The 71367-nt window shown below is 41.1% G+C and overlaps 3 protein-coding genes across 6 annotated transcripts; 1 reads left to right on the top strand and 2 right to left on the bottom strand.

Moving 5' to 3' along the window:
* Positions 1-22726: 22726 nt before the first annotated feature.
* CD24 (CD24 molecule) lies at positions 22727-27405 on the bottom strand. The gene is made up of 2 exons (XM_039729740.1): positions 27248-27405; positions 22727-24781 (listed from the first exon to the last, which is right to left on the bottom strand). Exons 1-2 carry the CDS (start codon positions 27320-27322, stop codon positions 24596-24598), a joined length of 261 nt encoding a protein of 86 aa, XP_039585674.1. The 5' UTR covers positions 27323-27405; the 3' UTR covers positions 22727-24595.
* A 12596-nt stretch (positions 27406-40001) lies between these two features.
* On the top strand, positions 40002-43312 carry MTRES1 (mitochondrial transcription rescue factor 1). The gene is made up of 4 exons (XM_039725043.1): positions 40002-40060; positions 40533-40962; positions 41784-41856; positions 42855-43312. Exons 2-4 carry the CDS (start codon positions 40541-40543, stop codon positions 43029-43031), a joined length of 672 nt encoding a protein of 223 aa, XP_039580977.1. The 5' UTR covers positions 40002-40060; positions 40533-40540; the 3' UTR covers positions 43032-43312.
* Positions 43313-50603: 7291 nt separating this feature from the next.
* On the bottom strand, positions 50604-71125 carry BEND3 (BEN domain containing 3). Of its 4 annotated transcripts, none has more exons than XM_039725012.1 (4): positions 70060-71125; positions 61141-61185; positions 60478-60698; positions 50604-55453 (listed from the first exon to the last, which is right to left on the bottom strand). In XM_039725012.1, the coding sequence occupies exons 2-4, from the start codon at positions 61172-61174 to the stop codon at positions 53192-53194; spliced, it is 2517 nt and encodes an 838-aa protein (XP_039580946.1). In that variant the 5' UTR covers positions 61175-61185; positions 70060-71125; the 3' UTR covers positions 50604-53191. The 4 variants fall into 4 exon arrangements, with proteins under 4 accessions (XP_039580946.1, XP_039580935.1, XP_039580954.1 ...); XM_039725001.1 differs by lacking the exon at positions 70060-71125 and adding an exon at positions 69769-69995; XM_039725020.1 differs by lacking the exon at positions 70060-71125 and adding an exon at positions 68455-69378.
* Positions 71126-71367: the final 242 nt, after the last annotated feature.

Here is a 71367-nt window from a genome sequence, read left to right as displayed (position 1 = left end):
GCAGAAGCCAACTAAATATACAAAAGTTTTGCATTATCCTTGGTTTTACCTTACCCAAGTTACCCCACTTCTTCCTCATTCTCTTGTTCCCTGGGGTAGCAGAGGAAGAGGTGTAGATAAATTAAAAAGAGTCAGCAGAGACTCACATGCAATCCAACACACACAGAATTGACAGTGTTGTTAGGAACAGGTTGAATACTAAAAGCTCATGTTTAGAGTGGCATAAGGAGGAAATTACCCTAACAAGCCTGTTATTTATGAGTGAGAAAATCTTCTGGGTGTATTCAAGCACATTTCTGGGCAGCAATAGCATTTTTGGGCAGCACCAATGGAACTCCCTAAGTAGGCAGCAGGATGTGTCAATGGAGGGGACAGTTCTCTTACAAAAGGATAAGAGCCTACAGTTTAAAGAGAAGTGATCACATCTGTGGAACAGTGTTCAGAGAAGACCCAAAATGAAAGTGAACCCTCAACAGCAATAACAGATGGACTTTTCATCTACAGAACTAAAATCCAGAGTGCTTGCTGACTGCCCATGATAGGGTGTTCCAGGAAGGAAGACAACAGAGGGCACGGCTGTGTACAGCACAGGAACAATGCTCAGCATGTCACAAAATGCAGAGCTTTTGAATTCTACTAGCTCTTCATTGTTACAACATCTCTTGGTCAGCATGGATCCTCTCACCTGCCCAGCACCCATACCTGAAACCTGCACATCACATCACATCACAAGCTTTATCAAAACCTGCTGCCTCTTCCAGTGTCTGCAGGATATAATCCCATTATTGAGGCGCCAAAATTCTCACCCAAGAAGAGTTTCTATGTATGAAAACTCTTACACACACAAACAAGCACACACATTCACTCTTTTCTGTTTCATTAGGGTCTCCTTTCCTCTTTCAGGTCAGCCATGGACATCTGAGCCATTGAAGTGGTCCAGGTAAAGAAGGCAGCTGTGAAAATTCCTGTGTTCTGTTGACTGAGATTTTTGCTTACATTTCCACCTCTAAAATTTCAGACATTTCATTTTCATAGAATGATTTGAGTTGGAATGGACCAGCAGTTCCAACCCTGCTGCCATGCACAGAGACACCTTCCATTAGACCATGTTGCTCAAAGCCCTGTCCAACCTCAACTTGAACAGTTCTGTCTCCAGATTTCTTTTAGACCCCCTTTAAGTGCTGGAAGGCTGCTGCAGGATCTCCCAGGAGTCTTTTCTTCTCCAGAATGAAGAACCCCATGTCCGTCAGGTTGTCTTCAGATCATAGCCCCTGATCATCTTCATGGTCCTCCTCTGAACCCTCTCAGAGTCGCAAAGACTCTCTCAGATTTTACTCCTCTTTTGGCTTTTGTGTTGGGGGCTGCAGCTCCCCATAACCCCACAGAAATCTCCTTTCTCAGTCAAGCTGTCCTTTGTCACTGAGACTGCAGAGCACTCACATCAGCTGTCAGGGATGTTTTCTCTTCACAAACTCAGCATAACTTTGATCTTGGATGGAAATTACATGTCTTCTTCACCAGCATCATGTCTTCCCTCCTCCATCACCAACTCATTTTTCTGTTTGTTTGTTTGTTTGTTTTAGTGATTGTCTGTATTTCAAGATCAATCTAGACCATTAAATAATAAATTCCTCTCTTTTGGATGGTCATCCTCCTCATTAAACCATTCATGCTCTAGGTGTTTTTTTGGGGGCAGCCCATGCAGCTGCTCTTCCCTTTCCTTCAGAAAATCTACACATCTCTATCTCTAACTCCACACTTGCCTCCAGCATCCATGCCCCTAATCTCTAATCCTTGTTTTCAAGACAGGCAGAAGACTGAATTTTATCAGTAAGTGGATCTTGGCAGAGACTGACTCTAAGGTAGTACATGGCAGAGCATCTGCTTACACAAGTACCTCTGACTGCTCCTGGTCACTGTCCTCTCTTAGAGTCTGCTGTTGCTAGCCCCTGGCCCTAAGAAAGAAGAGCACAGAAATCCCACCAGACCCTCCCAGATTTACCTCTTCCTTTCTCAGAAGAGATGTAGGTACAAAAAAAACCAAAAAATACCACAAAAAACCAAAACAAACAAGCAAAACAAAATAAACAAAAAAAAAAAAGGAAGAAAAAAAGAGTGGCTTACTTATCTGAGTGTGCATCATATTACAGAAACCTAATAAGGAACACTGTCCCAGGCTTCCCTGATCGCTGACACATGAGCCTTGTGCAAGAAAGGTGTCAGCATTACCTTTTCTCCCTGCTGCCTAAAAGATACTGCCACCTTTGGAGTCCTTTTTGTAACCAGCTTCTGTACAGAGTCTTGCTCACGCTGGGCTTTCAGGTAACTAGAACATTGCCAGAGCAAGCAGACATAATTTTAAGAAGTAGAATGAAAATAAATTGTTGGTTGTGCTTTCTTATTTAATACCAGAATAAAACCAACCAAAGAAATCAACTACAACTACAACAACAAATCCCAAACAAATTATTCCTTAAAAATTTAACAATAGTTTTTTTATTCCCACCTTTCAGAATGTGATTGTTCGGCCATTTTCACATGCAGCAGCTTAATTTAGTTTAGTTTAAAATGGACAACCAAGGTTGCTTGTAAATTCCTGGCTGAGAAATCCTGAGCTCTGCCACCAAAACAGCAGACTGAGTGGTGTGTCCATCTGCCCCAGGCACCTGCATCTCTTCTTCCTCTTTACAGCTGGCTTAGAATTATTTTCAGTCTCATGTGATTACAATGAGCTAACAGACATGTTTTGGTGTCTTCATTTCTTAATTAGGAAAATTGATCTCTTTGAAATTTGGAGACTGGGAGGGAAGGATATTATCATTTCACTTCCAGGTTGTTCTCATACTCCACCTGAGACTTCCCTTTTGAGCAAATTAACTTGTATTAAATACAATACAATACAATATTGCACAACCTGTGCAATACTGTTCAGCCTCAAAAGGCCTCAAAAATATGGTTTATAGACACTTTCCTTGCTGCTTTGCTAACAACTTTCTCCTTTAACTTTTCTCAACAGCTCTGATCTAATCACCCATTATTTCTGTTGCAATTAACATACTGTGTCATACTTTCAAAATTTTTGCTCCTCTCCCAGTTTTTGTAAATGAAAATTCAATTCAAGTAGAAAATGGGCACTGGGTATTCACTTCCCTCTTATTTTTTACATTTCCTTTTCTGGGTAGTGCTTTTGAGAAAAATGTAGAAACGTATTTATGTTTAGGAATGACAGCCTGTTCATTCTAGGCACAATTACTTTCACCCCCTTTTTCAGCAGCCAAGCCTTCATATTCCCTGTCTGCCTTCTCAGTTCTCCAGCCTGGATGGTGGGCAGTACATATTCTGCCAAATCTTGCTCCAAGCAGCCACCACACCTCAGGTACCCTCCTCATCCTTACCAAAAAAACCCAAACCAAAACCAACAAGTAAACCTCAGACTTTAGCGTATCAAAATAAAGCTTCAGTTCCTCTTTCCTTCGCAAATTGAATTTTCTGTCTTTAATTCAATGAGTGGAGGAAATGGACTGTCCTCCTCTAGACAGATGAGAGGGAGGGCAAATGGAAGGCCTGAATATCTGCTCTTTTATAGTAGTAGTTAAAGAGATTCCAGTAAGAGTTGTTACACAATAGCAAATGATATTTTTTCCTTCAGATGCTGACAGTTTCCCAGATATTTTGATTAAATTATGGAGGCATAGTAGGTCTGTACCAGAGCATGGGACTTGAAAGTTTACTTCAGTTTTGCAGCAGGCTGTTAACTAAAGTCATAAGTGAAACAGCAATAATATTTCAAGCTGGAATTATTCTCATTACACAGCCAAAATACACAAAATATTATGTATTTTGGCTGTGTAATTAGGCAGAGAACTGGTTTACAGGCACCATTTGGGACAATGCATTCTGAAGGGATGTTGTTGAAATCTTGCTCCTTGCAGAGGCTGAATAAAAGGGCTTAGCTATTTCAATGGGGCTGTAAAAAGATTTTCTTTGAAGAAATGAAGAATGTCCCATTAGCTCTTTGCAATACCTGTGGTGTCCCAGTCTTTCTTTAAGCCTCCTGTAATCTTCTGCTGCACTCCATGGGTACACTGACATCCAGGACAACAGCAAGTTGTTTGGAAACTAATTCAGCGACAAAGAAAATGCTGTGTAAAGGTGGCAAAGAGAAAATCCATGCCATGGTTACTGGTAGCTACAACAAGGTTCTCTACACACACCCATGTGCTGGGATTATCCCCAGACCCCCCACCAGGTGCCATTCCTTCTTTTGTCATACGGAAATGCTGGCACAAAAACCAGGAGTCTGCTCAGTCAACCCCTTGCAGGCATCTCCATGGAGCCCAAACAGACACTACTGGAGAGTGAATTCTGAACAGAATTCAGGCCTTTGCTGAGAGTCCTGCAGGGAGCAGAGCTGGAGATAACTCTATTTCACCCCCAAAATCTTCCCGTTCTTTCAGAGGTTCCAGGTGGATTCCAAGGTCTTTGATTCCCCCAGAGATATTCAGCAATTCTTGAAGCATGCTCCACTGCCTTTTGAGGAGGACACTGGTGAGGACAAAGGTGTCCCACTGCCCCACCAAAGCAATCCCAGCTCTGTGTCTGCAGTCCTGGCAAGAGCCTGGAGGAGCCCCCTCAGGGCAGGCATCCAAATATCCCATCAGGGATATTTGTGTCAGCAGTTGCACCCTGGCAGCAAAGTTACCTCTACACAGCAGTTTGGATGCACAAAGCATTTTTTGCACTATCAATAGGCTTTTATAAATAATAATAATAAAATAAATCAAACCAAAACAAGACAAAAACACCCAACAGGAACACTCAGAGAAAGATTTTTTGCAGACAGCCACCAAACATGTTGAAATAAGGGCTAAGAAAACCCACACACGGCTGATTCTCAGAAAAAGCTTTAATCAAAATCTTTGGAGTTGAATTCTGCCTCTCTCTGCTCTCAGCTTGGATGGCTCCTCCCTTTCTCAAAATGCAGATTTCTTTTTCCTTAGACTGGCTCAGAAAATGATCTTTACAACCAGCAGCTATCCATGTGTTTTTACAGTCATAGAAAACCCTAGTAACTCAAGAGAACTAACCTGCATGGGTTTACAAATTTTGTTTTTACCTTCAGATTTCCTCTGCTCTCTTTGTTGATTTATTAGTTTACATCACCTTTTCCAGTTTTACTTTTCTTCAACTCTTCATCCTCAGCAAGACAGTGGTTCAAACCTCTTCTTCCTAAAGAAAGCAGAGTGCTCACAAACAGGCACTCTGGACTTTCCTTCCTTACTTTAAATGAGTAATTATTTTCCAGGACACTCACTGAAATTTCAGACAGAAAGAGAGCAGTCAGCAATGTGCAGGAGGGCTTGTTTCCCTTCTTGCATTAGAGCACTCCCAGGCAAGTAGATGCAACATTTGTGTCTCCATCCTGCCCTGAAACACGTTAATCTGCCCGTTCCCAAGGCACCATTTGCATAAAGAGCAACCTACAGGAGAGCCACCCAAACAATCTTGCCTCTGCATCAGCAGTATAGCTTATTTTTTTCTCAAATGAGCAAAGGACCTTTATGTGTTAAACCATTTCAGGTAGGAGGTATCCCAATAAAACATTAAAGGTATTTTAATGGGAGGGCAGCTCACTGGAATTTTAACTACTATTCACAGAGCAAAGTGTGTGCAGAGAAGCAAAATATGCAGAAGCACAGGGCAGAATATTCAGTCAGCTTTTTAAGCAGCACCTCTGTCAGAGAGACCTGAAAACCTTACATGACCTGCTCTTATGATAATAGACTAAAAAATAAGAACAGGAGGAAGCACCCACGAAACATCATCAAGAGACTTAAACAAAGCACTATGCATAAAAAGTAGTATTGCTGCATGTTTTATTCCTACTCTTTGTTTTGTTAGGGTTTTTTTAAACTGTTGGTTCCCCTTAACTCTTTCCTTGCCAGTCTCTGCCCATCTGTCTCCCACGCTTCCTTTCGTTTGTGCAGGAACAAACCCTGGGTGGTGCAGCAAATGCTTCTCACATTTCCTTCATCAACCAGAGATCAGAAACTGGCCCAAGAGTGCCAGCCTTGAAAACACTGGCTGTGGTTGAACGGGGAGGGATTTGTAACACTGATACAGCCGTGGCACTAGCGGCATGTAGAAACACAAACAGAGGGCAGGATAAAACTCACAGGGGAAATACCCCTTTGCATATTTTCTAACAGTCAAACAACTGTCTGTGTGCCCTGGATACAACCTTGGTAACATTTATATGGGATGAACTGGGGCTTTCCTGTCTCTGTCAATCGACCCTGAACTTTGGATGCAATTTTTGAACTGACTGCAGCAATCGAGCAAAACAATAGTGGGGCCCAAGTAAGTCCAGCACCAAATGCTTCCTCACACTGTCTATTATTTATTTATTCTGTTTGCAAGCAAGAAAATTTTGAAATCCATTCTTATTTGTGGTTTTGGATGGCTACTCTGCATCACCAGTGGCAATTTCAAAGCCCAGTCAGTTCAGACCTTGATCTGCAGGAGCAATCCATACTTGTGGTGTTGTTTTCCTGTATCAAACATAGGAAGTGTGTGAAAAAGAGGTTATTTCTTTGGTGGGTGCAAATGTCAGGACTGGTGTCTACTATACATGGAGTGCTTTAACCCATTTCAGCTGCATAACTGTGCAACAAAAATTGCCTTGCTGTGCACTGCAAGACAATACTTTAGCCACCTGAATTTTATTGCACCCTGAGCTGCAAAATTGGGGGCCTGTAGGAATTACCTGTTGTGGCACAGAAGTGACATCTGCCTTTATTAGGGTCAGGACCACAGACCTGTCCAAAGTGCCCTTGTGTGACACCTCATCATTTCTCCTGGCACAGTTATCTGCATAAACTCTCATAGAGCCGGGGTTACCTCCCCAGCCAAACCACCCTCAGCGCATGAATGAAGAATAAACACTTTCTGTTCTCTCCTGCTGTTGACATCCAATGAAACATCGCCTTGGTTTTCCAAACAGTGCCAGTGCCTCTTTTTTGCACATTTTCTCGGTGCATTTAGTCCTAGGAGCTGATTTATTTTCTCTGTGTCCTACACGCTGCTCTGGCTGCATCCCTGTGTCGGGCGGTTGTCCCGGTGGCCCTGCCTGTCTGCCCGCGGCATCCTCCGCATCCAGCTCCTCCTTCCCACTGCGGGAACAAAGGAGCCTTTGTGTCCTCCCCGAGCAGCAGGTTTGCTCTCGAGCCCTCGGTGCCCGGGGGGTGCAGCCCTTCCCTCCGGCCCCGCACAGCCCGGCACGCACGGCTCCCGCATCCCCCGCACAGCCCCCGGCGTGGATTTGGCTCCGAACTGGCGGCTGTGCAGGGCATGGGCTGCCCTGGATCCGGGTGACTCGCCGGACACCCGAGCACACGGTTGTGATCACTTCACCTGTCCTTGTCAAGCTGTAGCACCCGTACTAGAGCAGGGGAAATACAGGAGAAGCAGCGATGGCAAGCTGTTCTCTTCAATAATGGTATTTATCCCTTCCAAACATTATCACCCTTAGATATGTCTAGGTGTGAGGGATTTGCTTTTTTACAAAATATTTCCCGTTCTAGGTTTTGTTCCTGACTGATTATAAAATTGCAAGGAGTTTGTCAGGCAAGAGCATCAGTTTAACTTCAGTCTTCTGCACCACAGAGAGGACACGCAGCAGGGTGCTGGAGCAGGAACATTTGTGGTGATGAAATCGAGCTGCTGGAGCACTGCAGCCAGGGACAGGCTCTTTGATACAGCCCTGTGTGCTACTGGGGCTGCCCAGAGCCCTGGGTCGCTGGGTACAGCAGGTGATTCTTTGCTCCTTGCTTTTGGTTCTTATTGACTGCTGAAATGCTTTCTCTCTTGCACATATTTTCTCAGACCACATTTCCAGTTTTACTGTTCTGTCTCTCTCTCTCTCACCTGCTGTTTGCCCATTGAAGAATGCTGTGTGCACATGGTTAAACAATACCCTGGGAAATCCCACCAAAGCTCCATGCTTTCAACTCCTCTGTGAGCTGCTCAAATCCAGAGCTCACATACTGAACAAGTCTTTTTTTCATTCTTTTTTTTCTTTTTTAATCTGCCTAGCTCTGTGTTTGTTGCATTTATTCATAACAGAAGGGCAGCCATTTCACTCACCAGTTCCAGTCAGTTTAACCCAACCCATAATACCATCATTGTAGTCAGCTTGCTGAGAGCTGGAAAAATTAGACATACCTGTTTGTAATGAATGCTGATAATTACACAACAAACAAACAACAAAGCAGTCTGCTAGATACAATCACTTCCTCAATTTGGAGACATTAACATTGATAATTGCATACTGTGGAAGCTCAGAGGCACTAAACAAGATTGCACCCTAAGTACTCACCATAAAAGACAAAGAGCAGAGAAACTTACACTCTGGGAGGGAAAAGACACATGACACTGCTTCTGCAGGTGAGGAATGGGGTACAGAGCCAACCACTCAGCCAAAGATGTAGCACAGGGTAGAGCTGGAACCAAGTTAACCGAGTACCAGAAAAACTTGCCACTAGCTCTGGCATCAAGCCACCTTTCTAAGACAAATTCCTGGACAAAACAGAAAGATCTTGTGAGAATGTACAGGATCCACAGATTCCATTTCTGCGTGTAATTCTTTTGAAAAGCAGTTTTTAAAATTTCCTAGTTTTCTATATATGAACCTTCAAGAGTAATGAGCTTTTATATCTGACTGTTCATGTGATGAAAATTAAATATTTTTGTCTCTATGGGGAAGGATGCACCACAGACAATGACATTTACATCCAGATGCTCCATTTCTGTGTGTCTGTGTGTGTGTGTGATGCAAAACCTTCAACGAGCTTATTTCTGCATTCCTGATTTTTCTGTTATCATCAGTGCCTGAAAATGTGATTCACATAGAAATGCTTTTATCATATGTGGAACAAAGCCATGAATTTTCAAACCTTACAAGCTTTGACTGTCTTTTTTCCCTTTTCCATAATACTGAACAGTTAATTGCACTAGATCAGAATATGAAAATTCTCCTGTCCAGCATGTAATTCCTGTGAAGACAGACTGATAGAGCAGGAGTTGCTGGAGAAGAGACAGCAGTCTTCTAGTACCTAAAGGGGGCTTGCAAGAAGGTTGGAGAAGGATTTTATCATAAGGACATGTATGAGAGGAAAAAGGAATGGCCTGAAACTGAAATGGGGCAGGTTTAGAATAGGTGTAAAGAAAAAGTTCTTGACTGTGAGGGTGGTGAGGCACTGGAACAGGCTGCCCAGAGAGTTTGTAGACTCCCTGTCCCAGGAGGTATTGAAGACCAGGCTGGATAGGGCTGTGAGTAACTTGATCTAGTAGATGATCCTTAAGGTCCCTTCCAACACAAACCACTCTATGAGTCCATGGTTAATTTGATTTATGCCTCCATCTCCACAAGACTGTACTCTCTCAAGCCCATTTATTCGTATAATACAAAAATAATGCAATCTACACAAATACAGATACCTTTTAAAGCAATCTCTTCTCTCCACACCCTGCCCTTGCAGCAGGATGAGCTCTCACTTGCACTGCACATCCTGTCAGCTACAATTATGAAGACACATCAGCATGTTTGCAAGGCAGCAGCATACAAAAAGCCTGATCTTACCACCACTGATGCTGGAGGCTGAAGAATGTAGAAACAGATTTGTAATAAGGGTCTGTAATAAATACCTGACTTCAGTGCTCATTTTACACACTGCCATGAAAAAATCCCAAGTGCTCTAGATCCCTCAGCAGGACACTGGCAAGTTCACCAAGTGCCCAGGGAATTTTCAGGCATAGAATAGAGGCACCTTGCAGTACAAGAACCAGACAGTCTGAGCCTTGGCCTTTGGGCTCCCAAGTCTCAATTTAAGCAGGCTGGATCCTGCATAGAGCTAACACCTTATTATATGGTCATGTTCCTTTTCCAGGTCTTTCATAATTCCTCATCTATCAGCTCTCCCCACTTAAGTTCCTCTCATCCTAGAATATTGGCACCAAAACCACAGACCTACTCTGAACATTTTCAAAGTGGTATTTAGCCAAATATCCCACTACATCAAAGATGAAACACCTCAGAAGAACATGAACGTTTCAAGAGAGTTTTGCTTGTGACCAAAATGAAACCTTCCAACTGGATCCCTGAGGGCTTTGATCTCAAACTAGGCATGTCAACACGGCTCTCTTTCACAGAGGCATTTGAAAGGCTCTGCTTTATATTTGGTTCCCACAAAAGATACAGAAAGACTTCAGAAGCCTCAAGAACTTTCCATGGGATGGAATGAGTGCTCTTCACCCATTTCTGCTGTAAGGATGCTGATGTCAACCATCTTGGTCATTCAAAAAAGAGTGACTGGAAACATGCTGCAAGTTCACCTCACTTTTCGTTAAAAACAAAGAAAAAAGAAAAAGAATCAAAAAAGCACTAAAATTATATAAGAAATCACTGAACATTTTGTGTAATTCTCCTAAAAAACCCAAAATGAAGACAGAAATCACTGTCTTAAAGTAAGGTTCATGATACAAAATAACTGGGAACCTCTTGCATCAGTTTTTTTCTTTGTACACTATGTCCAATTAGTCGTTAGTTTGCTTCAAGCTTTTATATAAAGAAAAGGGTGGATGGTTCATGTCTTTTTAAAAGACACTTAGTAGACATTTTGTGCAAGTAATTACTGAAGTTGCAATAGAAGAAAAAAATGCTATTTCCTACTCCATTACTGTACATTAATATATCTTCCCTGACATTTACTGTCAGGACTCAGTTTTTCTTACCATCAATCTACTTCACACAATTTAGTCTCATATTGGATGGAAATTTTTCAGACTAAGAATATCCCACAGTCCTTCTGTTGCATGATGATTCCTACCACTTTAGGTGTCTGTTTTATCAATCACAAGAACTAAAGACTTTTCTGAACAATAAAGTCAAAAGTGTGAATAAGATTCAGAAAATGTTGCCTTTTTTATTACATGTCCTCTCAGGAACAAAGAATTTCAATTTTCTATCTACCTTTTGGGCTTTCCCATTTCTTGTGTGCAATTTGGATTTGAAATCAGAACAGATTACAGGTTGATGCCACAGTATTTTTCATTTTAAACAGATCACATGTTATTCTTCTGCCAGGTGGACTCTTGTATTACTCTCCCAATTCCTCATTACACTGCAGACACTTCATATTGTCATATGAAATTACTGTCAGGATAAAAAAAAGTGTTTCATTCCAAGTGTCCTGAACTTACTCATTGATGGCTTTCCGCTTTGATGTATCCAAATGGCTCTCTAATGGGAATGAAGGACAAGCTGGATTATTTCAACCCAGAAGGGTGAAGCCAGAGAAAAGAGAAAATTATTGCCAACAGAAGGGAGCCAGTCATGCAGCTCAGGCACCCTGCACTGGGCCAGAGAGGCCTCTGAGCCTGCTGGGCAGGCTCAGACCAAGCTGCAGGAGTGGCTCCCACACTTGCAAGGGTTCCAGCCCCACAGCTGGAGCTGTGCCAGTGCAGAAGAATCATTTGTACACCCCCCTTCAGCTCAGCTAGCGTATTTATGTATCTGCACACAACCAAAAGGGATTGCTGTGAATGATGCTCAGTAAACGTCTGAGAAGAGCTGTCAGGCTTCATCATTTTTAGCATCCTCTAACAGTTTTCATTAAAAGAAAGAAAGGGATGGATGTCACTAGTTGAAGGGCTCACTTCCAGCAGTGAAATACAAGAAGGCAGCAACTGAGAGGGTGCTGAAAATTCCTGATATTTTTCATGTTCCCAAAGATAAGAAGGATACTTGGACATGTCACAGTTTTCAAGGCAAAAAATAATTCCGAGTCACAATATCACAAAAAAATCAAGAATACCCATTTGATAATTCTGACAGAATAATCTGTCAGGTGTGAGGGATTAAAACTGAAGAGTGAAGATGAGCAATGAGGTGCAAAAAGGCAGGATCTGCCCCAAAGCAGCTGCAGCAAATGGTAACTTCAGGTGTAAGGTCCTTGCTGCAGGGGCATCTTGCTCATTGCTTGTGCAAGAGGTGGCAGGGTTAGAATCCATGTGTAGTGCTGCTAGTGCCACCTTTACTGGAAGCAGAATGGGCTGCAGAACTGGCAAGTCTGGAAGGTGAAAGAAATTGCTAGGTTCAGCAAAAGGTTGTGCAATTCCTGTGGAACACCACTTCCAAGCCCCCCGAGAAACGCTGCTGTTATCTCAGCTGATCAAAGGACCTTGCATTCCATAGGACACAGCGGGTGAATGATCATTTCCCACCTGAAGAAGAGTGGATCCATCAGCAACCATGAAATTTCTCCTCCTCCAGCAGAGGCAAATTGCTAGGTTCAGCAAAAGGTTGAGCAATTCCTGTGGAACACCACTTCCAAGCCCCCCGAGAAACGCTGCTGTTATCTCAGCTGATCAAAGGACCTTGCATTCCATAGGACACAGCGGGTGAATGATCATTTCCCACCTGAAGAAGAGTGGATCCATCAGCAACCATGAAATTTCTCCTTCTCCAGTAGGAGGAGAAAGTAGGATTCCTGTGAGGAAAGGACCTTAAAGATTGTGGTGTCTCCTTTGCTTAATCCCCAGCATCAGAGGCAAGTTGCTCTAACATGACGAATTTAAAAAAAATAGAAAACAGAAACCAAAAAACAAAAAAACAAACAAAAAACCCCAAACAAAAAAAAAAAAGAAAAAGAAAAAGAAAAAAACCACCACAAGTTTCCAGTTTAGAAGGTGCAAAATACAACTGCACCAAATGAAGAATTTTGTATCCTTGATTCAGGTGTCAGTGCCCGACTTCTTGGTGTCATCCAGGATATCACTCAGCACCACTCTACTCCTGCACGCCTCTTCCCCCCCGCTGCAAGAAAAAGGCCAGAAAAAGTCTCAGCACTGCAAGGAAATACTATGGACAGAAGCTTAATCTGTCCATTAGTGAGGTGCAATATCTAATAGGCAACTTGGCCTTCCCTCATACCCCCATGGATCAATGCAAACTTGGGGTTATTTGTAAGATAAAATATCGTGCCATTAGCAGAAGCCACTCATGACAAACAGCTCAGGCGTTTGACTTCTGCAGAAAAGTAGATGTTGATTTTTGCTCTAGCTCCAGCAAAACAGTGATTAATTGGAAGCTATTCAGTGTTCCAGTGCCAAGGTGGGTAAAAAGCACCAAACAACATCTTGTGAACATCTTTGCTCTCTGTTATTAAAAGAAAAAATTGCACAATTCACAATAGTTGTCGCAGCTAGTTCTGTGACTTCATTTCTGTCTCTCTTTTCTAGGCACGGGTTAGAGGTATCTGACATAACACCACCGTGTGTGTTTCTCTGTTCAAGGGTGTCAGAGAGTGATGCCAAAGCAGGGATACATCATGGGCTTAAACTCAGAGGGACATTCAGGTGCATGTTCAGGAGGAGCTGTCTCAGCTTCCAGCAGCTGTTCCTCGAGGAGCAGAGCAAAAGGAGCCCCAGAGCTCTGCCCCATGGAAGCACAAGCCTCTGTGACCCCAGGAGCAGCTGGCCAGGGTCTGACCAGAGGAATCCCCACTTTTCTTGTTCTCCAGCTGTCTAATTCTCCCCTGGGCAATGCTTGTGACACAGGGAGATGTAGATAAAGCTCTTTCAAAATTGCACCAAAAAAAAAAAATTCATATGGTTGGAACGTACAGGGGGGAAAAGAAGTCAGACCACATTGGAATTCTTCTGACTTGGCCCACAGCTCCTGTCTTGTAAGCAGCCTTCACTTAGAGCTCCTCTTGCACACATTTAGACAAGCCTAAGGACTCATTTGTCTTCCAGGGATGTCTTAAGCTGTAATGAATGTTTTACTAGATAGCACCATAAGTCTTAAGGATGAAAGGAGCAACGTAAACTCAAATAATTTACTAATGAAAATCATTAATAATAAATGTAATTACAGAGCTTTTGTAATGATTCAAGATCATCAGAATATTTCAACATCTGCATTATCCATTTATGATCTTAAAACAGAGGAAGATAATAGAATTTTTACAGAAATCTGGTAAAGGGGTGAATTCTACACAATTTTTTTAAAAGTAAGAGTTTCTCCCGAAGGAGGAAAAAATCCAGGGAATGGAGAAAAAAAGAAGGGGAACAAGTCTTTAAAATATGGTTTCAGTTTCTAGGCCATAGAAGTATATGCACAATTTAAGACTGGGTGGGAGAGGATTATGGTTAACTTGAATAGAGTCAAGACCAGCCATTGATTATGGCACTGAATATCACCAGAGGGAAAAAAAAAACAAAACATCACTATTGAAAACAAAAAAGTAGCTAAGAAAATGGATGAAAAAGCAAAAGGAGGTTTTTTCTAAAGGAAAATAAAAAGAAAATGAGAAAGGTCACATAAACCAAATAACATATTGTCAGAGAATTTTATATCCCATTTATATTCCTCATTATGTGATCACATTTTTCCTTACATAAATATATTGAATGTTCAACAATATAAAGATGTGCAGTGGCGTCACTCCTCCTTAGAAATCTTCCAGGACTTTTTCAAATTATTTCTTCCTTCAAGATGAAGGGGTTTTCATTGTTTTAACCACTGCACATGTCATGAGTCAAGACTTCTCAAATAAGCATCCAGCAGTACCAGATATCAGAACTGAACAATTAATTGGTCCATTTCCTCTCTCCATCACCTTTTGTAGCACTACAGTCTTTACATATTGCCTGATAAATCAGAGCTTTTTAGAGAATAAAAGCCAACCCCCCCAAACAGTTTTCTCCCCATAAACCTTTATGATACCAGGTTTTTATGGTATCTTCCCTGCCTTTCTTGTCAGGACCCAGTACATATTTTAGGTAGAATTTTCATCTCTGTTGATGCATTCTAAAAGTGGTAGTAAAATGTAGGCAAGAACAGGATGAATGGGAGGAGTCACAAAGGCTTTAATCAACCCCTATACATTACAAATAATAAAACAATTGCTTCAAACAGAATTCAGTGCTGCAGTCTTTGACTTCAACAAAAAACTGAGTCAAAATTACAAAGTCAGGCCACAGGAATACAAAATCTTCAGCATTGTTAATTATCACTAGAAATCCAACAGGTATTATTTTAGTTTGGAAAAAAAAAAACCCCACCAAAAAACCTTAAACATCATTTTGGTATATTTATTTTTTTAAGGCTTAAAAATTACCACTAGTATTTAATGACTGCCACAAGATTTTTCAAAAAGTCGTGATCTATTCAACACAAGGGTTTTCTAGAGAAACTCAAGTTGATATTCCTGCTTGATGTTCACAAACCATTTTGAAGATGAAAAGTAAGAAGTGCTAAACATTGAGCTAGTCTGACCATCTTCTCATCACAATACAGATAGACAATCTCTCAGAACAAGAAAAACGAGACACTAAGCTGGTCTGGTGAGGATCCTGTTTTGCCTTTGAAAAATGTTCAAGTAATTGATAGTTTCAATAATGCATAGTTTCAAAGTATTAAGCATTCCTTTGCTCAGTGCTTCAAAGGGGTCCCCACATGCCTAAAAATGCAACTATTTTCCTTTTCATGTTTGATAGGAAAAAGTATTAAAAAGACTCTTAAAATACAAATAAAGAGATCTATCCACTTTTTGATCCACCTTTATCTGAAATTAAAAGAGAAATTTGAGTGTTTTACATGTCCCCCTGTAATGAAAAGCCTCACAAAAAGACTCTGATGTGGAACTAATTTGCATTCTGAATGTGCTGAATGGACTACAGAGACTATAGTAACCTTTAGAGAATCTTTGCTGTGTTAAAAAAAGCAATTCATATTCTACCTCCTTCTACAGAAAATGAAAGGTTGAAAGATGTAAATTAGACAAAACAAACAAACCTTTCATAGTATATTCTGAGCTTCAGGTTTCCTGTGCACTTACTAAAATTTCAGTAACTCCTCTTTCAATTTCAAGCAGAGTAAATTTGAGCCATTTGACAAATGCCTTATCACCATTTGATTTAAGCATTGCCACATACAGGAGCATATTTCAAGGAGTAAAGCATTAAGAAACAACTTCTTTGAACTCCCTTACTGTCTCACTCATGCCATCAAAGGGAGGATAACTTTTTTATTATTTAAAGCTCACATAATCTCTAGCCTGTCTAACTGACTTTAAGCTTACATGACCACGTGGTGCATGTGCATCTTCCCATATCTTTAATTCAAGTGTTGGAACCCACTGACCCGTGTCAACACATTTTAGCAGGGTGGTCAAAGCCATAAACAGAATTAAATTCCTGCTCATCCCGTGAAAATAAGGGGGTTAAGGAAAAGAAAAGCATCCTCTGAAAGCCTTAATTAAGAGATTGGAAACAACCTACACTCGTCCCATGTGAGAGACAGTGAGCCTTTCTAAAGACTCAGCTCACTCTGAAAGTGTCTGTGAGACACCAGGATTCCCTTGGCTTCAGTGTTCCTGGGGTTTTCCACTGAGGAGCAATCAAGGTAACTCCAAAAGCAGTGAAATAGTGATTTGATAGCAATTCCTTATCCCCACCATGCAGCATCATTAAATTTACCTTTCATCCACACAAGCTGTCTGTCTTTCCTTATTTACCCTTGTCCTTATAACATCCCTGCCAGACCTACATAATGAAGCCGCATTGCTTCCCCAGATGCCCCAAATCCTTGCATCAACACTATTATCTTGGAACCAGATGGGAAAGAAGGGCTGTGAGAGGACCTCCAGCCTTCCTCTTGCCCAAAGGCATGATCAGCTAGATCTGAATTATTTTGAAATGGTGTTTATCTAACCTGCTTTCAGAAACATCCTCAACCTTCCCCAGCAACCTCGGCCAATGCTTGCGAACGTGATTTGTTATCTTCACAGCACACAGGAAGGACAGGCTCTGTCCCTACATCTCAGCAACTGTCTTTCACCTACACATTTCAATATGCTTCCTACTTTTAGATTTTGTAGCTAAATATGCTCCACTCTTTCTACTTTTTTCCCATCTACAGCTGTTGTTGTGATTTTTGTTGCTCTACTCCAAATTTTTACCAGTTGACGTCTGCTAATTGTGATGTCCAAAACTGGACACAGCACTTCTTATTTGGAGCTTATAAGATTTCTTTTGAAGGGTTTGCATTAAGCATTTTTGAGAAGTTTTTTTATTTTTTGCAGAATCCTTTTCCCCAGCAGATCCACTACCTTCTAACCCAACTCCTGCCCTCTCCCCAGCCTCCCTGACACCCCACCCTGTCATGTGCAGGACAGCAATTAAACACAATTTTTTCCTCCTTTCCCCAGATGGAACAAACCCAGCAAGACTGCAAGCTCTTCGGGGCTGAAACCATCTTAAAAGGCACTTAGCTAAACCTATTAGCTATAATTCTCTATACTAGCTGTATAAAATATTAATATGGATATATCACATACATATTAACTATAATTAGCTATATTCAGGTCCTAAGTAAGAGTAAATAGGGTATTTCAGTGCCACTGGAAATCAAATTTGAAGGGTCCATCTGGAAAAGGATGCAATTTCCCATATTGTCAGTACATCAGCCTTTCACTCAGCCCCTCCTTGTTCCTTGTCAGAGATGGATATAAACCCATCACTCTGGTCTTTAGTGCAATGATTGGCTCAGCCCCAAACTGGGGCTTGGCTGGGGCCCGGAGCTGTCCCTGGGTTGAAGCACCAAGGAATGGCTGCTCTGCAAGGGTGCTGGTCCCCATGTGAAGGCCTGGGACAGGAGGGCTGACTGCAGAGCAGCTCTGACCTCGTGGAATTCCCCCTGCCCAGCTGCAGCAGGTAAAAGACACCACCTTGGTGGAATGATATTTACAGACACTCCTTCTGCCATAGCAGTCAGGGGTTCTAGAGTACAGCAAGCAAAATATGCAGGCACACAAAACAGAAGAGAAAAATGAGCAGCGATCCCATGAGGTCCGTAAGAGTTTTCAGCATTACACACGGATTTTCCACAGAAGGCCATCAAACTACAGCCCACAAGGACACTGATCTTAACAGGAATTCAAGTCAGGCACCAAATTACCTTTGAAGACCTGGACTTTAATTACTGCTGTTACAGAAAATGGTGTGAAACCTGCTGACGAGTGGGTAATGCCTACCAGGAGTTCTGCAAGCTCTCAGCACAGTCTGCCGTGCTCTGAGGAACACTTCACACCAGACTGGAGGGAAAGGAGAAAGAATGAAGCACAAGCTGAACAATGTCAGCCTGCACTGCTGAGCAAGAACAGACCCACTGAATGTAAACACATTGAAATCCTAATTAAAGTCACAGACCCCATCAGCTGCCTAGCAAAATCCACCAAATCCCCAGTGGAATGGATCACACATTTTGGGATCAAAGCTGACGTCTCAGTAAGGTCACAGGAGTACGTGTGGCTGCTTTGCCTCTCATCCTGTTCCTCCACCATGCTGGCAATGTGCTTTTGCTTACAGTAAAACTGTGTCAGAGGCCTCAGGTCAGTGCCAGATGAACAAGGCTAAATTACTGTGGAGTTTGTGTTCTGAAAATAGCTGTGTGTTCTTTTGATATTTTAATTTCAGTAAAAACACAAATTAGCGGGGAAGAAAATATCCCGTCTGTCATCCCAGTCGTGCTTCAGGTTGGCTGATTTACTGATGGCACTTTGCAAGAGGACACACCTTACAGAAGCCTGAGAATTTTGGAATGGACGCTAATTCCACTAAGAAAAAATTGCTGTGTTGCATGCAATTTTGTAGTTTCCTGAAAGAGAAAAGACAACAAAATCAGAGTAGTGACAACAGCCTTAAAAAAATAAGTTGAAGATATTGTTGGACACATGAAAAGACACAAAATGCCAGCAAGTTTTAGAAAACATATTTTAAAAATGTAGATAGCAGATACATGACAGCAAATGCAATTGTCATGTCTCAGAATAATGATGCCTTCTTTTTTGTAGCACTGCCAAAGAACTTTTCTTCCTCATTGTTCAAAAACTTCTCATACTTAAGCACTAAAACACTGAAACTGCCATGTTTGAGCAAAGACTCCATCAAGTCTATATTCTATATCATGTTTTGTGATTCAGTAAAGTCCATTTTCATTCTACGAACATGCTTCAGACTGTCTTCACAACCGAGCAGCTACCAGATAATCTGCTTTCAGAGAAAATTCTTCCTGCTTCCTAAAACAAGGAAGGTTCTCACAACATGCTTTTAATATTTTTAATATTCATTTTAATATTTTTTAATTTTTTTAAATTATTGCTATTATGGTTTTAATTGCTGTCATGAGCTGTATGTGCTCAGTTTTGAATCCTACTGGTCCAAGCAATCACACACTATGTATTTGTTATTGTACTCAGGTGTATATATCCCCCTGAACTCAATGTTCAGTCTTACACCCCAAAAACCATCTGCATTTTACACAACTCAGTAAATATACCGTTTTTGTCACGTGCAGTTTACATATTTCAGCATAATGAACACAGACTTTAAGTCCAGCTTGTGCACACTAAGCAGTCTGACAAAAGTCCACGCCGTGCTTTCAGTGAGAGCGGTTGAAAAGCGGGAAACAGAACAATTGCTTTACAGAGGCGTTGCTTCCTTTAATAATTTGTGCCACATAAAGAATACTTTTCACGCTAGGTCATTCAGGGGAGATTTTGGTGGAATGTGATCATTCAGTTTATGCAGCAAAACCAAGTTACCACGATTTAATTCTGCTGTGTGCTCAAATTTTATATTGTACACCCATCAGTTGTTAAAGCATAGCTCCTGCTAAGCTGAAAGCATGAAAGAGAGAGTCTCGTTTCACTTCTGAAAAGCCTGAAAATGTTTTATTCATGTATTTGTAGCACATACATTGCAGGGAGTATTGCTGGATTCAAGAGAGAATTGAACGACCCTTCACAGATGAGATTCTGCTAGTTTAGGATTTTGATTGGGCAGTAAAGAATCTATCAGGTTTTTTCTTCAGCTCCAGGTCATTCATTCTGGACATTTTGATGAAGTCTAAACCAGAGCAATTATGCATTCATGAGCAGGATGCTGAGGGTTTCACTTGGAAAACTGAAGGCTGATAACCAAAGTAAGGATCAAGTATCTTTCCTGAGGCTACTGCATAATGATGAAAAGACCACATCTCAAAGCACTTATTGCAGAAAGCCTGGTGCTGCTCTTCAAGCTGCTGTAGATAAACTGATGGATTTAAAATAACCAGCCCCTTCATCTGTCGGGGCTCAGTAGACCTCTACAGTGCATCAAACATAATGTGTGTTCTAGAATGAAGAGCTTTGTGCTGCTACGAGGCAGAGCTGACAGCTCCTGTTTCAAAGTTATCTTTAATGCAAAAACAAGAAACGTTCCCAACTGTATCCATTACAATAAAGATGCTGGGTGATAAAGTCTGCTACCTAAATCATTTCAGTCATGTATGGGAAATCAAATCTCTATAAGCCTGAATGCACACAAAATGCAAATCACTCTGAACTGCCTCTAATACAAGCACATTCACATCCATCCTCAATTTCAGATACAAGGTGTTATTGTGAGCTCACTGCAGAGCCTGGTGTAACCTGAGTCCAGGGAAATGCTGACTTGGAAAGATGTGTGACAAAGAGCCCAGCCCTGCAAGTGTTTGTTCCCATGAGCCCTTCCAGAGGCAAACAGGCTGCATGAGAACGACTCTGGGGAGAAATTACTCCATATTAAACAATGTACTAATAACGTTAGAGAGCAGGCTGCAGTCTCCAGCTAGCTCGAGAGTATTTGCATTGTACAGGCAAACCTTAATTTGGTGGATTTGGCTAAGAGTTGGGAATGGTTTGTCAAAATAATACTGAGTTTATTTATTGAGACACTAACAACGTTCCCTCCCCACGTGGACAGAGGGGGACTACCCTTGGTACAACACAGCATTGCCTGTATGCTGCTCTTGTGTGGGGACAGGCTCAGGGGACAGGGCTGTGTCTTGCTGAAAACAAGGAGGCCACTAGCAGTGGTGTTGGATCTGGCCCAAAATACTTCACCTTGTAGAGATTTTTGCTGAATGGAAGTTGTTCATTCAAAGTCCCTGTGGATTTCTAAACTAGCTGAAAACTGCAATTTGGAAAAATTTAAGGGCTATTCAGAGTATGATGTTGAGAAGGAAGGAACAGTAAGCTGCACACAAACTGTAAGTGCTCATTTTAGGCATTCCCATTCAAATAATAACACTATATTTTATTCAGGACTTACGTGGCTAGCGTGTGTTTACAGCGAAAGCAGCGCCATGCATCAGACAGAGCAGTATTGTTTCAGAGTCACTGCAATGTACACTACCCAGACACGCTTCAGCCGGACAGATCTCTGAAAGTGAGAGCCATAGGTAAGAGCTGGCTCTAGTTATTGTAGGTGTCATTTCAAAAAATGAAGTAGTTGTGAAGTGCGTGGGCTCCGTTGTGCTCCCTCCCCTCCCGCCCTCCCCGCTTTGTTAAACACATCCATCACATCCTCTTTCCCTGGGTGGATTTCTTCATCACTGATTCCATTGTCCTGTGATGGAATGGAACAGAACAAAGGCTACCAGATCATTTTTCTAAATCACTCATCTGGTCTGGTGAAAACTCTAAAACTCAAGAGAATTTAAATAGTTTAAATGCTGTTAAAGAGCAATGTGGCTCTATTTTTCAAATATTTTTTTTTTAAATTAAAATTTTGAAAAAAGCATAGTACCAATTCAGCCAAGCATCCCATTATGTCTGATTATTTAGCAAAAACTTCCAACACATTCCCTTACTTCTTTTGTTGTACTGGCATAGCATAGAATTAAAACTCCTTGTTGCAGCCTTTTTTCTCATCTGCCTGTCTTTGGAGAGAGGTTATTTTTAGTTTAATGTTTTTAAAAAAAGATACTCAGCCAGGTTGTTTGGTTTATCTTCCTGCTTTCTCCTGGAGCATTTGGAGAAAAGCTAAACAAAAGAACAATGTGCTTTGATACTCCCTGCACGTTCCAAGACTTAGCTAAACAGCCAGCTTTGATAAACTTATCCTGCTCCTTGGTTTGCTCAGCCTACTGGAAAAGCAAAGGAGCAGGAGCAAAGGGCTGCCACGCCACATTCCCTCCGCAGCCTTGGGAGGCCTCTCCAGGGGCCTCTTTCCCACTGACAAATGCAGCCTAAGCATGCCTAAGTGCTTAGGCACTTGTGAAAGTGTTTCTCCACATGTAGGGAGTGAACATAACCACAGAGAACAACCTTGGGCCTTTCAGGAGTATTAGAAAGGAACATACCTGGAAAACAACACAGACACGCTTCTGGAATGCCAGGAACTGCAACTATTTGTTACTGAATGCTCATCGGGTTAATTTTTGCTTTAAAGCAATTTTTGCATAAATTCCTACCTCTTCCAGTCTCTGTCCTTCATCAAGCATGGTTCAACTTGTATTATTGGGATATACCTACTCTATTAATGTAGTCTGTGGGAGGCAGAAACCTTAAGCAGTTAATTCACATTGCTTGATAACCAGTAGCTGAGAAACAGCTTTAGCCATGGTAAGGAAAACTGCTCATTGCCACCAAAAGAAATAAAGAAAACTCTGTCTAATCACTGTTTGTCTAACATGAACACACAGTCATGCTTTGAAAGGGAAGAGTCTGTAATAAGCATGGAAAACTTACTGTAGTTAATAGAGATGCTAACCAAATCTCACTCCCTGGTTTCAAAGCTAAATCCAGACTGCCAGCAGCACAAAACCTTCCAGAGAAATAAAACTAATTACACTTCAGCATTTCTAGACCTTGAGGTTTTTAATCACATACACCATCTTGCTTAACAGTTCATTCACTTAACACAGGCAAGGTACAAGTTTTTGTGGAAGTGTCTGGAAGTGCATCTAGAATGCATTGCCTGCCCACTGTTTATTTACAGGTTTTTTCAATGAAAATCAGTAGCTAATAAATCAAAGCATTATTACACAAACACAAAATACAATCATTAACACTTTACTGGATACAAATGATAAGCATAAGGAAATGTCCATGTACACTCACTGACATGAATTTGTGTTAGCTTGCTACTAATATATGATACTGTGAATTGGTGGTAATGTAACTGAAAGACAGATGTGTATTAAAAAAAATTAGAGAGCCACTCATGTTTGACATGATCTTATACTGAGATAAATATCTACAGACAGTGGTATGATCATGTACATTCACATGTGATCATATCAACATAGTTAATTTTTTTCTGACAAGGTATCATCATCAAGGTAGTTAAACCTCCTCAACAAAGCTTGCTAAGATCAAGTACCAGATAGTATTTTCTAAAGTGTTGGATGATACAGAAACAATCTGTGCAAGTGTAGCAATTTTGATTCAGAAAAAATTTTTAAAAAGTAGTATTTACAAAGGTAATTTTTAAATTCAGTGATTAAATCAAGACTCCAGTCTTCATATTCCAAACACCTGTTCATTTAATTTCTTTTTTTTTTTTGGCGGTTTGCTCTCCTCTCCCCATTCCTTCTCCCCACCACAAATATTAGCCCAGGTTTAAAGTAGACTATCACAATTAAAACTCTTCAAAAAACAGTAAGTTATTCACCTTGTGCCAAAAAGAAAAAAAATAAAAAGAAAAAAGAAAAAAAAAGCAACACTATAACATTACTCATAAGATTTCATAAATCCTTCATAATTGACGAAAGTTCCAGGAGCAAAAAGCTTATACAACTTGGGAGGAGAAATAAAGGAAATAGGAGACATACATCCATTAACTTTTTTGTTTGTTCTTTCTGAATTTCATTTACAAAAAGCTCCTGGTACTTTTTCTAATGTTTCCACGCCTCCTTTCTCTGGCACATATGGTTTAATATACAAACAATTTAAATAAAATGTCAAATTCAAATTCCCACCATAAATAATTCCACTCTTATGAAAACTGGTGGGGTTTTAGCTATTTCAAAACTAGCCCTGCCTGGCTAAGCATTTCATTAGGAATCAGGGGTTAAATAAGAGGATTTTTGCAAAAAAATTTGTTATTCTATTTTAGCCTTGTTACAATTTAATACAAATGAAATCTAGAAGAAACCCTTTTCACTGATGTTTCTTTTTCATACATCCTAATACCCATAAGTTATAACCACACAGGCTGTGCAAGAAAAAGAATTATTTGAGCTTTTCTTTGTTTTCTAGAGATTCTATGAGCCTGTTGATGTTTTTGAACTTAAACAAAAAATAAAAACTCTTAAAGTCCTTATTCTAAATGGTAGGCAAACTCTCTAGCCTTTTTTCTTCATGGAGTGTTATTATCCATCCTTATTATAAGATACTGTATTTCTTCTCAGCTTTAAATTTGGTTTGTCAGTACTGTCTCTTTTTGTTTCCATCTTGTTTTTTCAGATTCCAACTCATTTGGTGAAAGAGCTCATAATTTTACCTCCTTGCTGAAGCTGATCTTTTCACACTGGTCAGCTCTGAAAGTCAGAATACTGAGTGTTTCTCTAGGTCAGACTGGTACTAATTTGAGTATGGAGTGGAACCAAGCTGGTTTGATGTGGAGTTTGGATTGATTTCTTCTCATGCTGGGTTGGAGATGTAGCCATCTCAGGCGGCTCAGGAAACGGGGTGGGGAGTGGTAGCCATTTCCATGCCAGAGTCTCTTAACAGCAAAAATACAGAAGAGAAACTGAGAGAATGAAAAAAAGGCTTGTGGTTGAGTGAAGAGAATTTCCATGTCCGTGAGTGGTGGTATTGTTCACTGAATTTGTGACAGCTGACAGAGAAGTGGAACTTGCTGAAGAATTGTTTGAAGGTGTTGGACTTGTTCCATTGGGACCACAGTAGATCTAGAATGTGGAAAGGAGGGGAAGTAACAAAAAGGGTTATATTGTCTCTTTTTAAAAGTCAGAATAGGTATTAGTAGCAGTGAACACTGTGTAGCCCCCCTCAGACACAGCAGCCAATGATAGATACAAATGCTCACGCCTTGCATTGTGCACTTAAGGACAAAGACATTCTGAATTGCACGTGTGGGATTTGTTAAAGAAATACATCTAATATTTTCCTAAATGTATTTACATGACTGTTACTTTATGGAAATCCTTTAATCCTTCCCTAAATCAGAAGACACATAGGTTTCAAAAAACCTCAGGAAAAAAATAAAAAAGCAAATGTAGAGCTATGTAAAGGCAGATCTTAGGATATGAAAGACTTTCAAACAACTGTGTGAATTGCAGTCTGCCTTTGCAGACTAAGCCACAAACAAAAATATGAGGAAACAACGGTCAAGAATGTATTGATACTGTTTCTGGGGCTGGTTTGTGGCTTCCTTTGAAGCAATGGTGGGGCTTAATGTGAGTGGATTTAATACTTCAGCCTCTCTTATCTTGCTGTGGTAGCACTGAACTGCAGAAGTTGGAACAATGAAACCATACTGATTGAATCACAACCTAGTGGCATTCTAGAAGACACACTCAAAAAAAAAAGTGCAGTGAAAAGAACATATATTAGCAAATTTTTAAAATGCTGACAGAAAGCAAAATAAAAATACCCTTTTCCCCTCATAACTCTGCATTATAGTGACAGAACAAAAACTTGCACTTTGTGCAACATCAATATCAAGTTATTTCCTACATATGCACAGGAAAATTTTCAAAGATAACCTAAAGTATTTTTATTCCTGTGAAAAAAAAAAGCGTGTGAAACACAAGGATTAAAAACAAGAGCAAGAATCACCTTATTGCATCCCCAAAAATGAGCATAGTCCAGAAAGCTTGGCTTCCACTCCATGGCAGAAAACTCTACCAGAGCATTCTGGTAAGCTCTTAGACTTAATACAAGTAAAACCATATTTTTTAAAAGAGGTTAGTTAGTTTAATAAGTAATTCTGTCCACAAAAGTGTCCTTATTTTCTCATGTTTTTAGTGCTGCTGAGAAAATAGATTAGCAGGGAAAAAGAAAAAAAATCAATCCCTCAATATTGAAGCAATGAAGTCTACGTTAAATTAATTAGAAAACTGCATAAGTACTTTCTTTCGGTATTTCCTACTAAAAAAAAGCATACAATAGAAAAACGTAAAAATGGTGTAAAGCTTCTGGTATTTAGCATTTTTGGCAATCGGCACCGTGATGGAAGCAATTGAGGACTGCAGGATAAAAATCGCTGCGTTGAAGTTTCTGTTCAAACCGGTCTGAAAGTGATCAATAGTGAATTGCTGAGTTAATAACCTACAAGGCAAGTCCCAGCCTGCCCTGGAATTTTTTCAGTCTTCATACGAAGACTCCACCATCATTCCACTCTTGGTTATGTATATTTTAAGTTTTCTGGGTTTTAAACAAGAAAACCAGTTGCTCAATTTTTTCTTTTCTTTCGGTGGAAGAGAATGGGCTTATGTCCAAGTTCCCCAGCATCACAGTAGATGGGACCTCAGACGTTTTCTCAACGTGAATGCGATAAATGTGATAAATACCCAAACCCAAAGGGTCTGATCCTTCTCTCAATCACTGCCAAGGGCAAGACTCCACTGAGCACAAAGGAGAAGGGATAATGCCCTTTCTTGCAAACAAAGAGGAGAGGAGGAGGGAACACGATCCAGCAACGCCGTTGCTGTTCATTTTTCTGATTCTGTGCTATTCACCCCTTTTGAAGGGGTGGTCTCTAGGAACAACACACCAACACGGAACCTGCGAGCCCCGCTCGGCTTGGCCGCTGTGGGGAAGCGTTTGGCTCCTGCATCCATTACCTTTGCGCCAAGGGCAAGGCTCGGCCAGCGCAGCAGCCAGAGGCTGGCGCCTCCGCTTCCAGAGCTTCCCTAGACCTCGCACTCCTGCCGGGAGCCGAGCCCAGGACCAGCCCCAAAGCCCCGCACCTTCGGGCGGGGGAACGACCAGACCCGGGTCCCGCTGCACAACTCGTGCCTTCGCGGAGCTCTCTCGGCTTTGGAGGGACCGTTCTCCCTCCGATCAGCGGGGCGTGATGAGCGCTCAGCTGCCGCTCACACCGCGGTTCCGCGGCTTTCCCTCGAGGATCCCACGGGGAAAAAAAAAAAAAAAAAAAAAAAAAGGCGGCCAACTCCAACTTCATCCTTTTCGATTTGACCGGGGTAATCCACGGCACCGCCATCCCCGGGCTCCGGGCTCGCCCCGCCGCCCGCCGCGCCTGCGGAGGAGCCGCCCGCCACCCACGGCCGGGCTCCGGGACGGCGCACACGGCGGGAGCCCCTCTCGGGAGAAGCCCGTCCCTCCGCCGCTCGGGGCGGGAGGGTCTCGCCCTGGGCCGGCGGGGGAAAGCGCCGAGCCGCTGCGGGGCTCACCTGCGTGGGAAGGAGGAGGGCAAGGAGCAGCAGCCCCAGGCCGAGCCGCGCCGCCAGCGCCGTCCCCATGCCCATCTGATGCTGTCCCGCCGCGATGCTGGTGCTGCTCCTGCCGCGGTGGCTGCGGGCGAGAGGGATGCGCCGCTCCGCCGCGCCCGGCCCTTTTATAGCGGCGCGGCTGCCGTGACGCCCCGCCGCCGCTGCCCTCCTCCGCCCGCACCGCTGCTCCCGCCCCCCGGCCCGCAAGTCACTGCTGCCCCCTGCCCGGGCTCCGCTCCCCCTGCCCGGCTCCGCTCCCCCTGCCCCGGCTGTCGGGTCCCGCCGGCCCCTCTCCGGCAGGACAAACCCGGAGCTCTGCTTGCCCCTCGGGCTCTTACAGGCGCTGGCCCCTCTCCAGTGCCGGCGCCGTGTTCTGGTGCGGAGGGATTGGCACAGGGCTGTGGCGCTTGAGCTGCGGTTACTCCAGAGAAACGCTTCTGTTTATAAAAACATAATCTTTTTCCATTAGAAAAAAAATTAAATCATGAAGGAAAGGGAAAAGCAGCTGTAAATATTTCTAAATGGCTGAAGCAGTGGAAAAAAAGCTGGGGAGTTAAGATCCCATCTTGTTTGGAGCTGCCCCACTATCAGTGCTCAGGCTTCAGACCACAGGTTGCAATTTCAAGCACTCTTTGGATCTAAATATTTTATTATTACCATTATTCTTTAAAGAAACCTATGTAACAAGTGGGACACAAAGTTCTTCCAGCTGTAACCTCTGTGTAGGTGAGGTCCTACCTTCTGGCACAGTAAATTCTGTACTTCTATTGCATCTCCCCCCTTGGCTGACTGAAGATTGTTTTGGTGAGGCTCTGACACAACCTTTCAGATGTCTCAGTACTTGGACAACTGAACAAAAATTGTCTGTATCCACTTTATAAACTACAAAGAAGAGACTGATTCCATTGTCACAAAGCAGTTGTTTCTATTTAAAAGAAAAGCAAGATTTTCTGTTGGCTCAGACAAATCAGCAGGTTTCAAAACTGCATAATTTCTGTTTATCTTGGAACAAAGTGTAAGTCCAGCACTACATAACTCACTGGCCATCTTCAGGGGCTGGACTGCTTTTGAAGAGCTTCCAAGGGCAGTCCAAAAGCACAGGAAATGTGGAGAGATGCACTATACAACCAGGTGCTGGGACTTCTGTTGGACAATAATATTTCATTCCAAACTAAGTCTTTCATTAATTCCTTCAGAATGCCCAACAAAGCTATAGAAATTTTATTTTTCCAGAAATAAAGGCATTTTGTACCACCCAAGGTATCAATCCTTATTCTATGCCAGGACAAAAGAGCTTTTGAGAGCTATGCTAAGTCTGAAGCACCATTTCCTTCATTCTGATCACAGCCATAGTCCAGCCCTTAACTATAAGAGGCATAGTCTGTCAATAGAGTAACTATGGGAACAGTCAACAAACTGATGGTCGTGTGTCTCTGCATATTCACTGGTTGTCTGCTGAAGGCTGGATGCCAGAAGATGGGTTTTCATTATTATGGAGATATAAGGAGAGAAAAAAGAGAACTGTGGTGGACTCAAAATGACAGAGTGACAAAGCTGAAAACATTTCTATCACTACTATGCCTTGCCAACAGTTAGTTTTGGTTGTCATAGTTAAATGACTCACAAATGGGGGGGAAAGTCACCTTTTCATTCAGTAGATAAGCCTAACACTACAGAAAAGTGAAATTCCCTGTGAGAGAAGTCATGTGAATCACAGCAATAAAGTCAGGGCTCACATGATTCTGATACCAGATTCCCTGGAGGAGATGAAAAATGAAGGCAATCCAGTTAGGGCTCTACAACAGCCAAAGCAAAGAACATTCTAGTGTAAGTCTGACAGAGATGGTTGCCATTATTATCTCTCCCATCTTGTTTGGGAGAAAAGGAAGTGATACAGCTGTTGCATGATCCCATAGGGATCATAACTGGCTGTTCCAGGTTGAAGCAGCAGCTGAGACACTTAAATGTCAACACCAGGACAGATGAGAATGGGAGAATAACAGTCAGATGGTCTTTCCCATTCTCCCTACCTGGGCATCTTGCCTGAGGTCTTTAACTGTAAAAAAAGAGGATGATGCACACTTCTTGTAAGGTGACATGGACCAATACGGCATGATACAACTAACAATCATTATTATTATTATTATTATTATTATTCAGTGTATTGCACTTCTGGTGTTTTAACAAGGTTCAGTGAAAATGAGGGTATCTTTCTTTTTTTGCTAAAAATATTGTAAAGTCTGTTTCTCTATTTAAAAATAAAGAAAAATACCGAGGTTTAAAAATGTTTGGCAGAAATTATAAATTACAGAAATAGTAAAACTCTGTAAAGTTTATGTTTGGAGGCCAAAATTACCTTTTGAAGTATTCCTGAAATACTAATATAAATAAGGAAATGTACTGTCAGAAAGGGAGAACTGCTAAAAATATTTTAAGACCAAGGTTTTCATTGAAACTTTTGTCATTGGAAATCATAATGCCTAACACTCCATTAGATTTATGCAACCAACTTTCCCCATTCAGGAAAGCTGCAATATTGATTCCCCCTGAACACATAAATCATCTGCATTCGTAATTCTATTTTTTTTTTTTTTTACAACTGAAGTCTATAATGAATTCTGCAAAAGATATATCTGAGCAAGAGTCCAGGATCCAATATATGGATTTTTTGACAAGGCAAGGAATGCTGTGAGCTGAGAACCGTACAAAGTGAAGTACTGCTATCTGGTGGCCAAAAGGAACTTCAGATATTTTTCTTTCAGAAAAGACAATGCGCTCCCTCAGTCAAACACCCTTTGATAGCAGTGTCTCTTAGAGTTCTCATCATGCTGAGACACAGTGTTAAATATTGCTGAATCCTCATTGTTCTGTTTCCTTTAGTTTTTATCCATAGCTCAGCACCTCTCCCACTTAAATACACAGGATTTGATTAGAAAGGTTAGCAAAGAGAAGGGAGAAAATGACCCTGATCTTTTGAATTAAATGTAAGTTCATATGTATATTCTGCCTGTGACTTTTAGGTTGATTGAACTTCACAATAGGCATAGCTCTCCTCATAGTTAGCAGAAGCAAAACTTGTGCTGCTCTGCATAATGCATTGGAAAACAAGATCAGCTAAATTGACTGGCACAAAACCCCAACAGCTGCCTATAAAAGGAGGCAGAGAAGTCTACAAGACACATAAATAATTTATTCAAATACATTACATTTAAATTAAAAGTTCTAGCAAAATAAGTGGAGACAGAGCATTAAGTGGAATTAATGAGAAATAATTTTGAGTTAACCATTAATTTACTCTTACCTTTTAGATGCTAATCTTGATCCATCTAAAATATTTTAGGAGCATCAATTACCAGTGAGAATCACTGGATCCTGTGCTGCCCCAGCCAGCTCGTCACTCTCCTTGATTGTGCATAGACTAGAACTTACTACTTATATATTAGAAATTACTGCACCTTGTGGGTCCTCTCAGTATCTTCATCCATTTCAAGCTCAGGCTACTGCAGCTCCCAGTGCTCACCTGAGTCATATTATGAGTTATTTTAGTTAATACCCACCTGTGAACTTGTGTATTTATGTACTAGAACCTGATGTTTTTTCAAAAGACAGATTTGGAGAAATCCATTTCTGAAGTGTTCATCAACTAGCCCACATATGCTGATCTAAACTGACATAACCTGGTGATATGTTTCCTTGATACCAATTTTAACATATGGTTATGCCTTGAGAAACTCACAGGCCAATATTTCCTAATATTTCCTATATTTCCTAGTATTTCATTAGTTAGGGTGGTCCTTCTCTTGCTGCTTGTTTAGTGGAAAGGACCTGTGTTGCAGCAGCTCCAGCCATAAAATCAAAGTTTGCCAGATATTTTGAAGCACCCTTCCTTACAGTTGCATCTTCACTACCATTGCAGAACAAGACTGAAATACTGATAAGACTGAAACAGGTTGAAACTGATTTTAGACAACTGGACAAAGCTGTTTGGCATGTGTCTTGGATAAGAACTTGGAATATATATTGAGGATTTCATTTCCTCTTCCAGTTCATATTAAATTTTTATTGGTAAAGCTTTTAATGGAAGACATAATTTGTGGTAACATAAATCTCCATTTATTGGTAATAAATGTTGATTAGATTCAACTACAGGTCTTCAAACATGGGCCTTGCTGCCACGATGCAGAGCCAGGGTTCCAGCAGTGACACTGCTTCCCTTCTGTGTTGATCTGAGACAAAGGTGTTGAACTGGTTAGTTAGAGGTATAGTTGTGAAGTAAGCAAAACCATGATTTCCAGAGCTGGAATTGTAAGCCTGGAAGTTTAAGCAGAAGAGAAATTGTGATTCCAAAAACAGTCTCAAGAAGAAATGTGTAAGGGTTGCTGCTTTAATGTCCATGGATATTCTGACTTCAAGGGATGGTGTCAGCCTACACAATTAGGTGTGGCTTCAGATCTGCTTGAAAGCACACCTTTCTCCCTAAGTCAAACAAACTCTTGGGTGACATCAACACAAACAAATTAAATGGTAGCAGAGCCTGTTCTTTGGCCTTCAGGACAACTGACACGTCTAACCCTGCCCACACTATTAAACTCTCCAGCCTCCAGGAGATGGAGGCTAAGTCTGCATATCGGTATGTAGCTGTCCCTGGCCTGAGCCAAGCCCTGAACTTTTCCATGGTCAGGAATTGTTTGGGATCATGCAACTTGGAATAGGACAAAAGCAAGACTGAGCTTTCCTTCACTCGTGAGGCAAAATGTCAGATAACAGCTCTATGGACATGAAGAAGTAAAAATTACCAAAGGTCATCCATTCCATCTTCTGATTTGAGAAAAGTTTAAACATTACACTCAGAAAAAAAAAAAAATCAGTGAAGGGTATTCCCCACCCATAGACCTTCTGTTTGTTTGCCAAACTGTCTTTGCATAATATTTCTCTTAAGTCTTCTTTGCTGCAAGTTTGCATTGCATTGCAACAATTTATTGCATTGCATAGTAAAGTGCACAGACAATAATGATGACCAGATCTGTAACAAAGTGTTTACTGGTTGAAAACCTATCAGACACTTTGCACTGAGAGAAGGAAGGGTTGCATGACAGCAGCCATCTACATCGAAGCGAGTCTCCCTGGAAACCCTTGATGGATGATGAAAGGAAACAAGTGCTTCTATGACGTAATTAATCTCATTTCAACACAGACATCTGAAATGCATTAATCACTTCCTGGAGATGCTGACATCTCTTCACAGACTCCTAAAAGAGTATAGATGATTCACTCTGACATTTGCCACCGTATTTTCCTGTAGTTTGAGGAACAGATTCAATTCCTTCAAGCTTTCTTCACAGGATTTTTGTGCTTTTTTTTGTCACTTTCCTTTGTACTCTCTCAAATCTGTCTTAATTAGATAATCTTTTCCAAAGTAGCACACTCTACTCAAGATAAGACTTCAGCATGCAACAACTCCATTGATGCAGCTTAGAAAGAACAATTTTTCCCAACTGTTTTATTTTGTTTGTGGTTTGATACCATTTTGAGATTATCTCACTCCAGTTCTTGAGCAAGAGTGCAATGTTAGTACTTTTCCCATCTCTCTGAATTGTCCTTCTATGATAAGACTTATTAGTAATTGCAATTATTGCAGTCAAATTCTTCTTAGCATTATCTTGAGCACTAGCTGTGATTTCTTTCACTGGATTTGATATTCCACATTACCACTTTTATCTGGAGATAAAAAGTTAGTTACCCTCATACTATACTGCTACTTTCCAAACAAATGAAAATATATACACTGGAAATCTCCGCATCCTTATTAGTCATTTTAATCATCATCATTAGTTTATGACTGCTGGGATTTCTTCTATCCCTGACACTTTACAAGACAGATGTTTTCAGCCCTGCATAAGAATAATTTTTTTTCTGATAGCAGTGGAAGTGTTTATCATCTTCTGAGAAATGTTGAACATCTGTACCCTGCAATTTGGATCTTGTATTCTGCTTCCATTTTTTTGTTTGCTATTGTTTCCTTGGTTTTGTGGTTTGCTTTTTTGTTGTCGTTGTTTATTTTCTGCCTTCTCTTTGCCAGTTAACAGGGAAGATTTTTACCCACAGTTGTCAAGAAGATAATCTGTATGAAAAGAGAGCTGTCTCATGGAGTACCTAGGTTCAGAATTAATTACTAGCCATGACTGCTGCATAGCATCCTGAAGGGGCTATTCTTTTGTAATCTTTTCTGGGTAATTTCTAGTTTGAGTAGAGGACAGGCAGAGATAACAAAGTAATGAGAATGAACCATGGAGAAATCTGAAAAACAGGAAGATCTAAAGTTGGATGGGAAGACACAATATTATAAACCAAAATAAGAACAAATAAGATTAAAACATCTGTAAAGTAGATCAGCTCTTCTTCCCAATTCATAATAAAAAAGGGACCAGTCTAGGATTTGAAAAGAGGAACTGCTGAAAGGAAACATGTATCAGGTATCACTAGGAGTGTTAAGACTTCATGTATCTTTTAAATGGTGAATACTTTATCACATGGTATCATTATGCAAGGTGCAGAGAAGGAGTGGTCACACAGTGATGAGAACACGCAGAGCTGAAACAGCTAGTTTTGCAAGGACATGCTTCCCTGGGAGATAAAGCATCCCAGATCTTCCTTCCATGTGATTTACACATCTTTTACACCTCTGGAGCTGGACATTGTGAAAGGGTGGGACAGCCTTGACACCAAGCAATATTATTCTGAAATTCTATCCCTCCTTACTGTACCTTTATTGATATTATTTCTTTATGTGTGTGTGTGTGTGTGTGCGTGTATGTCTCTCAAAGATGCATTGAAACAGATACATTCTTCTGTTTAGAGATGCTAGTCAAGAAAACTTTGTCCCTGAGTCACACTGGAAGCTGAAGTACTTTGTGCGTGTATGTCTCTCAAAGATGCATTGAAACAGATACATTCTTCTGTTTAGAGATGCTAGTCAAGAAAACTTTGTCCCTGAGTCACACTGGAAGCTGAAGTACTAGAAGCTCAGCCTTTTTTTCTCCTTTTAAAAGCAAACCTGACACAAAATATTATTGGTTTGGTTTTGTTTGGGGCTTTTAGTTTGCTTGTTTTAAGGAAACTTTAATTATACACAGATGGAGGGACAATTGAAATTTCCCCACTGGAAATTAATAGTGCTAAACTTCCATGTGTATATCTTGAATTTGTTGCTATCAATTAGAAAAGAGAACATTGATTTCTGGTAACTAAAGACATTAATCTGAGGAGAATACAGAGGAAACACAGAAGTAAACAAATAATTCAAAGTACTTAACATTTGCTTATGGACTATGTTGTTTTATGGCTAATAAATAAGGTTCAAATAATGAATGCTTAATTGATTGGTTTTAGTTTTTATTGCATTTGCCACCCACTGTTAGTGTAGCTAGATAAATCCTAGAGCAGCAACCAACACCAGCAGGACCTGAACACGTTCACTACAGAATGAATGAAAGTCTCAAATCCTGTCTTGGGAATCAGCACAATAACTTTTCCTACAAAAAATTACTGTGTTTTAGACAATTAGCAAACAACAAAGTGAGGATGAAACAACAAAACAAATCTTGTTGCAAAGCTCTCACCAAACTGGTAAATTAAAGAATTAGCAGTGAAACTGCAGAGTTTTAATCTTGGTGTAGCTGGATTTGATACCAGACTGGCTGAAGGAAGTTACTCACTGTTTTCCTCCCACTTGCTTAACCACTGAGGTAACACCAGTTTTCACTGGCAAGGCAGCAATGTGTTTCTGGTTTAGGTGGTTCACCATGCTCTGAGATGGAGTGGCCTCACAGCACTTCTTCAGTGCTAGCAGAGCAATCTGCACTATCCACCTCCATCTTCCTTCTTATTATGGCTCAATGTGGCCTCCTACTTTAAAAGATTATAAGAATACAAAAGCCAAATTGGTCAGGTAGTGAAAAGGATGGGGGGAAAAGAGAAATGCTGCATTAACAAGTGGTTGTATCTCCATCACTTAAAGAAATACAAAACAATACCTGAAAGTCATCCCCTTTCCCCTACTCCCCTAATTACCCATCTTTAATGTCTAAGATGGGTTTTCAAGGAATAAGTAAACTGCAAGTAAAGGTGCTTTGTGAAACCTTGCTCACTTCTGGAAAGGGATTCTCTGTGCAGGATACCAATGTGGCTGCAGGAATAAAGTGACAGAAGTTCATAATGCAGTTGTTACCACAAGAGACGAAATGACAACACAAAGAGTTGGTAAGTAGAGAGAAACAGATGTTTCAGGGTACTGGGATAGGATCTGAATATATTAAAGGTATCCTAAAGAGAATAAACACAATGTTTTATGGTAAAAGCACAGTCGATTATATGGTGTGAGAAAGGAAAGTTTAGAGCAGCATGTCAGCTGAAAAGGCAGCACTGGAAGAGCTGGAAAGGGAGATTCTGCTACATGAAAGGTTATTTTTCAGAGAAGGGCTTTAGAGAAAGAGATGATAGGATTATCTGGTCACAGATTGAATGCAAGTAACCAACTAGAGGAATTGTCTCTAGGCTGTGGAATAAGAAAAAAGAACATCTAAGTAGTTACAAATAGGTGTGACATTGGAAGAGGTGAATTAGCAGTCAGGAAGCTCATTATTCAAATGAATATGGACAAACTTAAAGGTGATGCTCGTATGGGAACACTCTGTTTGGCCAGGCAGCATAAATATGCATAGAACACTGTCCAGTCACCTTCTCACCTTGAAATAAGCACTGTAACTCAAAAAGCGTGTGGTCTCAACAAGGCAATGCTGGAGCTAAACCTGCAGAGACAAGTAATCTGGTGAGATGTGCATTGCAGAATGTCAGTCAGAGCTACTCACAGCTTAAAATAAAGAGCCCCATGGCAGCATGGGGCTCTTTATTTTAAGATGCAATGAGTGTCAGCAGACCCAGCGCTGTCACTTGACTGACCTTGCAGGAAAACAAAGGTAACAAAAAACCCTAGGCTGTTGGGAGGGAATTCCCAGTTACAGATTCAAACATACAGGTCAAAAGCTACTGAGAATTTTTTCTCTGAGCTATCAAACCTAAAAGACTAATCTCCCCGTGAGTAAATGGCATAGAGTGTATAGTGAAATACACAAAACGAAAATCAAACAAGAGAGGAATTACCCTTCCTAGAGAGGAGATGACTCCACTGGAAAAAAAAAATCAATTCTATGAGAAAAGCCATGACAAGAACATATCTTGGTCAGACTAATTAAAAAAAAAAAATCCTTCACCATGAATCTGTCAGAGATGAATGATAACTGTTTCTTACCGAAACTGAAACTTTTGACTGTATGTTGCTGAGGTTTTATATTAAAAAAAAAAAAAAAAAAAAAAAAAGTCATCCGAAAGCAGCTTAAAGAACATCCTGCTCAGAGTCTTGAGTGCTTAAGCAAAGCCTTTTGTGCAGGAAGCCTGAGCCCATGACTGCTTTGAGAGGAGCTTTTCACTGCCATCTAATGGTAGCCTGAGAACAGCTACACTGAGGTCTTTACCCCCTCGGAACATTTCGGTTGTAATTACAGTTCTATATACACAAGGCCGGATTAATCATTCTTAACTTAATTTTTGCATTGTTTTTTGTTAAAAAGGCGCATACTGACCCAGGCTGGGAGTTCTCTTTCATGACCCTTCAACTCTGTGGCACGGAGGGAGTCTGACAAGAAGACCTGAGAGACATTGAAGTTCCTCTACAGTCCAGGGCTGATTGAATCCTGGGAGGGTGGAGGGGGGGAAAGCCCAAAAAACTTTGCTAAGCATCTGCTTTCATGACTGAGATGTAATAATAACATGATGTACTTTCCAACTAGTACAACTGGAACAGTTGCCCTCTTAGCTGGACTAGGAAATTAAGCAAGTATGACAGAGGTGATGTGTCTGTTTGGGGTTGCGAAATGATGAGATAAATCAGATTCGTGATGCCTGTTCATGACAACCAAGTTGCATTTCCTCTGCATCTGATTAATTTCTGCTTCTGTGAGATGCAACTGTATCATCACATTTTAAAATGTAAAAGACGGGGTGACTTCAGACACACTCTTTACCTTGCTGTTCAATATGAAGGTGTAATATGGATGTGTAATTCCTGAACAACATAGAAAGGCACTAATACTTATATTTTGCTTTGCAAAGAGTAAGTTAACTTCACTCTCAGCAATGTTAGATCATTAGTTTAATCCTACACGAGACAAATCAAATTCCAAAAGATTTGAAGAGAATGGGGTGTATGGAAAGAGGCTTGGGGTGGTTTTTGTTGGGTTTTGGCTGAGGGATTTTTTTCTTCCTTGGAGAAGGTAGCATTTCTGCTAAGGGAATCCATGCTGCTCTTGACATTTTTTTTCTGTTTTAAACCACTATGTTCCACTATGAATGCAAGAAAATTACTCTTACCATTCTCCCCCCCCCCCCCCTTCCCCCAGTATGTATGTATGTATATTTTATGATGTATAGGGGGAAAGTGCTAAAAAAGTTAGAGGCTATATTCTCAACTGAAATTGGTCAGAATCTCACAGAACTTAGCACTGGAACATTCAAAATGCATAAAGACACAGAGGTGTTCGGAGATTTCTTCCCAGTGAAGTTTCTAAGGAGGGGAAATAGCTTTGCCCATTAATTGCTCCATTACCAAAGATCCCAGATATAAAAACTTCCCATTCAAACATTTCATGACAAAGTTTATACAGGTGCAATATTAAGCAAACACTTATAATGCCCATGCTAATTGCACAGCTGCTGTTCAGCAGTAGTTCTGCAGTTATATCACTTCTCAGATTTGCCAGGATTTTTCCAAGGGATGACTGGTCTGTCAGGTGAGGTGGCCAGCATTTTAAAGCAAAACTGTAAAGTTGAGGAGCTTTTCCATCTGCCAAAATTACCCTTAACCTTGTGCAGCTACTGACATGAGGGCAAAATGCTACCAGTCTGGTTGCATTCTGTGCCTGCTCTGTATGGATACAGAGAATTCCACAAATGCTGAGAAATTGGAGCACTCAGAAGCACAAAGAGACTGGTGCATGGCGTAGAGAAATCTGGGAGAAGACAGAAGAGGGGATGGATCTCTCCTAGTTTCTGAGCTCCACAGAAAAGGAATTATGGATTACCTCCAGTAATGGAGATGCTGAGCAAAAGAGGGAGACGTTATGAGAAGGAAAGTAAGAAAGGTAAGGGAAAACATAAGCCACAGAGGGGTTTGGATCAAATTGTCATGGTGGCCAAGCCCTTCAAATCAATCTGTGATTGGAAAACTTGCGCTTCTACTGGAGTGATTTCACCAGTGAGACATTTTCATGTTTTTCTGGTTTGGGCATGTGGTCAGAGCATGAGGGGCTGAAAACACAGGAAAAAAAAAAACTTCCCTAGAAAGCTGGGAAAATTACAATGGGAGACAGCTCCAGCACATCTCAGTGGAGCAGGGGCAGAGGCGGCCCAAGCACAGAGGGCTCCTGCCGTGGAAGCCCCCGGTTTGCCGAGGAGGGATGGGCAGGATACCCGCTCCAGCTGCTGCCCTCCTGCCTCTCCCAGCTCCCTCCAGCCTCAGCTCCCAGCCGGCCGGCACAGGGCGGAGAAGGGGAGAGACAGCCCCAAATATCCAGAGGGAGGATGCCAAGAGGATGGAGCCAGGTTTTTCTGGTGGTGCCAACTGTTAGGACATGGGCGCCAGGCAGAAAATGAAGCACAGGAAGTTTCACCGGCACATGAGGAAGAACTTCTTTACTGCTCGGATAACGGAGCACTGGAACAGGCTGCCCAGAGAGCTTGTGGAGTCTCCTTCATTGGAGATACTCAGCAACTGCTTGCACACAATCCTGTGCCCCGTGCTCTGGGGTGACCCTGACTGAGCAGGGAGGGTGGCCCACATGCCCACCGTGGCGCTTCCAGCCTCGCTCATTCCGTGATTCCGTGAGGCGCCCGGGCTGGCAGAGCGGCGGGCACGGGCCGGAGAAGGAGCGGCTCCCGGGCGGCCCGCCCTGCCCTGCCCGAGGCTGCGGCCGCCCGGGGCTCCAGCGCGGCGGAGAGGGCGCGGCTGCTGCCGCGGGCGGGCTCGCGGCCCTGCTGGCCCGCTTGCACCCGCTGGCCTGCGCCCAACAAACGAAGGTCGAGCGCTAAAAAGAGGCAATAATATTTGTTTGTACGTTCAAATAACTGTTGGAATTTGCCCCCGAAGTGAGGAGAGGCCTGTGTCTCCTGCAATCGCTGTACCGTCCTGCAATTAAGACTATTTGCATATATTTTAAGTTCACATATTTAGATACGAGAAAAAAAGCCGGGGGAGGTGTGGTTATTTTTATTTGGCCAGTAATTGCTCTCACTGATCAGGGGTTTTTTTCTTTCTCAGCCACAAATACCGCCTCATTTACTATTTCGGCAGGGGTCACTGGGTGCGGGGAAACCAGAGTAATCCCGTAAGGAAGCACGTGTTTCCGTGGGTATGAGACCGCAGTACAAGCCGGCGCAGCACCCAGCTAGCAGGGGCTGTAAATCAGTTTCTGAGAGCGTTGGGGTGTTTTGGGGTGTTTCCACCTACTTGTCCCGGGTTAGAGAGGAGCAGCAGCAGCGGGGAGCTTTCATGTGAGGCTGCTGTTGCGGAGTCGTTCCTGGGGTCACGGCTGCTGCGGTACATAGAGCCCTGCTGTTTCTGCCCAGCTCTAGCACGGCGCCAGTTCCCCTCTGGAGGAGCAGGGCGGGACGTTGTGCAGCGTTCTGCCACGCGGGAGTGTTGTGGTGCAAGCAGAAACGGAGGTTAAGCAGCTTTCGGCTTCTCTGGATTTGCTTGCTTGCAGTGTTCAGCAACTTGCTTGTGTTAACAATGACTCATGTTAAATAGAGATCTCCCTGTGCTTTTTATGACACAGATAGCAGCGTTTCTGTGTATTCTGTGAATTGTATTTCGGATATAGGGAGGGAAGTGCCACAAATGTGTTTGCACAGTTAATGCTGAACACCAGAAAAGGAATTATAAAAGGAGTATTCTGCTGGGCTTTTCTGCATTTGTTTCTCATCTGGTGTCTTAGCTCTTTGTAGTGTTGGCCAGCGTATGAGAAAGTCAGATCATAAAGCCACCTACAGCCTTGTGCTTTCAGGTGATGCATCACTGTATGGGGAACTGGATACTCATCTTTCTGTAGGAACTGTTATGCCATATGTGGGGAAATCCTTCCAATCCGTCAAAGCAGTTGCTCATTTTTACATATGAATGTTTGTTTTATTTTAGGTTATGCTATGACTGGCTTCAGACTCCCCATCAGCACTTTCAGAAACCTAAATGTCTGGTTCGGACTGTGGGAGAAATTTCCCTCAAATAAACTGTATCCCACTTGGAGGAGAAGCTTATTCTGTAGCTGTCAAGCAAGCACAGCGAACTACAGATGTTTCAGTTTTTCCCCAGTCAGACCCAGTGCACTAAGACTCTCTCCAGAGTATATCTCAGTACTTTCTCTGCGGAACAAAAGCAGCAAAAGCTCTAAACGCAGCAGACAAAGCGTACAAGAAGAGGAGGAAGAAGAGGATGAAGATGAAAGTAATTGGGAAGATGAATTTGAAAATGACCCCAATGTAGTAAAAGATTACAAGGATCTTGAAAAAGTAGTGCAGTCTCTTCGATATGATGTGATCTTGAAAGCTGGTCTAGACATGGCAAGAAAGTAAGTACGGAAGAAACAACTTGTTACTGACAAAGATGTCATGCATCTAAAATTTGACTTTTGATAAGTTTTTATTGCTGGAATAATTCAGTATTTGTGGGGGGTTTTATTTTGGTGTAGCTTTTTTGACTCTCTAAATCTATGTTTTGAATGTCTGGATGTTCCTGTTTATTTCACCCTACCTCCCTTGAAACAGCCTGATTTTGCTTTTCCCTGCTTTTCCTCTGCACTATTTCTGAGATTGCTGAGGAGGCATTTTGTATCACTTCATATTTATTTAAAATTAAGGAAATGCAAAATACTGTACTGTGTAATATGAAAAGGTCTAATTTGAGACTGAGGGAATAAAATAATGCACTATTTAATGAATGGAGAAATAGGGGCTGGTAAGTATAAGGGCCACCAGGTAAATGTGCAGTGTATAAATATATCAGTGTTTGGTCTAATGCAACCAGCAGAAGTCTGATATCACTATGTTGTTGGAACAAAATATTAGTATAACTTGATCACTAACAAATTATTAAACTGGCTGGTGCAGGAAAGGGGATATTATTTATTGGATATTCAGGAGACAGATCTCTAAAACAGCTTTTCTGGCACAGAGCAACTATATGCTATTATTTCATTTAATATCCGTGAAAGCCCTTTTCTTTACTTCCAGTTCAAATCTGTCCTCACCTTAAGTGAAGGTGTCCTTTACACACAAATTAGAGGTGTAGAAATGTGCCTTGCCCATGAATGGTGGTGTTGTGTTTCTGCAAAGAAACAATTGCATTTGGTTTGCTGCACACTAACTGCAATAAAACTTTGTTTTTCTTCAGTAAAGTAGAAGATGCATTCTACAATAATGAACTCAGGCTGAATGGAGAAAAACTGTGGAAGAAAAGTAGAACTGTAAGACTTTTAAATTTTTTTTTTAATATGGTACAGGAATATAGCTAAGGCACAGTCTTTTCCCTCTAGATCACTCTGCAAAGGTGAATGCACTGCATTGCTAACATTACTTCCACCTGAGGGGGATGGTGTGATCATGGTTCCCTGGGTAAATCTTTATTCCCTAAGGCAGACAGGAAACTTGTGTGGCTGGAGAGTCAAATCTAAGTTTGAAAGTCAGGAGAAGGCAACAAGGACGGAACATTTTAAGTTGCTGAAGGAAGTGATGATATCACTATGCAAGGTTGATGGAGTAGGAATGATTGAATCTGAGATACTGGTGGAGCAGGCACATGATTAAAGAAAAAGAGGAAGTTTGGTGATAGAAAGGGATTGAAACTGGGGTGGCTGAGGGAAGGTTCTTGTACCTGCAATAGAGCACACAGGACCACAGTTAGCAGAGAGCCAGAAGGGTCACCAGACATGCACTTCTACCAAGCCTTTCTTTATGTGAGCTGATCCTCAGTGGTGGCTACTGTCATCAAAGGGCAATATGATGAGAAGCTTTGATTCCTGATCCCATAGAGTTAAGGCTGGTTTATGAGAGGTGTACTGCTTCTGTGACCTTTGAGAGGAGCACAGGCAGTTGCTGAGCGCTCTGTTCTTTGAAACACTTTAAACTGTTTTGAAGGCAGGAGGAAGAACTTCGCACTTTGCTGTTTTGTGTCTGTGTTGACAGGAAGAAAAGACATACACAAAACCTTTTTCACAGAGTGAGGTGTTGGTTGTATAACACGGAGCGTGAAGCTCTTGGCAGGGAAGGTCATGAGACATGTAATTGTGTATTGCCACAGCTTTCCTAGAAGTTCATCACTGGAGGATCTATAATAGGCCTGGTATTGGCTGCCTTCCTCCTCTCCTGTGAGATAAGAATATGAAGTGGAAAGGAAGGAAGATGGTGGGGATTTGTTTTCCCCAGGGAATGTTTATAATCACTTATCTTCTCTTTCTGTTTCCAGGTAAAACTTGGTGACACACTGGATCTCATAATAGGTGAAGATAAAGAAACAGGAACTGCTGTAGTTATGCGGGTAGTCTTAAAAAAATTATCTGACAAAACTGAAAGTGAAAAATACAAAGTTATTTTGAGGCGTTGGAAAAACTTAAAAGTGCCCAAACAGGATGTACTGAAGTAACAAGGGGTTGCATGTGGCAGTGTAAGATTTTTGCAGAAAAACATATTTTTTTGTTAAATATGAATTTTGGTTGAACAAAATTACAGTACCCTTTTTTAAGGGCTTGTGTCAGAATGTTATCTTGCTCTGCTGCGTACAACAATAATCATGCAATAAAGCCTGTCACTTTTTGCTGTTAGCTTTGTCTTGTGGTACTGTAAGTTAAAAGATCCAACACTTACATTTCCAGGAGGTTTCTTATAAATAATGAATCAATAAAGACTGATTTGATCACTATTTAATTGCTGTCTAAATTTTGTCAATCAGAAAGGTTACATTAAAGCTGACATCACATCAAGCAAAATGGCTTTCTTTGTTTTATCTCTGTTTTCATGAAATAGGGCGAAAGCCCTCAATTATGTAAAGTTCCTTTTTCATTATTTAATCTTAATTAAAGGTTAACAGTACCAACTCCATGCTTACATATGCTGCTGCTATACCAAGAATACAGCAGGGTACTGATTGCAGTGGCATACTCCTAAGCAGGAAAGCTGCATGGTGACAGAGAATCATAGAATCAGAATAGTTTATGTTGAAGAGACAAGATCATTGAGTCCAGCTGTTAACCCAGCACTGCCAAGCCCGTCACTAAGTCGTGTGTCTAAGTGCCACATCTACACACCACTGAAATACCTCCAGGGATGGTGACTCCACCACTTCGCTGGGCAGCCTGTTCCAATGCTTGACACCCCTTTCAGTGAAGAAATCTTTCCTGATGTCCAATCTAAAACTCACCTGGTGCAACTTGAGGCTATTTCCTCTTGTCAAATCCCTTGTTCTCTGGGAGAAGAGACCATCCCCATTCCCCATCACTCTCTGGGCCCAGCCTCCAGACAGGTTTTTACCCAGTGAATAGTGTACCTGTGCCATAAGCAGCCAGTTTCTCAAGGAGAATGCTGTGGAAAATATCAGAATCTTTACTAAAGTCCAAGTAGACATCCACAGCCTTTCATTCATTTCCTCCATTCATTAAGGAGGTTGCTTCAGCACAGATGGAGATCAGGTTGGTCAAGCATGACCTTCCTTTCACAAAGCTGTGATGGCTGGGCCAAATCCCCTGGTTGTGCTGGCCATGCCATACAATGCACTCAAGATTTTTATCTGCTCCATGACCTTCCCCAGCACTGAGGTCAGACTGACCAGTCTGTAGTTTCCCAGATCCTCCTTCCAACCCTTCTTGTAAAAGGGCATCACACTGGCTGACCTCCAGTGACCTGGAGCCTCCGTGGCGAGGCAGGACTGTGGGTAAATGATAGAAGGTGGCTCTGTGAGCTCTTCCACCTGAGTACAGTCAGGTGGATGCCATTCAGCACCACAGACTTGTGGCTAAATGTTACAGCAGGTGACCATTTCCCCTTGGATTATGGGGGCTACATTCTTCTTCCTCTTGTCCAGCTCAGGGGTCTGAGTGCCTCCAGAACAACTGTTCTTACTATTAGACAGTGAAGCAAAGAATGCATTAAATACCTTGGTCAGTACATTTCCACCCACACCCATCCAATAAATGATGCAGATTCTTCTTAGCCAGCCTTTTGTTGGTAATGTATTTATAGAAACATTTTAAAATGTACTTTATGGCAGTAGCCAGATTAAGTTCCAATTTCTTCCACTCTTCTTTCTGCATAACCTCAGAACGTCCCTGTTGTCCTCCTGAGTTGCCTACTGCTCCTTCCAGAGGTCATAAACATTCCTTTTTTTTATTGAGTTCCAGCCAAAGCTCTCTGTTCAGCCAGGCCAGTCGTCTCACCAGGTGTGTCAGGAAGTTATGAGTAAACCGTGGCAGTGATAGATAGTCTGCTCTCATGGAGGATACAGATCAGTGAGGAGCTCTGTGAAGTCCTGCTGATTTTTACTGTTTAACTAACCATGCAGAGGAAGATGAAATCTCAGATTGTCATGTATCAATTTCATTGTGGCATTTAGGTGGATATTTAATACTTAGACATTGTAGGGAGCTGCAAAGGTCAGACCATACTGGGGAGAGAAGCTCACGTCTGTATTCATTCAGGAAAATACTGTCACTTAGGACAGGCATCTCAGAAATAACCACTTGCACTGGTGACATTAAACATGTGCTTCCTCCAACACAACCTGTTGGATGAACCGTGAAGTATGTAGTTTTTTTTTGTTTCTATGTGTTCAGACAGCCACACACAAGTGTGTGTCTGCAGGAAAGCTGGCCAGTAGGACAAAGACAGCCCTGAAGAGGCAGCAGGAGCATATTCCAGGACACTTTTTCTTCCATGGCAACAGCTACTCAATAGCTGAGTTTAAGCAGGGTGTTTCTCTCCATGGCCTCAAAGTGATGGCTGCTGAGTGAAGGATTTAAAATAATTTCTTGCTTTCTTCAGGCATAGCTAAAATCTGTGCTGTTTTGATTTGGTTTTGGTTTTGCTTTTGTTTTGTTTTTGTTTGTTTGGGGGTTTTTTGTTTGATTTCTGTTTTGTTTTTAGTTTGGCTGGGTTTTGGTTTTTCATTTTGGTTTGTTTGGGTTTTTTTCCCTGATTGTGTAGATGTTTAAAGATGCAGATGCATGTCTACCTATTGATTTACAGGCATTGTGATCTTTTAAAAAAATTGTTCTTAAGAGGACATGATCCTGGAAAGCTTTCCTAGGGGATTTTGGTGATCCTTACTCTGCAGAAGTGAAGGGACTCCGCAGAGCACCCAGAGGAAGACAGCCAGCTGTACTTTCATTGTGGGCAATTGCTGCTACCACTCTGTTGGAACTTGCACCAACTGCAATGGAAATAAATGAGATGCATCCCCAATTCCATTTATTCTTGCTATTCTATGGCTGCCATGATCTCCAGCGGTGCTGAGAGAAAGAAGTAGAGAGGTGTGTTGTAATATGTCAGTGAGCTCCAGCTGCTGGTCAGCAACCTGTCAAATGCTTGCCACTGCCTGTACACACTGCCTGTCACCTCCAGCAATAGTAGCTTACACCAGAGCATGCATGACCAGAGGAAGATCCCACTCAAAAAATGCCAGGAATGCTCTGGGTCTTGGGAATAGCTAAGGCATGGATGTGAAGAAATTAACTTTCTGAAAGGGTCTCTTCTGTGCAGGATAAAAACAGTAACAAACAACAAAAAGTCAACACCTTCCTGGCATCCAAGATGAGCAGGGAAGTTGTATCCCTGAGAGCCATTAACATAACAAAGAGCACTTAGCAAGGTAATTTGAATTGAACAGAATATAAATCCAGTAGTATGCCAAAAAGTTAAATTTTTGACTTCTGGAAAAACCTTTTGGAAACGAAAGTAGACAAGAGCACAAGCAATCAAGACCTAGCCTGTTCCTAATGATGAGAGATTTTTCACTAGAGCCTGTAGTGACAGGACAAGGGGCACTGGTTTTAAACTGAGAGAGGATAGATTTACATTGGATATAGGGATTTATTATTTTTTTACGTTGAAGGTGGTGAGACATTGAAACAATTTATCCAATTATCCCCCATCCCTGGAAGTTTTCAAGGCCAGGATGGATGGGGTTTTTAGCAACCTGGTCTGCTGGAAGGTGTCCCTGCCCATGGCAGGGAGTTGGAACTAGATGATTTTCAGTGGTCCTGTCCAGCTCAAATCATTCAGTGATTCTATGACTGCCACCAAAACCGGGCCCTCACTGACAGCAGAAGATAGAAACAGGCTTTCATAAGTTTTAAATGTTAATCCACCAGTGGTATGAGCTAAGGAAAAGAAAGGCAGACTTCCTAAGGAGTCCTGTGATGCGTGAGACAGCCCTCTGTGGTTTCAGGATTGAAATGGTTGGAGAGGGAACTGTACCCATGTGCTCCAAAATAGAAAGCTTCAGTCACAAGGCAGGGTGATCTCAGAGGAAAACTATGACAGCAGGAAGGTGAGTAGCTGTTCCGCTTGGCTACATTGATCTGTCCTGGATAAGCTTCTCTATTGATCAGACCTTTTTATTGGAGTCACACACTGCTAAGCAAGTTGCACTTGTTTCTGCAGCCTTTAAATATCATGTGAGCTAAAACTGTGACCCAAAGAAGGGTCAGAATGTGTTCTGGGAGGTGTATGAACAGGCATGTCACTTCCACAGTTCTTGCTGGACTTTTTGCTGGGGCATGTAAAGCACACAGAAACTGATCTGGGGATGGAGGAACTATATGAAAGGGCTTCTTAATGAAGATATTGCTGAGAGGTGGACAGGGGAGGCTTGGACAGCTTGAGAAGCGACTGACAAGTTCACAGGAGGCTGTGAGAGGTGGACAGGGGAGGCTTGGACAGCTTGAGCCTCACAGGAGGCTTCCCAGATGACTGTGCTGTCCAAGCTACCTCTGCATTAATCACAGGCAATCCCATCTTCATGGATGGACCTGCAACGTGCAGCCTGCCTGCCCCTGCACAGCCCAATGATCTGATCCAATGACTTTGCCTGGCCCCGTAAGAGGCAGGCACTGTCAGACTGTGGGTGGAGGAGCCCATTGACCTGGCACAGCCTGCAGCATTACCTGGCAGCTTTGTGTGCCTCACCTGCTGCAGGAGCAGTGCTGCACTGATCTGCTGCACGTGGGCCAGCCTGCACTATGGAGCAGGGCGTGGGACAGAGAGCCCTGTGAAGGAATAGTGGGGAATTGCTCCCACAGGAGCTGGACTTCGGTCTGGCAGAAGAGAGCCTGGTCAACGAAAGCAGGCATATACTGGCACTCGTGAAGAGGTTCAGAGTTCTGCTGCCTACACACTGACAGACAGGCAGGGTGTATTCCCTGACCCCTCTGGTGACATATAATAAGCAAATCTTTTTTTCTTAGAACAGAAGAGCACCCAAGCGTTTCTGATGGGGAGCTGGGTTTGGGGTTTTGTTGGTTGGTTGGGTTGGTTTGGTTTTTTTGTTGTTTTGTTTCTTGGGGTTGGTTGTTTTTTTCCTGTAATGGCAAGTCAGAACAGGACAGTCTGCCTCCAGCATCTACCAAATTACAGAGCTAGGCATGGAATGGAAAGGAATGCAAAGCGATGCATGCGATCCATGCACATCTGAGCACTACTGAAGCTAAAATCCATTGGTTTCCAGTGCTTCTGCATACAGACAAGCACTACAGGGAGGAGACCCTCTTTTGTTTGAACTCTTGGAACAGAGAGAGATAAGGAGCAAGAGACAAGGGACAGCATTACATGACACAATAGCAAACTCCTGGTTTTATACAAGGGGTCAGATTTCAAATGTAGGATGCAATCCTATCAAGTGACTTACTTCCACAGCTGACAGTTACCTTGGGATTTTCTTCTCACAGGAAACATTTAGAACATAGTAGAACTAACTAACACACTGCCATATGAGCTAACCAAAGGGAGACATTCCTGAAAGTGTAACTACTAAAGGAATATTTTGCCTTCCAGAGAAGTAACTTCTAACACACAAGACTACAAAATGCCTCTGGAAACAAGGACAAAGAGCTGCTTTGCTATAATGAAATTTGTGAAGGAAATTGGGAGTGATTACTTGATATTTCTGAGTGTGTGTTCTGTATAGATACTAATTAGCTGATCTTCCTCCAAAATCCAATAATAACTTCTTTCCTCTATTAACATAAATTTTAGTGTGACTGGACATATAGCAATTTCACCCATTTATGACTGGGAAGTCAGTTTCACTAAATTTTAAAACAGAAATTAAGAAAAATGTAGCTAAAAACAGAGCTAAAATTGCTCTATTCAATTTCATCTTGGGGTGTGGGTAAGAAAGGGAAGAAGTAGGAAAAGAAAAGCTTTATTTCTCCTCTATTACAGTTCTTCCTTTTCCATGGGAATCAAAGTTCTTCCTTCTGAACTGTTAATCAAAGAAAAATGCTCAGTGGGGACCACAGTTCCATGATGGAACAAACCAGGAGATGGAGAAAGCAAGTGGTCTGCTCATGTCACAGGCTTTCACGGCCATTAGCTAGAAATGACAGCATCCAGAAAATTACAAAAGTTAAGAGGAATATAGTGGGTAAAAATAATACAGTGTAAGGACTTATCTCCTGCCACTTAGATGAGGTACAAAGAAAATGTGAATGTGATGGAGGTTTGGTTTTGTTAGGATTATGTATTCTGCAAGACACTTCCCTAAAAAATTAAGACTGTTATTACCAGCAAGAAGTTTTGATGAATGAATTTTAGGGCAAAATAAGGATTTGAAAGCACTATTACTACTAGAAATTTATCTGTCTTAACATTTACTACAACAAAAAAAAGTAGGTAGGAAAGGATGAAGACAAATGCATATTTCTTACTTATTCTGCCTTTCTTAGCAAAGTCAATTTTGAGAGAATTAAGAGGAAACTAAACCATAACTTCATCTATTAATTTCTATCAACTTCAGGCACCTTAAAAAATATACTTTCAAAATGTCTCTGAGGAAAAATCTAACTCCATTGGTGCTGACTTGCAGTAATAATGGAAAAAAATCAGGAAGTCAAACCAAGGCAGTAAAGAAATGCTGGCAACGACAGTGATGGAGTTTGTTTCATTTACTCAGAAAAACCTGTCACATTTGTTCTTCCATAAATTTTAAGTGCAATCAACTAAAATGTACTTTGTAAGTAAGAGCACTTGTCAATTTATGCCTTGTCCTCAAGGCAAGCTTAAGACATTGAATTTTCCAGCTGTTCCACATTGCTTTAATCAGCAAAATGAAATCTGAATGAAAATAAATTATAAATAAAACCTGTACATTATTTTCTGGGCTTTTTGGGCGGTGAAGAATTCATCTTAGCTCCTTCCAGCATGAAACTAGATGTGGTGTGCCTTTGTAGAGCATTGAGCACACAATTCTGTTTCTCACTGTTACAACATAAACATCAAACAATAATTGAAAAGAGATAAATGTCAGAATTTTTAAAATGTACCTAGAAATAAATTATATGCATTTTGAAGATAATTTAAAAAGTCACAAACATTTCTTAGAACATGAAACACTGTTGGCGTACTGCAGCAGCATAAACTAAGTGATTTCAAGTAAAGATTTTTCTCATTTGCCAACACATTTGTTGTTGATTGTGTCACCTGAATATACTTAACAGGCAATAAACGGATGTATACGTCACCTCCCTTTTATGTGCTGTTTTATATTTTTTACAGAACTTCTACGGAAATGTTAAGTTGTAGAGAATGTATAAGATGCAAAAATAAATACTAACACTACACTGTTTCTTTTAGAAAGCTTAGAAATGGGCTGTTCAATACCTATTGAAAGCTGATATAGTTACACTGTAACAAGCAGAGACACTTGACACCCACCTTAACCGGGTAGGTAGAAAGTAACACTTATCCATAGGAAGTCAGTGTGCATGGCTACCTATGTGCCCAACATTTCAATATCTCCTATCACAGTTTCACTTCCAAAATTTAAAGTTTATTCCTTTAAACAGAAGAAGTCTGAAAGACAGAAAAATCTTTTTAAACGGCTGCAGCAAACTGGGGTGTTTTCCTTTATGTATTTGTCCAACTACCTAAGGTTATCTCAGACCTTAGTAAGAGACTTTAAGGAAAGTAATCCTGCTTGTACCTGAACAATCACCAGACAACATTCTTCTTGTATGAAAATAATATTCCTTTAATATATTTACAAGACTGACCAATTGGATGAAGTGGCTGCACTGCAAGAGCTTGGGTTAGTGAACTATGCCATTATTTATACGTCTGTATTTTGTTGATATCAGTTATAAAGCATACAATCAAACAAATCATGAAAGGGTTGTGAAGAGTTGGACAAAAGGAATGTGCACAGCAATAAGAGAAAAAAAACGCAACAAAAATATTTTATGCCTAGTTTCAAAAATTAGAATTTATCATTTTTATGATCAAAGTTGTCAAATTGGTTTTTTCACTACTTTTTAGATAATATCAACTGACTTATTTTTTTGACTTAATATCAACATCTACAGTAAAAGCCAGTATGTCTCAAACTTGCATGCTAGCTAGTAACATCTATCCCTTGTAAAAAAGTTCAATATATATTGAATTCTTCTGGGAGCTTTGACATCACTAAGTGGTGAAACATATGACTTAAGATAAGAAAATAAAATTGCATTTCTTACCTTTTGGTCAGCTATTTGCAACCACAAATTAAACAGCTGTTAAGATCTTCTGTTATTTTACATATCCTATAAAAGTGCATGTAAAAAAAATTCAGAGTTTCTAGGTAGCATACAATGACAAGAGAGTCTTGGTTTCTGATACATTCAATCTGACAAATTTATGCACTAAAATGAACAGATGCAGACATTGTGGTATCAGTTCTTTATCTTTGGTAAAATGATTTTGATTTATTATAGCCGTATTTGCTCTGATATCCATTTTGAATATGGTCTGCTATTACTTAAACCAACAGGAAACATTTAAATGGATATAAACAGTATCAATGTGTCATTTAGTACATTCATGACTTTTTTCATACATTCTCTGAGAATGTTTCTAGCATATGGGCAAAATGAGCAAATGCTACTAACTATGATTTACTCCCAGTTTAACACAATACATTTACTAGTTCTTGCCATCAGGAAAAACCACTTTGTTTTCCTTTTAAAGGGATCAATATGAGTCTACAAACAATATATTCTAAAAATCTGAAGTAAAAATATCAAATATTTTGTACTTCCTTACAAATGCTAAAATAGAAAATTACATTGGAACTGACTTAAAATTTGCTATGACCCATCTAAGTAAACAACAGAAAAGGACCACAGAGAACATCAACAATTGCTCCAAGGTGTTCAGTGATGCTCTGCAGGCAACCACTGTCTTTACTGTATTAAGAATCCATAATTGACTCTCTCTCACCCTTTCTATCAGTATTAATTTTTTGTAAAAAAGAAAGAGAAAACTAGTTTTAAAGCAGCACTCTCCAGTGACAAGTCATACAGCAAATTCATGTTGGGTTCTGGATGGTCTTTGTTACACTTGAACATATTAATGATGCAAACTTGACCATATGAACCTAAGTTATACATACACAGTTATGTCTCCAAATAGCTACTAATAACACTAAAACAATTTGGTGAAGTGAGGGAGTTCCATATCCCTACACCCAAAATATCCAGATGCTGCTGCATTCATGGAAAGAGTAAGCTACATTACCACAGCTCATATGCTGGGACCCTGAAACACTGGATTTCACCACAAAACCAATCTCTGCACATACTTTTTATATATGTAATTCAATATCAACGCTGGAAACCTTTGGAATCATGATTTTGATAGAAAGTAAGGTCTAAATTTTTTTAAGTTCTTGTTTCAGGTCTTTTTGATGTCGCTGTTGCTTCTGCTATTTTACAAACAGGGTGGCAAGCATATGATGGGAAGACATTCCATGGGTATAGATAGGCTTGGGTCTGTTTTGCTGGCTTTACCCAAGACAAGCAATCCTCAGTCACTCCAGCAGTTACACTGGACAAAACAATAACAATTTATGGGGCAGGATCAAGCTTGTGGTGTCAATGCAAAAAAAAAAACAACATTCATATAGTGTCTATGTTCATGTCTCAATTCTTCAACATAAATTCTTGATTTTGGAAATAAAACCAATGTAACAGTCAAAAATGCAAATGACACCATTCTGACCCACTCTTTGACACAGTATTATAACTTCCAGTACCTCAATATCATGAAAAACAAAACAAGTGTGAAGCTGAAGTTACTGTAAAAGCAAAGTCTAATATTCCAATGATTTCCAATGCAAATGGCACATTCAAATTTAAATTAAACTTAGTCTACACATTTCAAAATCCGAATTAATTAAAAATACTGTTTATAATGGTACAATGAAAAACTGCTCTTGAAGAGCACAACCATAAAAAAAAAATTCTTTATTATTAGAAAGTGATAGAAAAGGAAGATGCAGAAATGGGGAGTGGAGCAATAGTTTCAATACATGTATTTGCACCAGTGAATATCATGCTCTTAGCGAGTCATTGACAGCTGTCACTGATGCTCTTTACCCATGTACTAATGTAGTCAGCCACTTCCCACTGCTGCAGTGCCAACAGAAATGCAACACACACACTGAAACGCAACAAATTTAGTGCCTGACTGTCCCAGGGGCTGAGAACCCTCAGCTCCCGACAGGCCCTTCAGTCTAAACCAAAGCATACTCTTGACAATAATTTAGTGGTCAAAGTCTTAGCAGTTTAAAGAGCCTGTCACTTTTTTTGCTTTCTTAGCTTTTTTCAGTATATCACACTTTTTTCTGTTAGGACGCCGGCACCTTTCATCGATGCTCGGTATACATTCATAATGCCACACTTCCTCCATTTTCTCCACAGGATAAACTGCCTCCACATAATGACGGATCAGTCTCAGTCTGATGGGATCAAGCTGTTTTTTATTACAAGCACCTGAATGGTTGTACTGCAGTCTCAGATTCTCTGGAGTAAAGAGTTCAGGGAAGAGTCTTACGAGAAGCCTGGCAGCAAAGTTGCCAACCGACAGGCTCTGCTGCACTATCTCTCTTATCTCCTTGTCAGAGAGCAGATACAGAGAAGGCACAGGGAAGTCTGGATTAGGAACAACAAGTTCATCGAGTGGTATCTTGCAAAAATCCTTGCTACTTCTTTCCGGTGGCAGTGGCGGCCCTTCAAATTCTTCCCGAAATCTCTCAGGGTTTATTGCATAGGTGAGAAATTCCCTCCTGTCAGGCCCTGGCACGTGGATTTTCCGTTGCTGTTGGTATGAGCGCCTTTGCTCCGTGTCTCTTCGTCGACACCTCTCGTCAAGCTTCCCAACAAACTCCAACGTCCACACTCTGTCGTTCTTTGCTCTGGGGTACAGTATCTGCACATAATGTCGAATTAATTTAATTCTAGTGGGGTCAAGCTGTTTCTTGCCTAAAGATCCACTACAGTTGTATTGCTTCCGTAAGTTTTCATGAGTAAATAGTTCAGGAAATAAGAGAACAAGCAATCGGGAAGCAAAGTTGCCTATGGAAAGACTGCTTTCATATATGCTTTTAATCTGTTCTTTGTTTAACAGGTAATCCGGGACAGGAACATCAAAATCAGGAGGGGGAAAGTCAAGTTTGTCAAAATCTATGGGTACAAGCCAAATTTTTTTGGACCGTCTGCCAGGCTTTTCATATTCAAAACTGTCTTCCACTTTTATGATTGATACATCATCTGGTAAACTAGAAGAATCGTAACAGTCATCTCTCATCTGGTCACATTCACTTCCATCCATATACGTACTTTCAAGCTCATCATTTATTCGCTGAACACACTGCTGCAACCAGGCTTCTTCTTCTTGCACGTCTGGAAAGTAAATTTCAGTGTACCTACGGATTATTTGAAGCCGATGAGGATCCAGCAGTTGTTTTCCAGAGTCTCCAAAGCAACTGTACCTTTCAGCTAATTTTCTGTGATCAAAGAGTTCTGGAAACAGTCTGTGTAACAGAAAAACAGAAAACTCTCCTGGTGAAGAAGCTTCATCTAAAAATTCACTGAGATCCTGAGCATCCAGCATGTAATCTGAGGCAATGACATTACTCCTGTCCAAAGCTTCTTCCTGCTCTTTATCCTCCATGAAATGAGAGGATTCCACCTGCTCAGTCTCATAAAAACTGGATGATTGCACATTCTGCTGACTGTTTTCCATTTCCCTTTGAGCCCAAAATCTATTGAAAAAATCATTGACTTGAGGCAAACACTCCAACTGCCACACAGCTGTATTCTTCACAGAAGGATAACAAACTTCCACATAGTTACGAATAAGCTGCAGATGAAGAGATTCAAGTTTCCTTTTGTTGAGAAAGCCACATGCACTGCAGCTCCTGCCGAACTCGTCGTCGCTGAAGAGCTCTGGGAAGAGCTGCACGAGCAACCGGCAAGCCAGGTCTCCGCCCGATGTGCTTTGATCCATGATTTGTTTGAGTTCCGTGGAAGTCAGCTGGTACTCCGGGGGAGGCTTGAAGTCAGCAACGGACTCTGCTGGACTGACTTGTTTTTTAATTCTGCTAACCTCCAGAGACAACAGGTCAACTTTACTGTGAAGCTGAGTCATATTGGTGTTGAGGGTGTTCAGTGTGTAAAACATTTTCTGTATCAAAGAATATATATTTGATTCTGAATCTGCTGTGGCTGCTGCTACCGCAATGGCCGAGTCTCTCTTGCGCTGATCGTTCAAAGTCCGAATTTGTGAGGGACTGCTGGGGTTGATTTTTTCAAACAACTCATAAGAAGCAAACTGCTCTGCTCCTGGTGGGTTCTTCTTCTCTGTGATTTTGTGTGAGATGCCATAGAGAGGTTTTTTATAAGATGGAGTGATTATGTCACTGAAGGATTCTTCTTCACACAGCCATGTTACATTAGAATTCTTGTTCTTGCTTGGCTGCTCTGCATTTACCTGAGTGGGTGAACCAGCATCTCTGTTCCTCATGTTTGAAAGGGAGCCCTTCAAATGAATAAATATTGTATTAGTAAGACTGCCTTAAAGATACTACCTATAAATATGTGCTCCTTAAGCAAGCACTGCTACATAAATATCCAAAGTCAAATTTTCTCCAGGAGACTTGTTGTGTTAAATAATAAAAATTAATAAGTTCACTAGGAAAAATAAAAATACAGTAAAGTATTATTCAGGTTTCCTTTTTGTTTCCCTTTTTTTGGCTTATGGCTTTCTCCACGGAATAGAAATGCAACAATAATTCTTAGTACTCTCTACGCATAGAGCTCTCTAATTACTCCCCCAAATTAAGTATCATTAGGCTTCACCTTGCATATGAGGAGGATCTTGGGCTGTCAAGAATTTGGGTGGCAACAAGTCAGCAACAGAGCCAAGAATAGCATCTAGATTTTCTGACTCCTAGTCCTGTGACCTTGCCATTGCCTCCAACAACTGCATTTAACATTCCAGCACTCTCTTTAGGTTAGCTTTTGAAAATGTCACAAAGGCTATAAACCACAAAAAAAAAAGCTTATTCTCTTTTTTTCTGATGTGAAAATTTTATATATAGGTTTTAAAAAATATCTTTATAATGATGCAGAATTACTAAACAAATCCTAGTAATTACTTAATTTTTAAAAGGTATTCTATTTACGTAGTAAAAAAGTGGAAAGTACCCTGGTACAATATCTTTTTAAAAAGGAAGCCTAACAGAAGATTTTTTTATTTCTGAAAGGCAATGAAGTTTAGATTCATGGATTCCTAACTTTCTAAATTATTTAAACTATATAAATGTATATAATTTATTAATTATATAAAACCAGTAATGAATTCTTAAGTACTTAATGTTCTCAACTATTTGTAATTATTCCTCATTGCTTGAAATTGGAACAAAGCATTTTAATAATCTCACAGTAGATATGCAGGACTTGGGTGATTTGGTTTGGTTGTTTTTTTTTTTTTTTTTTTTTTGTTAACACGTGGATATTGTAAATAATTCTTAAAAGCTAAGCAGATACAACAGAATCAAAATCCAACATAAAGAATTCAAACATGAGAAAACACTCCCAGACTTGTAAATGTTTCTATACTGAAACAATTTTCTTGGCTTGTTCTATAGAACATTAATTAGATAAAAATCTACAGAATTTGCATTCAAGTATTAAAACAAATTAAATACAGACTTCAGGTCTGAGCTGAGAGCCACAAGAAATTTGAAATCCTAGTGAAGGCCCCATTATATCCTACAGTGAGGAACCTGAATTAAAGTTTCTTTCTTAAGAAACAGAACTGTAACTCATTAAATCAATGTGGTCCCTATGTGTACTCACACTTGGCATCTGCTTACTGCAGTGACAAATTGAATCTAATCATTTTTTAATTTCTAATGCAATGTATACTCAAGGCAGACTCAGAAAGAACAAGCTGGTTTCCACTCCAAGTTTAGAAACCAACATTCAATTAAACTGAAGCTGTTTCCAAGCTCTGCTCTCACTCACATCACATTACCCTACATACGAAACCTCGTGTTTGCACATCCAAAGCTGTGTGGAGAGATGATCAAACGAATACGTCATGCCAAGGAGATGCATTTCAGTGTGCAGTATCCCTGGCTGTCACAGTGCCATGGACACCTGGTTTCCAGGTCCCACTTAGAAGACTGTCCCATTCCAGTCCCACTCATAACAAAGCCAGAACAGCGACTGAGCTGCGAGCAGACTGAAAGCCACATTGCTCCCACCGAACTGCAGGCTCCTAAGCTGGGACTGAAGCTGTCATACACCTGTACTTGTCAGTGAAGAAACAGAGAGCCACATTGCTCCCACCGAACTGCAGGCTCCTAAGCTGGGACTGAAGCTGTCATACACCACCTGTACTTGTCAGTGAAGAAACAGAAGTAGTTCCAGGTAGCAACAGAGCTCTGCCACACAGGCATCACCTGAAAGCAGGCCATGAAAATCTCCACTGACAACACTGCTCCCCAGTCAGGCACACAAACTGAATTACAAAGCTTTTTACTATTTTACATCTAAAGAACAAAACAAAACACTTCTTACACAACCAGTGAGACCTACCACCTAAGTCGCTCTTTCATTAACACTTCTGTTAACTGAGAATATACCAAATATTCCTTCAGAAACAGCATATCCCTCTTTCAATTCCTTCTCTACTGCTAAAATACCTTGCTGCTAAATAGCTTGCCATGGGTCACCAGGTATCTGTCAGTTCTCATTTGACCTCCTGCTGTTTATTTTCCCTAATTAATTATATAATAAAACTTGGCAATATGAGGGCAACTTCTATTGATGTGCACCTCACACACAAAGTCAGGCCAGATCAATATTAGGATGTGTATTAAATAACATTAATTCATTACTTTGACAGTAAGATCATTAAAGTTTGCAGTCTCAGTTTTGGACACGGTGCTCTGGAGCTCATGCTAAGAACTACAGCAGATCTTCACTATGATAGCAGCTGAACTTCTTCCTTACTAATGCAGCTCCTAGCAGCCAGATCTGGCTGCAGGATGGATTTGCATTTCAGAATATCTGCACTTCAGAAACACACAGCCAGTGTTCCCCTAGCAGATGACAAAACATTTGGGCCTTAAAAATATTTAAGAATATTTTAGTTCAGATGCATTCTCATTTTCTTTTATTTTGCTTTTAATTATCTTGCCTATAGCTTCCATCTGGGAATGACACTATCCACATCAAAAATACAAGGCTTTTGTAAATTCTCCAATTTAACTAATTCCTTTTCTGTAACACTGATCTTTAAACATCCACGAATTTCAGATAATACTGCACCCATTTAAGATGATCAGTTCTAATGTACTATCAAAACAAAGATATTGTTCTGAGACTCAATATAAGTAAGATAGTGCTGCTTTTTATACTACAGTTGCACAGCAAGTTTTTATATTCAAAACATTTAAAGAACATTTGCAAAGTGCAGTATTTTGCAAAATGTCAACCAATATAAGAAATTGTGAAATAGTCTCTCACATACTCTCTTAGAATCCTAAGCCAAGTTTTAAAAGTTGCTTAGTTACTGTTCTGGTCAATGCTCAAGTCCATTTATGACCTTTGTTATACTTAATAAACAAAGTCTAAATATCTGTAAGAATACAACACATAATACTCAAGGAGTAAAGAATAAATAAATGCATAAGCAAGAAACATAGATGCTTTTAGACACATAAGAATATGGAAATGTCCTGCACATATCTTTTTTAAACTTACAATCTCCTACACATTGTTTTTTCAAAGAAAAGCAGGGAAAAATAATTCCTGATTATGAAGTGGCATTCAAAATTTAAAAAAAAATAGTGAAGTCTTCAGCTAAAAAGTAATTTAGTAATATAATTACCAGCCCAAAAGAGGTACAGCTCTGTTTATATCATAGATAGATGCCTATATGACATGCAGTAAAAATATATAAGCACAACATTCTTTAGAATAATTAAGATTTTTTCAGTGTTTAAATAGAAATAGTTAATAAAGTCATCAATTAAAACAGAATATTGGTACTAGAGAAGTAATTAACTCTAAAAATCCTGTTAAGATTGAGGACCATTTCTGGTTGGTTATTTAACTAAACATACTGATTCACTGGGGTCGGCCAAGAATGAATTTTCATCGTTATTACTGGGGCAACTTCTGATATTATAAATCCAAAGTTATAATTAATTTCAAATTAAAATTTAAAATTTATTAATGGCAAACAGGAAAATGCAAAGCAAGCACAGTTCAGAGACCATTATAAAGCTCTTTTAAGAGTCTGAATGCAAGGAAAACAATTGTAAAAAGAAAAAGAGAAAGGAAAAGGAAAAGAAAGAAACCGTGTAATAAGATTAAAACCTACCTACCACAGGCATTCAGGGGAAAAAAACAGCCGTAAGAAGTCAGAGAGACGATAGTCAAGAAAAAGAATCACAGAGAACTATGGCTATAAAGAAGACATGAAATGTGCAAATACAACATGAAATAACTGGCTAGGTAGCAGAAGAGCAGAAAAGGATACGTGCATTAGGATAGGTCACAAACTAAATATAACCCAGGGCCTGAAGTTATTCAAAAGAGGATGAATTTGAATCTAGGTTATTTTAATAAAGTGCTGAGTGTGAAAAACAGGAGGTCATTATACTGCTCTACAGGGTGGCAGGAGAGATGTGACTATCCAACACTGGACACTAGTCTTTCTGGACTCTCAAATGGAACAACAAAAATATAAGGTGACTCCTGAAGAAGAGCTGAAAAAAAGAGAATTTTAATCTTGGAAAGGAAGGACTGAGTGGACAACATCACATGAATTTTCCCACATGCAGAAGATTTTTCTAAGAACAGATGATCATTGCTCTCCCTACTGAAAAGAACAAGGACAAAAAGAAACCAGCTCAATTTCACCAGAGATTAATTAAAATCTGCCATTGCTAGGGAGGTGAAACACAAGATCAGGATAATGGAAAAGACTGGGCGTCTCCTTCACTGGTTACAGAAACATCTGGATTGTCCCAAGCTGGGATGCCACACCAGATGTTATAATACATTCCACTCTTGATATGGCTGAAATCTTCTGCATCCCTGCATTTTTATCCTTCAAATAGTACACTAATTTATATGGCTCTCACTGACATTAAATCTTTGTCACAGAAAAAAGAATTACAACCCTGATTCTACCACTCAGGATCAAGGTAAAGGACTGTGTGACATGAGAGGGACTGTAATCAGAGTCATGCAAAGTTACTCCAAATCACTGCCCCTTCCTATGTTATCTGCTGAACAACAAAAACACAATTCACATAAATGACTTAACCTATAACTATTAGCTGTATTTCATAAATATGATCACTTCCATGTTATTTAGAGAATACCCAGCCATGTGCAAACTGGCTTAGGATTAGCCACATTTGCAACAAACTCATTACCAATGCAAATTTAGTTGTAAAAGACTTGCATTCTACTTATAGCAGCAGAGAATTTAGCCTAAGAAATATGAACCAAAAAATCAGTCATGTGTAGAGAAGTTACCTCCTGTGTAAAGCGTCTCTTCTTCACGCTGGGTAAGGCATCCTGCTGGCCTCCTGACCCATCACAGCCAAGGGAGGTCTGTTTCCTTTTGTTGGAATCCTGTAGGCAAGTCACTGCACCATCCAGTGAGTGCTTCTCAGCAGATCTGGAAGTTACTGAGCAGTCTAGAGCTTCATCTTCATTTTCTGTTTCTACTTTCACATTTCTTTTAGGAATTTTTACTGAAGAAAGAGAATGTTTAGAAAGATAAAGCACCCTCTCCAGAAAACCATTACATCCTTACTGTAATGTTCTTGGTTTGTTTCTTTTTATGAAAATGTGTTTTGAAGAACTTCATTATTTTTTATTATTTCTATGGTAAGTGTATATTGGGGCCACCTCAAAGTCAAATAATTCAGTTTTCCAGTAAATGACAGTTTCTTCTCCAAAGAATAATCTAAAGTATAAACAAATAATTACAGGAGGAAGATTTTTTTGGAGGGGAGGAAGGATGTAGAGCAGAAATAATAATGACTAACAAAGATAATGCCCTATTTTAGATAACTTTTAAAAAAATTAGTGTAATTTGTCTTGATCCAACTGGATTCTCTATTAGGTGGCAAATAGTTTAAATCAACAAATATTTTTGCCTGATCAAAAATTATACAAAGTACAACATTTTACCTTCATCATCATCAGTGATTTCAGCTGAATTCATCTTCTATCTCACTAAAGAACAAAACAAAAATACAAAAATAAATATCAGCATCTTCTGGAATCAGGGAATATCTACAGCTCCTCTTGTAATTACTTTTCATCTAAAAGTATTGAGTTAGCAGCCCACAGATGACTTCCAGTTTTTCCAGTCTGTATGTTTGTAATAACTAGTTATCTTCAGTAAACTTCATGGCCATCTACAGACCCATCAACAGGCAAACTATATTGTAGATAACATACAACAGGTAGGGAACTATTTAAAATTCTGTGTCTTTTTCTGGTACAGAGAAAAGTAGAAGTCATTCAAACCTTCTCTGTAAAGTGTCTTGGCAGTATATAAATGGAAGTTAATTGCATTAAAGTGTACAAAATCACTATTATTACAGTCAAATGTTGTCATATTGTCCTTGTGGTTGACACAAAGTCATCACAGAAAGAAAACTCATCATTAATAGTAACATGCATCCTGGAGTAAGTTTTTATTTAAAAATCTTTGATCTTTTGGTATAAATTGTGTCAATTCCAGTAGAATAATGCACATAGATCTACACTAAGTCCTTTTGCTGTGTCAGCCCCTAAATAATGTAGTTTTTGTAGGGAAAAGCAAATATATGTATTATGCTAGAATGATTTTAGTGTTATTTCTCACATGAAAAACTCATCTGTATTTCTGTTCACTCGAAAACTAATTTTGCAAGTTACTTGGGGGCAAAACATCAATCTCTGCACATGTTCCTAAAAGATATTCTAAATCTTTGGAGATCTACAAAGCAAACAACTTAGTCAGATATCACTGACCCTTGCAGGGCACGCAGCTGCAAACTGACACTCTCATCTGGTGAGCGGGTGACTGGCAAACTGTCACACTCTGCTCATGCTCCTCTACATGCAGCATTATGCTTATCTGGCCCCAGAATATTATTGCTTTACAAGTGCAAGTCAATAAAACCAGTCAATCAAAAGTGTACACACAGCCCAGGAGTGGGAATTATAATGAAATTGATAAGAAAGATGGGGAGAGAAACACAGAGAATCTGTTGTGGAAGGAAAAACAGTCTGCACCTCTCTCCTGAATAATGCTGAATACTATATATTTTCTTTTACATCTCAAAATACTGTTAAAAAACTCTGTAAACATTTGAATGCTGTGTAGATATGAATTTCAATTTGTAGGCAATTTGATGGCTGTAATAGTAACTATGAGGTTCCATTCTGGATTAGATTTTGTACGATTTACAATGGGTGGCACCCAAACAAAAGATGCACAGATTTATAAAATCAGCTTATACTGGGCCACCCTTGAAGCCAAGATACTCTTTGATGTGCTGATCTTCCACATGGCCCCTATATACAGCCTTGTAAAGGGCATCCTCAAGGGGATAAAATGAGATTGTCTTCATCATCACATATAAAAATAAGTCTCTTCACAAACCCCTCAGACACCTTATCCTTTTACCCACCATAATTCCCTATTTTAGAACTTGCATTTATGAACTGGCCCATATATCAATTATGCCAGCTTAACAGTACCATAATCATGTCACTTAAACTTCTGCAAACTCTCTAGCCATAACAGCATGAAACTAAGTGGCCCACACCAACTTCTAAACCACCTGATAAGCTCTGATATGGGTTAATACCCAGTCTTATTAACTCAATAGTATTTAGAGATTTAGACAAAGCCACTACAGCTCTTTGTGAAAAATCCTACAGCAGTCTACTTCTCACAGCACCATCAAAAAGCTCTCCTGGACCTTAAGAAAATCCCATCTTTTGCCCTGATATCCCACATACATTGACAGTTACTGCCTGGATCTTCCTTGCTCTGTTCCATGCTGCACTAGGCGTGGCTCTGAGGGCTGTGGTACAAGACCAACACATGTCGGTGCTCAGGGAGTGTAACACACAGTCTTTTTGTGAGAGCCTGAGGTGACAGTAAGCAAATCTATCAATACCGCTACAAACATTCTAAAATGGAGATCAAAATGATTTTTCAGATAATCCTAGACTACTTCATAAGAGCAAAACAGTAAAAAATGTTAACCACAAAGCCAGATGAGAAGATTAAAAGGTGGCAGTTGATGAAACAACACTAAATATTTAGGAGGGAATATATGGAATTATATTTTCTTTCTAATTCCTGCTGTTACTACTATTCAAATAGGAAGAATACTTTAGAAGAATTCCTGTCAGAGAAAAAAAATAAAACTAAAAGGAGAAGATAAATGAGTATCTGAAGAGCCACTCTAACACTGGTAAAAAAGTGAAAATTAAGCAGAGCAACAGTTAACTTTCTGAAGGAAACATTAGGAAGGCCACCAAAGCTACCCTGCATTCAGGTCAAATAACACTGAGTTAAAACATTGTTTCACAAATTTGAAATACAGAGTTAACTTTTGAAGTTTTTTAATCTGAAAACTGATAGAATACAATTAAAAGTGAATAGCCAAAAATCAGTGTCAGAACCAACCAAGCCTAGGAAGACTGTGTTCCATACCTGAGATCTCTGGTGTAAAAAAAAGCACAAACTCCAATTTTTTTTCATTTTTGGGAGAGCACTAGTAATAATCTCTTTCCTTATCTAGTTTCCTGTCTTTGTAAGATTTGGAAGAACTCTGGTATTGAGAAAATGAAGCACATCAAACATATAACAGCTTCTATAAGAGACAGGATTCAATTGTCCCTTTGATTTCCTGCCTTGCAGTCCCACCTGCTCCCTTGGTCAAGCATGGGTGCCTACCTTAACCTTCCATCTTGATAAACTGTCAGAAATCAACTCACTTTTTTTCCTGGGTCACTTTCCTTGTAATTCAGAGGTAAAGGGCCCAGCTCAGGAGTATGCACAAGGTTTGGGCTAGAAAGGAGGAATTAAAATCTCTCCTCATACCATCAAGCCACTGGCTTGGTTCAACTATTTAACGAGACCTTATTTATTCCACTATCTCGCTTCAAATTTGGGTCACAGTGGACCCATGAGTGACTAGTGAGCCAACAAAGAGGCACCAACAGAGCAATGGCATCATCTCTTCCACAGGAAATTAGGATTTATGCAAAGGGGGAAAGCCTGTATCTGTTTCTGAGTGTGTCTGTGTCATGCCTGAATATGTAAGATTAACAACAATTTTGTTGATTGTTTCAAGTCCACTAAAGATAAAACATTTCATATTCGCTAAAATATTGTCAGTACTTACAAATAAGAATTACTTCCTCTTTAAAAGAGGTAGCAGTGTCAAAGTCTGTTTTGAGGTAGCATTCTAGCCCAGACTGTGAGAATAAGCAAAGCTGGAGTAAAAAAAAAGTCTAAAAGATCTTGAGGTCAAATACTGCAAAAACCAATAGAGTAAGAAATACATACAGTAAAGCAAACATCCAACAGTTGTTCCCTATCATGTTGAGTATACAAAACATATTTCAATCTTATATGTATTTTTTTCAAAACGAAAGATAAATATACCTATCATCCTCAGCCTAATAATTACTCAATGCTATCTAGAGGACAGCTGTTGGCAAGTTCCAGGAAAGAGTGAACACTCTGTGCTGAAATTGGGAGCCCACGCCTGCAACGGTGACTGGCAGAGCAACCAGCCTTGGCAGCTTTATCTTGCTGGGATACAGACAGATGCTGCACTGCATCCTGTTTTCTGTTTTCCTCTGGAAGAACGATTCCAAAACAAACCAAACACCCACAGCTACATCAACAGCAAGATCCAAGGGAGTAGGGAAAGAAGAGGAGTCCTGGATCACCTTGTCTGTCACTATTGGACAAATTCCCTTCCCACACATCCTGCCCTCCCGTCTCATCAGACTAGGCAATGAACAAGACAGTTCAATGAAGGGACTTAACACTCCCTACTTCAGTTACTCTTGCTTAGACATCTGCCTCTATTCCAAAAATGTACCAGGTCATGACACTTAACTGCACTGTTGTACCATTTTGGTAATGACATTCCATATTGAAATGGTATTACCCATGGTTAACAGAGAAGCTCAATGCATAGGGCAGTGCTGGGAGTTCCAAAGCATGGGAGAACACCTTAAAAACAAGGTTTTGGAATGTTTCTCTGTGCATTTAGTGTTAACAACCACCCTGATACTGCTTTTGCGTGTAGAACAGAATACGTGACCCATCTACCAAAAATGCATCTACCCAAAATATGCACTGAAGCCTTAAGGGTTTAAAGCACTGGGGTACAACAGATTTTATGAGTAAGGGAAGAAATTGCAACTCATACTCAGAATGTATTTCAGTCTCATATCTAGTAGAATACATATTGCCACTTAAAAGAAGCATAAGGTGTATCCAGTTATTGATGCGCAGAACAGAACTGAATCCCAACTGATTCATAAGTTAAATCTTCCATAATGTGCATTCTCTTCCTGTTTACTACCTAACAATTACTCATGTGTTTGCCTTGGAGGATGCTTTCCCAAACCCTCTTATGATTTTGACCATTATAAAAGCACAATACAGGGAGAAAAGACCTTGCTCATCATGTAACATGAAGGCAGTTCTCTGCCTTTGCAATCATTCTTAAAGAAACCCTGACTGATAATTTTCACATCCTGACTTAAATATGGAACGGAAAAATTCCACCAGAAAAAAATACTGCTGTCCTGCTGTTTGTAACTGAAGTAACTCTGTACTCTTTGAATTCCCATATCTAATGTACTGAGTTCTGACAAATGAAAAAAAAAATAGTGTGAAAACCACACAGGAAACTATCAAACTGTATACATGCTGCATGTGGAAACCAACTTTAACTCTGTACTCTTTGAATTTCCATATCTAATGTACTGAGTTCTGACAAATTAAAAAAAAATAGTGTTAAAACCACACAGGAAACTATCAAACTGTACACATGCTGCATGTGGAAACCAACTAGGATTTCATCACCCTTAATGGTGATCATAAATGAAAATTAATCACTACCTTAAACAAGATACTAAATAATAACAACAAAATGATTATCAGTTTTATAGAAACTTGCTGTTTAGTATTTAACTCCTCACATAACGTTGTACTGTTCAGTTCCCTAATGCATGGAAAAAGTGTAGAAGTTGCTTCTTGGATGCAGCATCGTCCCACTAAGTATTTTAGCTTCTTCATGTAGGTTGGCAGGAATGTCCCTAATTCTTCATTATTGGCTACAAGAATATTATTAAAAACACAGGGATTGAGACATTGTGTATTAAGTTTATTCCCTTTAAAGCCTCATGGTGGTACATTGCTTCATATATAAAACTCAGGTCATAATGAAAAGTGTTCTTGAGTGTTGTTTCTGAAGAAGTCAACTGTTCTACATTTTGGGCAAATGTTAAGACATACATGTTTGCTAGTCACATTAAGTATGTGTTTGATAACATATGCAGAATAAACTGCTCAGTTTCCTTAGCTTTCAGCATGCAGTGAAAGATACAACACCCCTCTTACAGCACAGGTATCCTAATAAAGTTAAATAAATGAGGAACACAAAAAAAAGCGGATCTTTTAAGGAGATGACACTAGCTAAATTTTACAAGATGTGTACATTCAACTGCTGTGTAACAGTCAGAATTAGCACCTCCTCTTACACATCCTGTAACAGGATTTTATCACCAAATTGCAATGGTATTACACCACGTAACTAGAGTATGATTTATCCAGAGCCAATCAAAAGCACTGTACATCTATTCATTCTCAGCAATTGACAATGAGTAATCAATCTCGGCAAACACTCAAGTGTCTGTCCTGCTCCCTGTCTCAGACTCTCTGCCTATATTTCCTAACTTGCACTGGGTGAACCACAGAAAGTAACCAAAGCTTCCCATGGGAAGTCCAGAGCCTTGAAAGCAGGTGTGGGTAGGTGGAAGCAGTCCCATTCCGCACAGCAGGTGAGCAGAGTGCTGCTCTAAGTGCCTGGCAACAGTGTGGAACTCTGTCCTTCATGATGTTTTAGAAGACTGATTCCTATAGAACAGTTGGAAATAACGAGGGGAAATACCAATTCCCAACAGCCAGCCCTACAGTCCCGGAGCCAAAGAGGACTGGAGGCGTGTGCCCTCTGCTCAGGCTGCCCAGGAGCCGCCTCCTGCTCAGGGTGCGTGCTGCTCTCCAGGCTGTCTCTTGGAAAGCTCTCCTGCTGGGCTGAGAAGCAAACCTAGAGAACGGCGAGTTCTGCCTTCTGCTTTGGGTGCCAAGTAATCTGCATCTTTTATTTCCTAGCTGTAGCGCTGGGTTCAATAATTTCAATATCGCAATTATCCTCAGGGTAGATTTTATTCCTCCGATTTGTAAAAAACAATGCAATACAAATTCAGCTCAACTAAATTAGACATAAATACCACTCCAAGACTAAGCTGGAAAATGTATTTCTTAGAGGCAATGTTTGCCTTTTGTTCAGATCTGTGGGCCAGTGATTTGATTACAAATTTTACATAATTTTGACAAGGCCTTATAAATTTTGAAGAAGCAGAGGGTTGAAGAAGTCCAATACCTGAAATCACCTTAATAAAAAAAACCAAAACCGCTACCAAACAAAAACCAGGTAGCTTATTTGAAACTGACCATCCATCTTAAAGAAACTGAGATCTGAATGTTGCCTCATTTAATTGAGCAAAGAGCAAAATGCAAGTAGACAGTATATGAACTATTAAAAGCAAATGCTTCTATTCTATCCAATGTTGCCTCATTTAATTGAGCAAAGAGCAAAATGCAAGTAGACAGTATACGAAATATTAAAAGCAAATGCTTTCTATTCTATCCATTTTGAGGTAATAGGGGTGCTGCAGCCTTGTTTCTCAAAATTTGTTCTTGATATCTAGTACTGACACTTGTAATATTAAGTACTGTAGATAACAGTATTCCAACATTACAAGCATTCTGACTACAAATACATGAACAGTAAGTTCTAAAACTACCAATAAAAAGATTTTAAGTAACCAGCAGATGTTGTTGGAAGCACTACTCTTAAATAAAATAAAAATAAAAATCCCTATACTTCCATAGTTTGAAAACCCATTTTGCTGCCTTGTAAAGCAGGACATGAAGTCTGAGATCTCCACTGAAGCCAGCCTGCAACAAGGGTATTTTTCCAGTAGGACTAAGAGGGCATCTAAGAGGGTTCTTAATTCAGGTCTTTCATATTTCGTTTTAATTAAGTTAAATATGCAGATTTTAAAAAAAAATCCCAACAAACCAAAATCACTCTTCTCAGTTTGCCTAAAACTGAAGTTCTCTTAATCTGTCCTCTGTACTTTTACCAAACAGCAATTTAATGTTGCAGGGGTCAGCAAAACACTAACCTGGTTTATTTCCAGCAGTAATGCAAGAATTTGTCTTTTCTTCAACCACGTGTTTTTCACTGGTCTATTAAAAACGTTTTGCTTTCCTCTCTTCACTCTCACTCTGCTTTTATTTTAAAATACTGTTCCATCTGAACTTTGTGCAGTTTAAATTCTCCTCCAAACTGCATTCATTTCCCATTTATTTTTATCCACTGAACTTACCTAACCTATGACAATACTCAGCAAAGATAAAAATTCAGTTGGTCCAGTGCTGAGTTTGATTTAGGAGGAGATAAGAAGAAAATGTATGAGCACACACGGGTAATTATTTGTTTTATGAGATGTAAATCATTAAAGCTGGAAACAGGGAAAAGGTTTTTCTTTCCCTGCTTAGATGTCTCTGCCCCATGGGTCAGGCATACACTGTGTTTATAGGTGGCAGCGACAAACCCTACTCACACTTCAACCCAAAAAAACCCTGGGACTGCGTCAACGCTATGTGGGAGCCGTCACATGGCTGCTGGCCTGCGGCCGGCTCGCATTCTGCTGGTTCAGAGTTTGTTCCCTTCTATTTACAAAGGGCTGTGTGGACACACCGCAGGGAAAAGTAGGGTAGAGGCAGCGGGCGACCGGGGCAGGGGCGGCGATCGGGGCAGGGGCGGCGAGCGTGATCTGGGCGGAGGCGGCGGGCGGTCGGGCCAGGGGAAGCCGCGGGTGACCTGCCGGGAGACGCTGGGGCCAGGGGCGGCCGCTCCCCCGCGGTGCCCTTCACCGGGCCCCTCAGAGCGCGACCCAGCAAGGACCGACGCGGGTTCCAGCGCACCCACCGCCCGCCGCTCCTCCCGCCGCGTACGATAGGGCAGGCGGGACCCTGAACCGGGCCCCGGCTCCGGGGGCACGCGTGGCCCCGGGGCGGTGCCCGGGCGGGCCCGTGGCGGGGCGGCGGGGGACGCCCCGCGCGCCCCGCACGCGGCGCGGCCGCGGCCGCTTCCGCGGTCAGACCCACGAGCCCGAGGCGGAGGCGGCGGTTGGTGCTTCCGGTCCGAACCCTGCCCGGGCGGATCTATGTGGCCGGCGCGCGGGGGAGGAGGGGGAAGGGGTTAAGGTGAGGCTGGAGGTGACGGCGGCGTGACCGTTCCGCTGCCCCCCCCCACGCCCCGCTCCGTGTCGCCCCCCCTCCCGCGGGCGGCCGGAGGAGGGGCCGGCCCCGCGCCTCCCCCGCTCGGCCCCCCCCTCCCCGTTCTTCCCCCACCCGCCGGGGCGGCGCTCCCCGCTCGCCGTGGGGTGCGTGGAACGGCGCCCGTCCCCACCGGCGGCGGCAGCGAGACTTACCTCTGCTCCGCGCGGGGCCACGGGAGCCCCGGGGCGGCGGGGGCGGCTGGAGCGGCCGCCGCTGGAGCCCGCGCTTCCCCCCCGCTCTTTGTGTGCGAGGGTCCGCGCGCTGCGCTCTCGCGTGACGTGACGGGACCGTGTGTCATTTCCGCACAAGGACACCGAGCCCCGACCCGCCGCGGCCAGCGCCACCCGCCGCCCCGGGGCAGGGGCAGGGGAGGGAGGGAGCGGGGGTGGGGGGGAGAGCGGGCACACGGCCCCGCGGCCCCCGCGCGCCTCCCCAGCACCCACCCGCCACTCGCGTCCCGCCGCCGCCGGGCTGCGACAAAACCGGGGCGTCCGGGTCATCCCCTGGCGCAGCCGGGCTCCGCAGAGATCGCCCGGCAGCTCCCGAGACCCCGGCCGCGGCCGCGCCGATGCCGTAAATCCGTCCCCACGGCGGCGTGGCCGCGGGTCAGCCCGGGGCAGCCCTGCGGGCGGAGCCGGGGGACGCGCCGAGCGCTCCTCGCACACACGGGCTGTGACACCCGCACGCAGCCGCTGCCCGGCCCGGCAGGCTCCGGCCCCCGGCGCTGCCCGGAGCTGGCAGCGCCCGTGGGAGCGCTGCCCGCCCGCCTTTCTGTGACCTTAACGCGGGTTTCTGTGCCTAGCGCCAAGTAGGAAACGCCGGTGTGTGGTGCCGCGTTAGGCTAAGCCTGTACTTTTAAAAAAAGTTATTTCAGTAAGTTGGTTTAATTCAGATCCAGGCTTTTTCCCACGCTGGTTAAACACAAGACCGCTTCCATGCTCCGCGTTTGCGGGGCAGATGGCAGCAGTGATTTATAAAACAGACATTGCATTCTTTTTTAATTAAGTATCCTTGTAGATTTTATCTTCCCTGAAATTGACAGGAGCACATAAGACATTACATTAGTCTGCCAAATCATACGTGCCCTTTCGACTAACAGCTTGTAGAAAACCAAACCGTTTCCCAAAGATTAAAAAATAATTTAAAAAAAAGTGGGGGAGTGAAGTCTGGTTTTGTAACCTATGGCCAGTTGTAGCAGTTATGTTTTTTTGGCTGTATGTAACACACCTTTGGAACTTGGCAGTTTTGCGTGAAATGTTTTACTTACACCGTGAACTCGGCCAGTGCTGCCGTTCCTGATACATAGATTAATTTTGCTGTTAATAAAAGTACACAGCCAAATGCTCTAATTGTATTGTAGTTGCTTTACGGTTTGCTTTTTCTCCAGAGTAAAAGAAATGCAGTCTAAAGATGTTTATAAAAGGTGTTTATTATAAAATGAGTAGGTGAGGGCTGATACTGCCATGAAGGATGCTGGACCCTGTGCAGCATGGAGGATGTATCCGACAGAAGTTACAAGGCAAATACACACCGTGCAAGCGGCAGGTAAGTGTGAAGGTAAAACTCGTCAGCTCTGAGCAGTGCTGTGAATGTAACTGTTAAATAAACCTTTCCTTTGTACTTCAAACTTTTTTTTTTAAATTCAAAAGCAATACAAAGACATGTAAGTCATCTGAGAAATAACTGAACGAAAATCTCAGATAAATCTGCCCCATAAATAGCTCAGCACTTTCCCAGTCACATGCTCTTTC

The sequence above is a fragment of the Passer montanus genome, unplaced genomic scaffold (genome assembly GCF_014805655.1).
Source record: "Passer montanus isolate IOZ18808 unplaced genomic scaffold, ASM1480565v1 scaffold11, whole genome shotgun sequence".
Classification (NCBI taxonomy): Eukaryota; Metazoa; Chordata; class Aves; order Passeriformes; family Passeridae; genus Passer; species Passer montanus.
Note: the sequence above shows the minus strand (reverse complement) of the source record. Positions and strands in the feature narration are given on the sequence as shown.

What these genes read in the sequence shown, in the direction of transcription:
- CD24 (XM_039729740.1), bottom strand. Translation starts at nt 27,322, where the DNA reads ATGGGCATGGGGACGGCGCTGGCGGCGCGGCTCGGCCTGGGGCTGCTG. An exon ending in CCCTCCTCCTTCCCACGCAG is followed by an intron (nt 24,782 to 27,247) that starts GTGAGCCCCGCA and finishes TCCACATTCTAG; the next exon opens with ATCTACTGTGGTCCCAATGG.
- MTRES1 (XM_039725043.1), top strand. Translation starts at nt 40,541, where the DNA reads ATGACTGGCTTCAGACTCCCCATCAGCACTTTCAGAAACCTAAATGTC. An exon ending in GGTCTAGACATGGCAAGAAA is followed by an intron (nt 40,963 to 41,783) that starts GTAAGTACGGAA and finishes GTTTTTCTTCAG; the next exon opens with TAAAGTAGAAGATGCATTCT. An exon ending in TGTGGAAGAAAAGTAGAACT is followed by an intron (nt 41,857 to 42,854) that starts GTAAGACTTTTA and finishes TTCTGTTTCCAG; the next exon opens with GTAAAACTTGGTGACACACT.
- BEND3 (XM_039725012.1), bottom strand. Translation starts at nt 61,174, where the DNA reads ATGAATTCAGCTGAAATCACTGATGATGATGAAG. An exon ending in AATCACTGATGATGATGAAG is followed by an intron (nt 60,699 to 61,140) that starts GTAAAATGTTGT and finishes CTCTTTCTTCAG; the next exon opens with TAAAAATTCCTAAAAGAAAT. An exon ending in AGAGACGCTTTACACAGGAG is followed by an intron (nt 55,454 to 60,477) that starts GTAACTTCTCTA and finishes ATTCATTTGAAG; the next exon opens with GGCTCCCTTTCAAACATGAG.